General features: G+C 31.3%; 4 protein-coding genes across 4 annotated transcripts; all 4 read left to right on the top strand.

Annotated features, from left to right (window-relative positions):
- Positions 1-4,582: 4,582 nt before the first annotated feature.
- On the top strand, positions 4,583-6,843 carry LOC117915269 (ankyrin repeat-containing protein At5g02620-like). Its single transcript, XM_034830823.1, has 3 exons — positions 4,583-5,263; positions 5,547-5,924; positions 6,095-6,843. The coding sequence occupies exons 1-3, from the start codon at positions 4,583-4,585 to the stop codon at positions 6,746-6,748; spliced, it is 1,713 nt and encodes a 570-aa protein (XP_034686714.1). The 3' UTR covers positions 6,749-6,843.
- A 15,658-nt stretch (positions 6,844-22,501) lies between these two features.
- LOC117915268 (ankyrin repeat-containing protein At5g02620-like) lies at positions 22,502-26,406 on the top strand. Its single transcript, XM_034830822.1, has 3 exons — positions 22,502-23,216; positions 24,455-24,993; positions 25,684-26,406. The coding sequence occupies exons 1-3, from the start codon at positions 22,502-22,504 to the stop codon at positions 26,404-26,406; spliced, it is 1,977 nt and encodes a 658-aa protein (XP_034686713.1).
- A 9,434-nt stretch (positions 26,407-35,840) lies between these two features.
- On the top strand, positions 35,841-46,504 carry LOC117915267 (ankyrin-1-like). Its single transcript, XM_034830821.1, has 9 exons — positions 35,841-36,477; positions 36,586-37,118; positions 37,424-37,948; positions 39,535-39,718; positions 42,100-42,507; positions 44,316-44,613; positions 44,669-44,857; positions 45,332-45,791; positions 46,430-46,504. The coding sequence occupies exons 1-9, from the start codon at positions 35,841-35,843 to the stop codon at positions 46,502-46,504; spliced, it is 3,309 nt and encodes a 1,102-aa protein (XP_034686712.1).
- A 2,465-nt stretch (positions 46,505-48,969) lies between these two features.
- LOC117914994 (ankyrin repeat-containing protein NPR4-like) lies at positions 48,970-51,320 on the top strand. The gene is made up of 3 exons (XM_034830534.1): positions 48,970-49,729; positions 49,833-50,368; positions 50,712-51,320. The coding sequence occupies exons 1-3, from the start codon at positions 49,039-49,041 to the stop codon at positions 51,258-51,260; spliced, it is 1,776 nt and encodes a 591-aa protein (XP_034686425.1). The 5' UTR covers positions 48,970-49,038; the 3' UTR covers positions 51,261-51,320.
- The last annotated feature ends 20,769 nt before the right edge of the window (positions 51,321-72,089 follow it).

Raw genomic sequence — 72,089 nt, 5'->3', positions numbered from 1 at the left:
TTACAATCAAATGCAATTGGATCTAGTATGAGTTGGTGATGAATGACTTATAGTGTGTGGGGTCTCCAAAAACAAGTAATATTTGGTGGGCCTTTATCCATTTTTAGGTCCATTAGGGTTTTCATTGGTTGGAACCAAGGAAAAAAAAATAGAAAACCTTAAGTGATTAGTGATATGTAAGAATATTTTGCTGGGCATCAACGTGAAAATTCTGGTAAAAAAGATAGGAGATGGAAAATGTCAGGGGCAGGGAGTTTTTTTTACCAATTTATTGTAAATTTCCTAATTTTATCATGATATTTTGATGAATTCTTCCTTTTTTATTTTTTTGGGCATGCCACATCAATGCCTATTAAAAAAATTTGAAGTGCAAGGGGCTGGCCGCATGCCTAGGCCTTATAGTGTGAAAAGGGGTCCCTTAGCCACCAAGACAATTTTATCATCATTATTATATATTTATGTAATATGTAATCCTTGTTCTATGCCGTAAATGCACAACATGAAACCATCATTATGATGACGTTTAGTTCCCTTGATTTCAATCATTGACCATGTCCTATCTTCTTTTAAATATGTTTTAGGTAGTCTCGGTCCACGAGTCGCATCCCATCTTTCTATATTTTTGGTGAGCCATTCCCTCTATCATTAGTTTCCTTTCCTTCCTTTTTCCATCTCTTATTCACCCTTACATTCATCTCTCTTGATTGAAAGGTCTCCAAAGTTTCTTATAGTTATTGTTTCAACTTCTCCTTTAGTAAAGCCCTCTTTCAGTCTTATGATATTTCACCTTTCCCTTGGTGTCTCTTGAACATATTTCATGATTTGAGTTAGCCCTTTCTCTACATCTTTCTCCTTCCTTCTCTCTTTCTATCCTTTCCACTCATCCCTCTCATACCCATTTTTTCCCCTTTCTTCACCACTACCCATTGCACACCGTACCGTACACCACGCACCACCTCTCCCATGGTTGCATCTCACACTAAGTTATCACCATCTTCATTTAAGGTACTTCAAACACAGGTAAAACCCTTCCTTTAGATCTTTAAAATGTTAAATTTTGAGTAGTTGGATTTGTTTATGGACTTTAAGCTTGGGCTAATTTGCATATTGGATGTTGATCAAAGCCCTTTTTATTTTTGTTATGGATATGAATGTTAGGTTTTGCATGTTAGATCATATTGGACTTTGGGTTTGTGTTCATTTGGGCCTTCTAGGCCTTAGTATGATCAGTTGCTATTTTGGGCTTGTTTGCATATTTGTTATTGGGTTTTATTTCACTTAGGCTTGATTTTTATTGGATTGGGCTTGTTGTTATTTGCTTTGGGCTCGTCCTTGTTCTCTTGTGGGTTTTTATTTTGCATTGGTTGATTGAGAGATGACCATTGGAGGATTAAAAAATAAGGTTGGATGATCAACACGTGGAGCAATGGGGAAACAAGTTGAAGGCTACATAAAGTAGAAAACCTTAGGTCATGTTTGGTTGGTTGGATATAGCATGTGATAGGATAAGAGAGGGGATATTATATCCTATCATCTCATGTTTGGCTAGTGATAGGATTAAATAAGTTATCATATCACTTATCCTATACTATGTTCGGTTGAACATAGGATAGGATAAGTGGTGAGATATATTATCCACTTTTTTTTTTTCATTTCTTTCACATGAGATATATCAATTTCATGGTAAGATATGGAATATATATATCTCATGTATTAAAAATTTATTTTTTATCATTTTTTTTAATATACTCATTTTACGAAATAATTTTTTTATTATAAATTAAATTTATGATTAAAAAACTAAAAAAAAATATTTATAAAATAATATGAATATATGATATATAAAAATTATTTTTATATATTAAATAACATAATATAAAAAAATATTTGTAAAACTTAAATATTTTAATCTTGAATATTGTTAAACATAACAAAATTTTCATTTTTTAAAATAAAAAATATTTGAATGTGAAATAATTTTTATTTTAAACATTAAAAATAATATATATTTCATATTAATTTTTATTCATTTCATAAATTAAATATAATATAATATAATATAATATAGATATGTTACCTTAAAATATCATAGGATATGTATATCCAATGATATCATATTCCATTGGAAATCATATCCTGAGATATGCATATCCTATCTAATGGGATTTGATATCCTAAGATATACATATCCTATTATATCCTGTCAATAAAACATAGCCTTGGGATTTAGGAAGAGGTGGTGGACGATTCATAGTGGAGTACAACCCTCTCATTTTTTGCTTCTCTTTTCTCTTGTATTTTCTAAGTGATTGTATTTTGTGAGGGAGAGTAAGATACTTTGTTGTGTTATTTTTCAACTTCAGTTTAGGAGATGTGGAAGAGCCACTACCATTGGGATTGACTTGTTGTAAACCCATACTCTATTGGATGCATTTCCTCATCTCTATTTGGTTTTGACATTTTATAAAAATAATTTAGGTTGATAGCTCCATTCTTTCTTATTATTTCATTTAGTTTGTCCATATTCTTTTGTGTATTTTTTGCAATTTTTCATTCCATTTTATTTTTAGCCATCAAATTTCTAAAATCTGAAATTTCTTTAATAAAATTATAATTGTTTTTTTTTTTAATAAACTATAAAACTTTTTCATAATAAAAACTACAAAGATACTTTTTAAATACAAAATTGTAAGAACCTTTTTATTTTTTATTTTTGAATAAAACTGCAGAATATTTCTTTAAATTAGAAAAAAAACTGTTAAAATGTTTTTTAATAAAAAAATGTCAAATATTTCTTTAAATAAAAATTGTTAGGAAGCTTTTTAAATAAAAATTGTTAAAATCTTTTGTTCAAGTAAAAACTATAGAATATTTCTTTTGCAAAATTATTTTTTTCAAAAAAAAAAAAGGGTAAAATCACTTCTTTAAATAAAAATTTCAAAATCACTTTTTCAAATGAAAAACATAAGATCTTTTTTTAAATAAAAATTTCAAAATTACTTTTTCAATAAAAGCTATAAAATCATTTCCTAAATATAATTGGATTGAGAATAATTTTGTAAGTACAAGTTGTACAAATCCTTTTTAATAAAATTGGGTTAAAATCTCTTTTTGTAAATGAATATGTAAATATCTTCTTCTTCTTTTTTTTTTTTTTTTTTTTTTTTTTTTTTTAATTTTGTAGAAAATCATTTTTTTTGGAATAAAAATTGAAACAAAATATTTCTTGAAAATAAATTTGTAAAAATTCTTTCTTTTTTAGCAAAAGCAAATAAAAAATAAAAATATTTTTCTTGTAAATAAAACAAAATTAAAAATTTTCTTCTTAAAATTAAAATTGTATTCAATAAATTATTTTAATAAAAACAAAAAAAAATCATTTCAAAAATAAATTTGAATGTGAATAAAAATCAAATCTTTTGTCAATAAATTAAATCCTTGTGAATAAATAAATTGAGATCATTGATCAAAATTTTTTTTAAATGTGAATAAAATTCTTTTGAAATTTCTTATAAATATTGTGATATTTAGAAATAATCAAATCATTTATCCAATTAGTCTAATAAATTAATTTATATATATTTTTTACCAATGTTGTAAGCTAATTTATTTATCATACCAGTGTTGTAAATTAATCTGTTTATCATACTTTTTTTTTTGGTGTTTGTGGTTAATTAATCAACTATTATAATTTCATCATTAGTTTAGTAAAAACCTTTTTTAAGACTTAAAAAGGTGTTATTTTGATCCGGATTTAAACTCGAATTTCGGCAAACTCGAATTTTAAGCTCAAATTTTGGAAAACTCGAATTTTGATAAAGTTGATTTTAAACTCGAATTTTGGCCAACTTGCTTTTAAACTCGAATTTTGGCGAACTTCCTTTTCCCTCGCCAATGAGCAAAAAAGAACTTGCTTTTCCTTCACCGATGAGTGGAAAAGAGAAAGCAAAAAAGAACCAAAGAAGGAAAAGATAGGAAAAAGAAATGAGAGAGAAAAAAAAAAAAAATCAAATCTCCTCCACCACCGATCCAAAGAAAAAGCAAAAGAGGAAAATGGACAAAAAAAATAAATAAATAAAATAACTTTTCTAGGTAGATATATGCTTCACAAAAGGAACACCTTACAGGCGCCATGGTGCGAGTTAATCTTTATTATTTTCCTCACAGGACAATTTTCCTAGGCAATTTCTCTTCTTTTTTTTAGTCTTTCAGCTTTCAGACAACCACTTTCCCCATTTCTTTTTTTCTTTCCCAGCCGCACACATGCCATAACAGCCGCTGGACAACAGTCTCCCGCTGCAGCCATGAAAGGCCTTGTCACCATCAATCCAACCACCAAGTTAACCGCTTGGCTTTTTATTTTTTTTATTTTCAAAAAAAAAAAAAAAACTAAGTGGCAAATCTCCTCCACCGCCATCCAAAGAAAAAGCAAAAAGAGGAATACCTTGCAAGCATGGTACTATTTCATCTTTCCCATCTGTCACAGTGGGAGCAACTCTGAATTGCGAAATAATATTGGGAGTAGTTTCCCTCGATCTGCCTCATCGGAGCAAAGTATAGAACGGATACTTGTCAAACAACAATGGCCGATTCCACTACTTCCAAACTAAACTTGAGTACAGAGTCCATTCAGGTTGCAGCTAAAGATGCTCAGGAAGTCCAGATCACCAACCAGGCGGCAGCTGAAGATGGTTGCCTGACCAAGATCACATTCATGGATCCTAAATTGTACGTGGCTGCAGCAGATGGTCACATCCATGTACTTGAGCAATATGATGAAATTCATGTCCAACTAACCCCAAAAAAGAACACAGTTCTTCATGTTGCAGCCCAATTCGGTCAAGCGGACTGCGTTCAGTGGATCCTTCAGTTGCCTTCTCCTTCATCACTATTGCAACAACCCAATGAGAAAGGTGACACTCCACTTCACCTTGCAGCCAGAGAAGGGCATTTGACGGTGGTGAAAAATCTGATCAACGCTGCCAAACAACTTCAAGAAGGAGACTCGGAGAGAGGAGGTACAGCAGTTTGTAAGGTGATGCTGAGGATGACAAATGAGGACCAAGACACAGCCTTGCACGAGGCAGTGAGATATCATCACCCTGAGGTGGTGAAGTTATTGATTCAGGAAGACCCCGACTTCACCTATGGTGCTAATACGCAGGCAACACTCCTCTTTACATCGCTGGCTGAGTGTGGATTCGGAGACTTGGTGCAGATGATCCTAGACAATGCGCTTCACCAGCTCATAGTGGCATCAAAGGTCGGACGGCTTTGCACGCTTCGGTGATTCTCAATCACCAAGTATTGGACGATCCACCATTTTTTTTTATTGCTAATCAAATTACAAGAGGAAGCTTTTTATTTATTTCTTTATTTCCTTAAACCTTTTTATATCTCTTTTTGTTCCTTATTTTATCAGCAATGACAAAGAAGATACTGGAATGGAAGCCGGCTTTAACTAACGAATTAGATGAAAAAGGTGGTCTCCCCTTCACTTTGCTGCATATGTGGTTGTCATCCAACAATAGTGAAGCAATTGCTAGAGAAGTTCTGAAAGGTATGTTGTCTATCTAGGCGTCAAAGACCATGGAAACAGGACAGCTCTTCATATTGCAGCGAGTCGCGGCCATGTGGACGTAGTGAAGGTGCTGGTCTCACACTTTCCAGATTGTTGCGAGAAAGTTGATGATGAGGGCAATAATGTTCTTCACTTGATTATGCCAGAAATAAAAATATTTGTAACTTCGGGTTTGTCAAACATTCGCTGGTTAAGGGTGAGAGGACTCATGAATGAGAAGAATGTTGAAGGAAAGACACCCCTCCATCTGTTTCACACTTCTCCCTTGTCTAAGGATGACAACAATATCATACCTCCAGAAACGATCTTCACGTGGATATTGGACACCTTAGTAAGATTAGGGGTAAGGCCGTCAAAATTTTCAATTTCCTATGTACTGTTAGTTTTTGACATCCAATTTATTTTACCACTTTTTGGATTTTTCTCTTAAAAAAAATTGCACCATGGATTATTATTTCACCCCTTTTAATTGAATATCTATCCATGCTTTCTGCAAAAAATTTATAATTTCAGATTCGGGAGCGAAGCTCCAGAGTTAGAATGAGACCCTTAGGTTCGCCAGAGATCAAGGAAGACAGTGGAAGCAGCGAAAGGAAAGAAAGTGAAGAAATATCTGAAATAAAGAGAACAATTAAAAGCCATATGATAGTGGCGGCACTCATAGCAACCGTAACCTTCGCGGCAGGTTTCACACTACCTGGTGGTTACATTCAGAACGAGAGCAATAACCAGGGCATGGCAGTCTTGTCGCTCCCTACCAATGGAACCAAGGGCAAGGACCGAGACATGGCAATTGCAGTAAGGGACAGTTTCAAAAGTTTTGTCATACAAGATAGCATTGCCATGGTACTTTCTATATGTGCTATTGGTATGTTTTCCATTGCGTCATTCCCTACAAAAAATAAGAAGACCGTTCTGGCATACTTACTTTTCGGCAATTTTCTCACCATGATTGCAATGGTTGCAATGGTGTTCGCATTTGTTGATGGCCTGGCAGCTGTGCTACATCGTTCTTCATTGCTTGAAGTTATCACCGGTTACATCCTTCCGGTCTTTATTTTGCTTTTGTTTTCTATTCTAGTTGTTCATGCATGGGCACCCCCCCGATGGTTGATTCTGTATATATGGCAAAAGTTGAGACTTGTACAACAATGTAAGTCCTTTTAGTCATGTTTCAAGTCTTTCATACTGCTTATGCTTTTACCATTAACTTTCCTATTACATTTAGAAATGAGGGAAACATATGCCCTTTTTTTTAAAAACGAATAAATGCAGTCTCCACTTTTTATCTTTACCAGCCATGTACTTTATTTCAAAAATATTGAATTGATCAAAAAAACATTATTCTCACTTATCATACGAATGCTTCTATCTGAGGGTATATTTTTACTTAAAAGGTGTTTTTAAAAAAACATTAGTTATTTGGTAAAATTTAAAAAACACTTTAAAATTTTGAAAAATCACTTATAATATTAAAAAATTATTTGTAGTGTTTTTTAGAAAAACACTTCATTGGTTATTCTTCTAAAAATGCTTTCTGAAAAAGATTCTTTCACTGAAAACATTTCAAATAAAAACACTCCCGAACACATTCTAAATCCACACTTTCATGTTTTGACTTCTTTTTACATATTAGATTTGTGAAAAAACCATGGTATAATAGATATAAGACTAAGAGTGTGTTTTGGAGGAATTCTATAAAGCATTTTTAGTATTTCTAACACTTGAATGTTAAAAATTTCAAATATTAAAAATATGAAAAACGTTTCTTAGAATCACTACCAAACGGGTTATAAAAGTACTTTGATAGTGTTTTTATTTGAAAGTGTTTTTTCATAAAACATTACAAGTGATTTTTAAGATTTTTAAAAATATTTCCTAAAGTTTACCAAAAACTTATGCTTTTAGAAAAACACTTTTTAGGCTAAAACCATTTCTCTAAATCACTATAAAACAAACTCTAAGTCTATAGAAAGAAATCATCCTAAAGACTTTAACCTATTTCATTATCAAACCATGAAATTAAATTTAGCACTTAAATTTACTTTAATAACAAACACTTTTTACATAATTATATTAATTTAACACTTAAATTTCAGCACTTATAATTGACTTCAATTTTTCCTCAGGTGTAATTTTTATATCTATATTTGAAGTCGGGTTTTTATTAAAGATTGGATTTTCTTGGTTAAACAAAAATTTTCATTTTCTTCAAACCAAATGATAAAAAAATAAAATAAAAAATCAGTTGAAAGAAATTGTGGATTACAAATTTCAGAGTTCATAACAGAGGGAATTGTAGATGTACAATAATTGGGTGAGCCCAAAAATAAGACCAAACCAGCCCATACCAATTCAATTACCCAAGTTTCACTCCTCGTAGAAGTAATGCTATGTTTGGTTCCTAGAAAATTTGAGGGAAAATGCAAGAGAAAGAAAATACAAAGGAAAAATAGAAAGAAAGAAAAAATAAAGGAAAATAAAAAAAAATAAATTAAAAGTCGATAAATTTTATTTTTTTTACTTTAAACTCATTTTATTTATTTTAACTCATCAATATAAAGATTAAATAATTTAAAAATACATAAGTTTTTAATTTGTTTTAATTATATTTGATTTTCTTTTATATTTTTCACATGACAACCAAACATAAAAGAATCATTTTCCTTTACATTTTTTTTTTCTTTCTTTAGTATTTTCCGAGAACCAAACATAACCTAAATGTCCAAAAAAAATTCCCAAATTCTTGCTTGTTCATTGAATTTTTTTCTTTTATTTTCTAGCTATCATTGAAAACAGCTTGAAGAATTTAACACCAATATGAAGAATGTGAAGTTGTTTAACATTACCAACAATCACTTTGTCAATTCCTTGGTATGGTTGGACACCTGAGAGAGTGTGGACACCTTGGGATAGATGATGTGTTGCACCGGTATCGAAGAACCAAGATTCATCATTTATCGTAGGAGGAGATGCAAGCATAGCTTGCATTTAGGTGTTGTTGTTGGATTTGTTAACTGGAGTGGTATTGTTGGTGGTGTTATAACCTTGAAAATTGACATCAAAACGGTGGTAGCAGTTGATGATCGTGTAGCCAAATGATACGTGAGCCTTGCAAGACTTAGTCAGTAGTCTATTAACTATTCTCCACTTAATAAGCTGGTCGGAGCTAGTCTTCAGCATGTTGTTTTATTTGTTTTTCCAGGTGGACTGGCCTTAGTTCTTTCCTAAGTTATAACATTGTTTGTTATTTCCCAACTGTAAGACTATTATAAATAGTCGGTATTATGATCAATAAAGGGGAGCAGAAATTCCAGAAATCCTTCTCCGTCGTTTTTTTTCTCTTCTACCTTCTCTTCCTCAAATTTAACCTTATCATTTGGAACAATACTTGCGATGTTTTGCAGGTGATCAACCGCAAAAATGGCCCGAGTGGATTCTCTGGGCTGAGTTCAGCTATAATGCTTCCATCCATTCCTCAACCAAAATGACACCATTTGAAGCCGTCTATGGAATTCCTCCACCAAGCATTCTAACTTATGTTCCAGGTACTTCTCGCATTCAAGCAGTTGATGAATACCTCTGTGACCGTGACACCATCTTAAGTGTGCTACGCCACAACCTTTCACTAGCTAGTTAGCGAATGAAATGTCAAGCAGATCAGAAATGACGAGAAGTCTCCTTTGATATTGGCGATTATGTCTATCTGAAGCTCCAACCATATCGCCAAACTTCTGTGGCCTTTCGAGCTTCAATGAAGCTTGCTCTACGTTTCTTTGGCCCTTATCAGATTATGGGAAAAGTAGGTCCAGTGGCTTATCGGTTAGCTCTCCCTCCGGGGACTAAATTCACAATGTATTTCATGTTAGCATGTTGCGGAAACATTTGGGTCCAGTACATACTCTAGTTCAGAATCAACTTCCTCCAGTCTCAAAAGATTCTGTTATACTACCACAACCTGAAGCTGTACTTGATCGACGAGTTATTCAAAAAAGGAAATACCGTCCAAGGTCTGAAGTTTTAATCAAGTGGAAGGGAGCTCCAAGGGAAGATGCAACCTGGGAGAACGAATGGCGCTTCAACAGGTCCTATCCAGGTTTTTATCCTTGCGGACAAGGATCCTTGAGGGAGGAGGCATGATACGTGAGCCTTGCAAGACTTTGTCAGTAGTCTGTTAACTATTCTCCACTTAATGAGCTGGTCGGAGCTAGTCTTCAGCATGTTGTTTTATTTGTTTTGCCAGGTGGACTGGCCTTAGTTCTTTCCTAAGTTATAGCATTGTTTGTTATTTCCCAACTGTAAGACTATTATAAATAGTCGGTATTACGATCAATAAAGGGGAGCAGAAATTCCAGAAATCCTTCTCCGTCCTCTTCTTCTCTTCTACCTTCTCTTCCTCAAATTTAACCTTATCACCAAACTTCCCACAGAGCTAGCACTACGGGCGATTGTTGTTATTGTTGCTGTGATGTCCTTGACCTGGCCACCAGATGGACTTCTCCCTGGATTATATCCAAAGGCATTTTTGTTGTGGGTGTGATTATTTAGGTTATGGTTCTTCTTCTTGTTATAACTTCGGTTTTGTGAAGTAGCCAAATCGGCAAAGATAACATCTTCTTCAACCACAAAAATTTGAAAGCATAAACATTGTTCATGGGTAAGTAGGATGTTGTGTACTGAGTGAAGAAAAATATCATCTTCACGGACTGTAAGTGAGGCAACTATGGAGTTATAATCCGCTCCAAGATCTCAAAGAGAAGTTCGAGAATTTGGTCCATTTCTGTTACGACTCCTCCAATGGTATCTTAAGGATATACCCCATCATTGAGAGACAACCTTTTCGTGTTGTCTGAAACTCCAGTCGAACTTGCATTACTCAGGCCTTTGATGAGGTCGAGAAGATCTTCTATAAAGCAGACCATGTTGCATGAGAGGTTTGATATCCAATGATCTGTCCCATAATTTCAAGAATGAGCGAAGAGTAGATCAAATTGTTGCCGCAAGATAAAATTTGGGTTTAAATTGTTGGAAACTGTTTTTTATAAAATAATTAAAAAAATAGAATATAAATTTTTAAGTTTGTGGCCCATTTAAATATTATTTTTCATAAAATAAATGAAATGTGGGATCACATCTCTTATGGAGTAACCACTCATGTCTACAAACGTGAGGCATATTACTCGGTTGAAAACTACCTGGAGTCTTCTTTGATAGGAAGAACATAATAGAAAATATAGATATACAACATTAATTCTAGAAGTGGAAAAAAAGGGTCTTTGTTCTACAATAAAAAGTTTGTGAAGTAGCTAGATCGACAAAGATAACATCTTCTTCAACCACAAAAATTTGAAAGCATAAACATTGTTCATGGGTAAGTAGGATGTTGTGTATTGAGTGAAGAAAAATATCACCTTCACGAACTATAAGTGAGGCAACTATGGAGTTATAATCTGATCCAAGATCTCAAAGAGAAGTTGGAGAATTTGGTCCCTTTCGGTTACGAGTTCTCCAATGGTATCTTAAGGATATACCCCATCATTGAGAGACAACCTTTTCGTGTTGTTTGAAACTCCGGTCGAACTTGCATTCCTCAAGCCTTTGATAAGGTCGAGAAGATCTTTTGTAAAGCAGACCATGTTGCATGAGAGGTTTGATATCCAATGATCTTTCCCATAATTTCAAGAATGAGAGAAGAGTAGATCCAACTCATGATTATGCGATCAAATTGTTGCCACAAGATAAAATCTGGGTTTGAATTGTTGGAAATCAATTTTTATAAAATAAGAAAAAATAGAATAAAATTTTTTAAGTTTGTAGCCTATTTAAATATTATTTTCCATAAAATAAATGAAACGTGGGGTCACATCTCTTATGGAGTAACCACCCATGTCTACAAATGTGAGGCATATTACTCCGTTGAAAGCTACCCTAAGTCTTTTGATAGGAAGAACATAATAGAAAATATAGATATATAGTATTAATTCCAGAAGTGGAAAAAAATGTCTTTGGTCTACAAGAAAAAGTCTGTGAGTTCCATCGATGCATGGATATAAGGTCTTGTAAGGACTAGTCAACTAATCCCTATTTTATGTGAATCTGATTGTCATGATAGAAGGTACGATCTTGGATTGTCAGAAGATACGATCGTATATGATGAGAGAAATTTATCTCCATATTCATTGGGTTGGGTATTTCTTATTTAATCAAATGAAGAAAATTCAGTAGACACTTCTCATTTGGGATGTTATGTTTTTGTTATGAGATTTATCTCTGAGTGGCTTATCTCATATTATCTGAGATTTATAGATAAATATAAATAGATAAATCTGGATCTGGCAATATATTCGGTATGGTTATTGGTTGTTTATAGATATATCTGTTTTAGTTCTCCTATTTATATTAACAGAGAACTAAGGCCCATGACTTGTTAGAAGTTGTTTCCTCTAAACTTAATTGTTGGCTCCATCACTATGAACAACTTGTATAAATTAATTTTTTATAAAGTAGTATTTAGAAACACTACTTATATTTGTTTACCATTGATTTTGGTCATTTTTTATGTTATACTAAAGTAACATTTGATTAATTAAGTAATAGCCATAGCATTCTTGATTATGATAATGTTAAGTGACAAAAGAAAGTTTAATTTTTGTCACATTAAATTCATAACATCAATATTTGTAAATAATCATAAAAATAATAATTTTACCCCACGGGGTAATTATTAGGTTTTGTGTTTATTTAGGATGGGATGGTAAAAAGGAAAAAAAAAATGTTGCCTACAGGCCTAAAATTACCAGTCCCATTATAAAGTAATTAAAAAAAAAATCATTTATGTGTCATATTCATTCCACAAGAAAGTTTATGATCACATATTGATTTTTGTTGATTGAATTAATTTACATTAGTAAATTTTAATTTTTTGCTTCATTGCATATTAGTAAGCTTTGTCATTTATTTTGTAGTTCAATCTATATTTGTTCCAAATTTTGATTCATCTCGTATACCTTCCTTGAATGGTAATAATTATGCTGATTAGAAGGAAAAAATTCTCCTTACATTGGGATGCATGGACCTTGATTTAACACTTCCTATGGATGAGCCACTAGTTCCTATGGAATCAAGTACCCAAACTGAGAAAACATCATATGAATGTTGGGAGCGATCTAATCGCTTAAGTTTGATGTTTATCAAATCTAATATTGGGAAAAGTATTTGTGGTTCAATTTCTTAATGTGCTAAGGTGAAAGAATATCTCAAGGCTATTGAACAACAATTTGAGACTTCTGAAAAGGCTTTGGCTAGCACCCTAATGACAGAGATGTGTTCGATGAAGTTCAATGGAACCAAAGGAGTGTGTGAGTACATAATGGAAATAAGGGATATTGCTGCTCAACTTAAGTCATTGGAGATTGAGATGTCTGAGTCATTTCTGGCTCACTTCATTCTTAATTCTCTTCCATTTGAGTATGCACTTTTTAAGATTTTAGACAACAACACATAAGAAAAATGGTCTATCAATGAACTTTTGGCCATGTGTGTGCAAAAGGAAGGAAGACTAAATCAAGAAAGAATTGAAAGTGCCCATTTGGTGACTCAAGAAAAAAACCAGGCAAGAAAGGTAAAGGAAGGCAAAAAACGCCTCTTAATCATGTTAATAAGGGCGATATCAAGTGCTTCTTTTGTAAGAAGAAAGGACACATCAAGAAGAGTTGTTCCAAATTTAAGGCTTGGCTTGAAAATAAAGGTAATTTCATATCTTTAGTGTGTTACGAATCTAATATGGTTCATATTTCTTACAACACTTGGTGGATTGATTCTAGTACTACAATTCATGTTGCCAATACCATGTAGGGCTTCTTAAACCAAAGGAAACCAACAAAAAGTGAACGCTCTATCTATTCAGGAAATTGGATAAGTTCACATGTGGAAGCGATTAAGACCTATAGACTTGTTCTTAGGTTTGGCTTTGTTTTAGACCTTGAAAGAACTTTTTTTGTTCCATCATTTTCTAGGAATCTTATTTCAGTTTCGAGACTTTTACCATATGGTTTTAGTTTTAAATTTGTTGGTATTTCATTTCATTTGATAAAAGACAATGTCGTTGTTGGTGATGGTATTTTGGATAATGGTTTATTCAAACTCTACTTAAATCCAGGTTTTAATCATAGCCTTACAACTATGCATGGAAATGTTGACATTAAGTGTGGTGTTATAAATGAGAAATCTTCCATATCGTGGCATAAGAGATTAGGTCATATCTCTATTGAAAGAATTAAAAGATTGGTGAATGATGGAATCCTTGAGGCTCTTGATTTTACTGATTTTGATAGTTGTGTGGACTACATTAAAGCAAAGCAGACCAACATGACTAAGAAGCAGAGTGTTAGGAGGACTTATGATATTTTAGAAATCATACACACTGACATTAGTGGTCTTTATGATATGTGCTTAAATGGTCAAAGATATTTTATCACCTTTATTGATGACTACTCACGATATATGTATCTCTTTTTACTTTATGATAAGTGTGAAGCACTATAGGCTTTCAAAATCTATAAAGCAGAGGTAGAGAAATAATTGGGTAAACAAATTAAGATTGTAAATTCAGATAGAGGTGGTGAATATTATGGTAGGTACATTGAAAAAAAACAATTATCTGGCCCATTTGTATGGTTTCTACAGGAACATGGCATTGTTGCCCAATACACAATGTCTGACTCACCATTCCAAAATGGTGTGGTTGAAAGATGAAACCGAACTCTAAAGGACATAGTTAGGAGTATGGTTAGTAACTCCATCCTTGTGGAGTGAGGCCATAAAGACAACGACATATGTACTAAATCGGGTTCCAACCAAGGTAGTTCCTAAAACTCCTTTTAAGTTATGGAAATGTTGGAAACCCAGTCTAAGGCATGTACATGTATAGAGTTGCCCCGCTGAGGTTAGAGTTTATAATCCACAAGAGAATAAATTAAATTCAAGAACAGTCAGTGGATATTTCATTAGCTATGCAGAAAAGTCTAAGGGATGCAAATTTTATTGTCCTTCTCATGCTACAAAAATTATAGAATCTCATAATGCAAGGTTTCTGGAGAATGATGTGATTAGTGAAGCAATGAACCTCGACACTTAGTGTTTGAGGAAGGCCATAATATTGAACCCACTCTCGAATCTTCAAGTAAACTAATTATTTTCCTGGATAATCATTAAGATTCGACAATCCAAGAGGCACCAGTTGTTAATGAACCACATCATGAGGATATTCTAGTGGATCTAGAGAATCCTCAAGCAATATTGAAATATCTAAGGTAAGACTTGTAGCTAAAGGATTAACTCAACAAGAAGGAATTGATTATCATGATACCTTTTTCCTGTTTCAAAAAATGATTCATTTTGGATAATCATGACATTAGTAGCTCATTTTGATATGAAGCTACATCAAATGGATGTAAAACCAACTTTCCTTAATGGAGATTTAGAGGAAGAGGTTTACATGAAACAACCAAAAGGGTTCATCACAAATGGAAATGATCACATTGTTTGCAAGCTTGAGAAATCTATATATGGACTAAAATAAGCATCCTGTCAATGGTATTTAAAGTTTATGATGTTATTTCTTCATTCGATTTTATGGAAAGTGTTATGGATCAATGTATATATCATAAGGTCAGTGGGAGCAAATAATTTTCTTAGTCTTATATGTGGATGATATTTTGCTTGCTTCAAATGATTTGGGCTTGCTTCATGAGGTGAAGCGATTTCTCTCGCAACAATTTGATATGAAATATATGGGTGAATCTTCTTATGTCATTGGCATAAAGATTGAGAGAGATAGATCTCAACGGATATTAAGATTGTCTTAAGAAACATATATCAATAAAGTGCTTGAGAGATTTTGCATGAAGGATTGTTCACCTAGTACTGCACTAATTGTTAAAGGTGACAAATTTAGTTTGAACCAATGCTCGAGTAATGATTTGAAGAAGAAAGAGATGAAAAACATTTCTTATGCTTCTGTAGTTAGGAGCTTAATGTATGCTCAAGTTTATACAAACCTAACATTTCTATGCAATATGGATGTCGGGTAAATATCAAAGTAATCCAGGTCTGGAACTCCATGGAAAACTACAAAGAAAGTCATGCAATACCTTAAGGGGACTAGGGACTAATACAGACGATTTGATCATTTGGATGTGGTTGGATATTCAGGTTCTGACTTTGATGGTTGCCTTGATTCTAGAAAGTCAACATCTGGATATGTCTTCTTATTAGCTGGAGGGGTCATTTCATAGAGAAGTGCAAAGCAAACATTGGTTGCTACTTAGACCACAGAAGTAGAATTTGTTTCATGTTTTGAAGCAACATCACAAGCTATTTGGTTGAGGAGTTTTATTTCAAGGCTTTAGGTTGTTGACTCAATTTCTAAGCCATTGAGGATTTACTACAATAACTCTATTGCAGTGTTTTTAGCCAAGAATAATAAAAATGGAAGTCACAGTAAACACATCGACATTAAGTACTTAGCTATTAGGGAACATATTCAATCAAACAAGGTGGCTATTGAGCATATTAGTACTGGATTGATGATTGTGAATCCTTTGACGAAAGGATTGCCACTTAAGGCTTATAAGGAACAGGTTGAGCATAAGGGACTCAATTCTGTTTTGTAAATTTCATGTAATTGAGACACCCTTTGTGTTTTATTGCATTTTCTGGTTGATATGAAAACTCCAATTATTTCAAGTTTGTCTTCTCATTTTGGTTGTATACATAAGTTTAAAGAATGACAATATGCATGTTATGAATGTTAAGTAGACCCTGAATGAGAACTTAGAAGCTCATTCATAAAGGAATGACTCACATATTGTTCTTATTCAAAAGAGAAAGTTACATTGTAATACGTGAAAAGTAATACTCGTTCTTAGAGGACCTACGGCCATGATTCATGTGTTTTAAACTCCTTTGATAAAGTATAATGATTTAGGAAAAAATATGTTGTGTATTAATTTAATTAATACATATTAAGGAATTTTTATGGACCAAGTGGGAGAAATGTTGGAAACCGTTTTTTATAAAATAAAATAAAATAGAATAAAAGTTTTTAAGTTTGTGGCCCATTTAAATATTATTTTCCCTAAAATAAATGAAACGTGAGGTTACATCTCTTATGCAGTAACCACCCATGTCTACAGACATGAAGCATATTACTTGATTGAAAATTACCGTAAGTATTTTTTGCTTGGAAGAAGAGAATAGAATATATAGATATACAATATTAATTCCAGAAGTGGGAAAAAAGAGTCTCTAGTCTACAAAAATAAGTCTAAGTTCCATTGGTACATGGACATAAGGTCTTGTAAGTACTAGCCAACTAATCCATATTTTATGTGAATATAATTGTCATGGTTGGAGGTACGATCTTAGATTTTCATTTTGTTACTTGCAATTTTAGAGATTTTATCTTACATGAATCACCCGAATTTGTTATCCTTGGAGGGCAAATCTTCAACCCTTCAATATATTCTTCAAAGCCGTTGGCAAACACCACATTCTCCATCTTTGTGCACCAAGGAATGCAGTTGTTTCCGTCTGAGTTTGATTGGAAGAGCATGGTTCAATGCTTGCATTGGCTGAATGGCACCAGCTGGCAGAAAGAGAGATAGAAGGAAGCTCTGAAGCCATGAAAGACTTTAGAATGAAACTGGAGAACTAAACTTCTTAATTGAATAATTTCTTTTTCTCAGTACACTTAAAGTTTTTAGCCTTTATTACTTTTATATTGAGCTATTTAACTAACTCTAACAATGTTTAACAAATCATCTAACTCTTAACAGCTTTTCTAACTCCTTAAGATGCTTAACTAATATCAATTAGGATGCTTGAATCTTCGGTTATCTTCTTACTGTCTATCACAAACCACAGTATAGAATTCAAAAATGTCAATGACTGAACATAAATTCAGATTATTGCTGTCCAACACAACGACATTATAATAAGTTTTCATAGGATAACTTTAGATGATTAGTTTTCATGATTGCCAGAGTTTGAACATGGCGAAGTAAGATCCCGGATGATCTTCCAAGGTCAATGCTTTCCCACTTCCATTCCATCCCGATTATTTTTTCTTTGCATCATCCATGTGGCCCCTTCGACCATAGAATAATGCTTACGTAAGTTTAAACATATGGAAACATACATACGTCATCAATTATTACTTTTCCAACCAACAAATAAATAATAAATAAATAAATAAACAACATAAAATATGTAACTAATTCTTGCCCATGAATTTGACAAACTTTTCCCGTTCCTATTGAGAGGAATCATCATTTTCCATAACCAAAATATGCTATTTCGTGCACAAACTTCTTTGTTATTTTAACTTACATAGTGTGGTTACCTTAAAATTGATTTAAAATATAAAAGTTTAAAAATATATAATAATTTAGTTTAATATAAAATTAATTACTATATTGAATTCTAATTAAGGTAGCCGAAGAAGACTAGTTAAGGTAATTTATTTTTCTTAATTTTTATCACATTTGTACTTAAAATTATACCAATTATTTTGATGAACACCTCCAAACCATCACATTTAACAAAAGGAGAATTCTATGGTACCGAAGTGGGTACCATCCCTCCAATGAGTTGCAGTTGTTGGGTTAAAACCTTCTGTATTCACACTTCTATACCTCCAGTGACCCTGTTAGGTAGATTCTGTTTTCCTTCCATATTCACACTTCTCTCTCTCCTTCTATGTTTACACTCTCTTTCTCTTTTCTCTCTCTCTCTCATTTATTTTCTATCTGGCTGGCAGGGGATCACTGGCTTTGTTATTATCATTATATTATTTTTATTTGTTTTATTCTTTTATTTTTAAATATGCTTTCACACCACAGTGTAGAATTTCTCAATGAATGTCAATGATTGAACACAGATTCAGATTATTTCTGTCCAGCACAACGACATTATAATAAATTTTATAGGATATAAAATAATTTTTTTGCGTTGTCAGTGGTCTCTTGTCTGAATTTCAGTGAAGGGAAGAACATGGCCATTAGACTTCTGGAAGAACAAAATCTCAAATCGTAATCAAATAAATAATTTAAAATTTTTAATCATAAAACTTAACTTTAGATAATTAGCTTTCATGATTGTCATCAAGTTTGAACATGGGGAAGTAAGATCCCGGAAGATCTTCCAAGGTGACCGATTCACAAATAGTCAGCTCTACCACTACCCACTATTTGAAAGGAAAAAGAAAAATAGGCAATCTTTGTCACACCCAAACCCAATTTAGGGATAAATAACTTAATAACGGTAGAAAAATCTTTCGCACTTAAAGTTTTGGGTATAAATTAGATTTGATTGACTTCTCGAAAACCCTATTATACAAAAATCAAATAAATAACCGAAGATTTTGAGGTTTCGGATTTGAATATCAGTTTTTCTAATAAGATTTTAATCCCTAGATAAATATTTTAAAATCGTTAATTAGTTTTGAACACATTAGATATTTTTTGAAAATCTCAATCTAGATTATAATTTGTGTATTTAACTTTTAAAGTTTATACTTTCATTCATGTAGCGATTAAATAAATGAAGACATAAATGAAGGGAAAATAAACCCATTCTAAAGTTCTATGTTATTTTAATTAGACTTATGATGTTATTCATTAAAATTGATTGATAGAGATATCATTTTTTAAAATAACTAATAAATTTAAATATATTTGAAGGTCAATGGTTTCCACTTTCAAGATTTTTTTTTTTTTTATGATCATGTGACATGTGGCTTGTTTAATAATATTTAAATTGTAATTACAATTACAATTAAATAAAGAACAACTTTTCACATGATTACCTTTATATCATTACTCCTACGTAAGCGTACATGCATTAGCAAACGTTACTTATCCAACTAACAAGTAAATAAAAAAGAAAAAAATACCATATACAACAATTATGTTTATATTTTCAATTTTTTATTTTTTATTTTTTATTTTTAAACGTGCTAGTATCACCATCAATACAAACTAATATTTTGTCTCCAACCAATGACAATATTAAAAGTTTTGATTCTAACATTGCATTCAAAGAAATAATTTAAATATTTTAATCATAAGACTTATTAATTTTAAGTAATGAATTTTTATGATTGTCAAAGTTTGAGCAAAGAACAAGTAGGAACCAAATTATCTTCCAAGGCCAATTCACATGCTCACTCTATTAAACATTGTATGTATCATAATGGGATGACCCTAGAAAGGATTTATTATATTTGGAGTCTATAACTTTGATTCCAATGAATCCCTTGAGGTTCAAATTATAATATTCTCAAAATGATCCAATGATTTTCATGATGGCTACTCTTCAAGCCTTAAAAAGGATGTATAATTATATTTGGAGTGACCTCCCACATAGTCTATTTTTCTAGGTAACAAATAAATAAATAAAAAAGATAAAGTAGTTGATCACGGCATATAAAAAAAAAAATGTAAGAAAATAAACTTTTAAGTGGAGATTGCCCTAAAATTGGTGTGATTAATAAGATTTATTTCCTTAATGAAGATGGGTTAAGATATTCTTTTGTATTTTTATTTTTCTAGCAAATAAAAAATAAGACTGAAAATATGTTTAGATATTTATATATTTTTTTACAATTTGAGAAGTTATTCTAAAGATATGACAATTTTTTAAAATGAAATAGAAAAATATAGTAGAAACTTTTTTATTTAGATGCCTTCACAAAATTATTTATTGGAGTGTTTTTTTTATTTTAAAAAATTTTTTTTTTAAAAAGGAGAAAATCATATGTGAACACATTTTTTCTTTGTTCATTTCTAGGAAGTTGAACTCAAAAAATAGAAAAGGTGCAACAATTCCCTATTTTTAATTTATTAATTTTAGTAATGAATTATAAATATATTACAATATTTTATTTCACCATTTAAAAATTAAATAAAATAAAAATGAATGAGGTGTATCTATATATAATCTTTTATAACAAGCATTTCTACGAACATATGTTCCATTTCTTTGCACTAGAAAGATAATTAAAAAATAGATAATAGATTTTTGATAAAAGAATTTTAACATAATTAAAATAATATAAGAAGGCTAATATTAAAATAATAAACTAGAGCACTTTCCTAGGCCTCTCCTAGTTCTGTCAGAGTTTTTTCACAATACAAAATGGTCATTGTTTATAATTTCATTTTTGATGTCATTTCATTAAAATGATTTTAACAAGGACTCATTTTATAAAGACAAATAAACAAATTTAAATGCGTTTGAAGGTCAATGCTCTCCCACTTCCAATCTATTGATATTATTTTTTTCTTCCATGATCCATGTGCCCCTTTGACCATAAAAGAATGCTTAAGCTGTAATTTTTTACATGATTAGCCTTTGCATCATTTTCCTACGTTAGCACACATGCATCAGTATTATTACATATGTAACTAAACAAATAAATAAAAAATAAAAATAAAAAAACAAGACAATATATGTAACTAATTTTTGGCCATGAATTTGAGAATTTTTTCCTTTCCTATTGAAAAAAATGATAACTTCCATAAGCAACATACCCTATTTCGTGCACAAAGTTCTATATTATTTTAATTTATATAGTGTCATTACATTAAAATTGATTTAAAATATTAAATTAAAAAATAAATAAATAATAAAATAATTAAGCATGAGAAAATTTTAAAAAATGGGAAAACATAATCATCTTTATAGCCTCGGCTATTCATGGAAATAGCATGGTATTATATATATATTTTTAAAAATAGTATTTTATTTTTATTTTTAAACGTGCTAATATCATAGTCATCGTACAATATTATGTAATAGGATGTCAATAATTGATCTATACAAATTAATATTTTTTGTCTCCAACAAATAACAATATAATAAGTTTTTATTCGACCTAAAATATCTGTCCTTAATGTCTCTCATTTACTTACAATCATGGAAGATGGTGGTATTAAAAGTTTAAGACATCGAGATCACATTGCATTTAAAGAAATAATTAAAATATATTAATCATAAGACTTAATTTTAGATAATAAATTTTCATGATTGTCAAAGTTTGAGTATGGAACAAGTAGGATTCCAAGACATCTTCCAAGGTCAATTCAGATGCTCACCATATAAAACATGGTACGTGTCATAATGGGATGAACCTTGAAAGGAATATATTATATTTGGAGTAACTTCAATATATTCTAATGAGTTCCTCGAAGGTTCAATATTATAATATTCTCAAAACTAACAAATGATTTTTAAAATGACTCTTCCAGCCTTGAAAGGGATATGTATATATTATGTTTCGGGTGACTTCCCACCAATCTATTTTTCTATGGAACAAATAAATATTAAGAGAAGTAAATACTTTTGCAAGTAAATACAGGAATAATGTAAGAAAATAAACTTTTGAATGCATTCCTTTCCAAGTATAAACATTCAACCAAATAATGTAAGAAAATAGTGATTCCAATAAATAATTTTGATAAACCCCGCAACATTCAACCAAAGCTTCTTTTCAAAGAAAACTAAAGTACAAACAATATTTTGTCCCAATCATGGGTATAGATTTCATTAATTGACAACACTAAAAGTAAAATTTGAGAGCACAACCTGTCAAGTCTCACCCCTCCACTTCATAACCAGGATCTTAAAACTTGCCAACTTTCCGTGCGAGCCGGATGAAAAAAAAAAAAAGACAACTAAGTGTGAATATAGAAGGAACGCGTTGTCTACATAATAATTTATTCGTCATTGTAGAAGCAAATTTTAAAAAATCTAAATAATGCATATAGGCACAATATATATATATGCAGAAACATAGTAATGATTTCACAAGGATTTGAGTTCTATAGAGAAGGGTATTGCTGATTGAGCTAGGCACCGATGGATTCCATTTCAAGCCAGGTTGCACCTGTCGATGATAGCCGAACCCAGATCTCCAACTGGGCTGCAACTCAAGGTGACAGGCTAACGAAGACGAGACACATGGATCCTCAGCTCTACAAGGCGGCTGCAGGACGCAAAACCAAGTATGGCCTCGGTGAAATCCTAAAAATGTTCCATGATCTTGGAGAAGAACTAACCCCAATGGAGAACACAGTCCTCCACATTGCAGCCCAGTTTGGTAAACAGAAATGCGTGAAACTGATCCTTAAGGAACATTCAGACTCATCTCTACTACGACGTGTCAATGAACATGGCGACACTCCACTTCACCTTGCAGCCAGAGAGGGGTATCAGAAGGTGGTGGAAGCTCTCATTCACGCTGCAAAACCTCAACCCCCACAACCCTCCGATATCGAAAGTGGGGTTGAATTTCATCAGGGGATGCTGAGGACGATGAACCGGGAGGGAGACACAGCTTTACATGAAGCAGTGAGATATCATCACCCTAAGGTGGTGAAGTTATTGATTAAGGAAGACCCCAGGTTTACCTATGGCCCTAATCACAAAGGCAACACTCCCCTTTACATGGCTGCGGAGAGGGGGTTTGACGACTTGGTGGACATAATCCTAGAAAATTTTGCCACTTCACCAGATCACAGGGGCCTCAAGGGTAGAACCGCTTTGCATGCTGCCGTAATTTCCAAACACCCAGGTAATTATCTCGTCTCTATATGGTTAAATGTTTGTCAAAGATCAGCACCAACATTTCAAACGGCTATGATTTCAACATTTAATTTCCCTTTTTCTTTTGGGAATTATTTTAAATATTTTAATTAGATACATTGTGCTAGTAATTATTTTGTAGAAATCATTATGAATATTGAAAAAAAAAAAAGGGGACTTACTAAAATATATATGGAATATTTGGAAATTAAATATGGAAAAAGTCTAAAGGATAAAAGCACACAAAATTACAAAAATATATTTAAACAACAAAATTATAATTAAGTCAGATTACAAGGAGTATTATGAGTAGAGGAGCAACTTAGGTAATTAGGTTCCAGTAAACTCTAATATTTCTCACTTTTAAATGATCTTAGAGTAAGGTTTATTTGTTTATGTTGGATTAAAGAGTTATTATTTTTATTTAATTGTTAAACTATTTTAGATTATTGAAATTTAAGTTTGTGGGTTGTCATTTATATTAAACTAGTAATTAACTTATGTTTTATAAGACGTTTAACATTTAACCTTTTATTTTGTAACATCATTTCTATGACATAGACTTTGAAATAGTTGTTTTATTTAATAACATATGAGAATCTATATAAATTTATTGGAACCCGAGTTGTCCAAAGACTTGGTACAAGTTATTAATTTTTAACCAAATTTAGAGTTGGATTTAACATAAATTGAACATATTGGTAGATGAATTTCGCATGACCATACTATGGTTGACTGAAAAAATTCATTATATATGTATTTATAAATAAAGGGATTTTCATCTCGGACAAAAAGAAAAAAAATATACGTGTATATATATATATATATATATTCAAAATGACATAGTTACCCTTTCGCCCAAGCCTCCTCTCTATTTCTTAAGTGCATGAGAATTATGCAAAGATTTTCTCTCACCATTACCATCTCTTTAAAAAATAAAAAAGTGTAGTACATTTACAGTTCCCTTCCTCCGTCCTTTAAAATAATTCTGAATTTTCCTATAGCCATTATTTGATTTCCTTGTAATTTTTGGAATGCATTTTAAATGTTATCCTGCAACTAGTTGAGCATATTTTTTCAATGCCAATGACTAGAAGTGAAAAATACTAGCTTATGATTTGAGTATGAATATCCAACTTGGATCAAGAGGACAGGGCTTACTGAATAGGAACTTGTTTCTTAAATCTTGCTCACTTTCTTTTCTCCATTATCGTATGTGTTTATCAGAAATGGTTCATAAAATTCTGGAATGGAAAAAAGAGCTAATTAAAGAGGTTGATAGCAACGGGTGGTCTCCGCTTCATTGCGCTGCATACTTGGGCTATACTTCAATTGCAAGGCAGCTACTAGACAAATCAGAATATGAGAGTCAAGTTATCTACCTTGGCATCAAAGAATTTAATAACATGACAGCACTTCACATTGCTGCGAGCCGTGGTCATAAGGGAGTAGCAAAGCTTCTGGCATCGTGCTATCCAGATTGTTGCGAACAAGTAGATGATAAAGGCAATAATGCTATTCACTTGTTCATGTCGCAAAGGCGTCATTTTCTAAAATTGTTCTGTGTTCATTGGTTCCGTGCGAGAGGACTACTCAATGGGAAGAATGAAAGGGGACAAACGCCTCTCCATTTACTTGCTGATTTCCAAATGGATCATGGTACAGATTTCATAATGAGTCAAAAGGTAGATAAGATGGCACTTAATGAAGATAATTTAACCGCCACAGACATAATATCATCAGCCAAGGACTCTCTCGGAAGACAGGTAAGCATGTCTAACTCAATTCATTTTCCTACTATCTAGAAACTGGTGTATATATTGGTTGATTGAAGTAATGGTAGATACAATTATATTCTATATGATGAATGTGATATTATTACATCAATATTTATGTTACTAATATACAAAATAAATAATTTAAATACTTATTGTTAATTTAATTATTAATATTTATCTATTTATTATTAGTTTGAATTAAAGTAGAATATAAAGATTAAATTGTAATAAAAGTCTATTATTAGTTTGAATTAAAGTACAGGATAAAGTTTAAAACATAGTAAATCCTGAGTATGTTTACATATAAATATTCATTATCATCAATGCAGTGTCATAATTTTCAAAATTCTCTTTACTTCATTACATAGATGGTTCCATGATTGTGTGTTTGATACCAATAAAATTTATTATTGTTATCATATTATTAAGAAATCTAATTTCAAAATAATTGCTAAGACTTAATTAGCTATGAAATTCCAACTTCAAGGTAATTTATCAGCTAAAAAATCCTTAACAATTAATTAAGAACATTGCTTTCCTCTTGCCTGAGGTGGTAGCTAAATAGTGTCACATTGTATGGGACTCTTTAAAGCGATGCTACTCCCCACTGCTAAGAGTGAAAGCTACAGGCATTCATTAATCTTTGTTGTCTCTGAAAGGATTATGATTGAATTTCAGGACTCAATCCTAAGAAAATTGAAGAGTGTCAAAGCTAGGGCTGGACCTTTGGGTTGGCAGTGGATCCTCAAGGCCATCAACGAAAACAAAGGTGAGAAAAGAAGCGAAGACAGAGGTGTGAGGGAAAGCGAAGACCAAGGAAGTGTGAATAGAAGCAAAGACAAAGGTGAAGGCAGTGGAGGCCGAGACTTCACCGAGGCCATGAAGAAAAAAGGTGAAACCCATTTGCTAGTAGCCACACTGATAGCAACTATCACCTTCGCTGCAGGTTTCAGCTTGCCTGGTGGGTATGAGGACGATGATAGCATGGCCATTTTAAGCAAAAAAACAGCTTTCAAAATATTTGTTGTGGCGGATACCGCAGCCTTGGTGCTTTCCATGGCTGCTGTTTGCGTCTATTTCTTCATGACGTTAAATAATCGGAAGGAGGTCCTCCATGACTTCTTGAACTGGGGATTTAATCTATCCATGTATGCCATGGCAGCGATGATGATTGCATTGATGATGGGCCTCTACACCGTGTTGCCAGATTCTGCATGGCTTGTAGTTTTCGTTTGGGCCATTTGTGGCTGTTTTTTCATCTTCTTTTCTTATATACTTCGGAAGTTCTATTCATCATGGAAGGTGATGATAAAATCAAGTTTCTGGCTTAGAAAGTTCAAATTATTTGTTATAAAGGGGCAACAACTTCCACTGATGCGGCGGGGAAACCGTTTGTTTTAGGCACCTCACTTGGTTGTCAATTGTGCCATCTATTGGATTGTTGTTGCCTTTTCAGCTTGTCATGTCCTTGGGAAGTTTTATTTATCTGAAGATATTGGTGTGATTATGCCTTTGTTTTAGACACCTAGCTATGAATTTCTATTGTTTTGGAAATAGCTGGCAATATTTTTAATGTAACAAAGTATGTTTTGCCAGTGTTCATGCCAGCTAGTCATTGTTGGTGTTTTTTAAAGTATTGTTGAATCCACTTCTTTTTCTTCTAAGCCTGGATCACTTAGCTCCATAATCTATTGGTGTGTTGACCCAATTGTTTAAACTTCCTCAAAACTATTTTTTTTCATTTATAACCTTATGGGAAACCAATACACCTTTTTCCCTTTAGCTAGCTAGCTTCACTTCTTTGCAAAGATAGTAAGATATAAAACTAATATTTTTTTTTACTTTTATTAGAAAGACCAAATTAGTTGCTAATATATCTTCTTTCTCATTCATCTGTAAGTACAATTTTAGCGAAATTATTAATTATGTTGAAAATATTTATTAATTCTACTATTCCATGCCCTTGACACTACTTTAGGCACCATAAAAAACCTTTTTTTTTTTTTAATTCAAAAACTATTCTTCATGCTCTTAATTACCGCATAATCCTTATACTACTTCAAGAAACACATTTAGAAAAGTAGATTTCAAATTCTATTGATAAATTTCCTACTTTTTTTGAACCACTAAAGAAATTAATGTCCTTATGATTTCTATAAAGACAATGGGAGCAAATACCTTGCCATACCTATGTCTTTTGTTATTTGTAAGTTTTCATCACTGATCTTATTTTTTATCTTTCCAATTCCTCAATATTTTTATTTGCCTTTGGGAGCAAATACCTTGCCATGATCTGTCTTTTGTTAATTGTAACTTCTCATCACTAATCCTATTTTTTATCTTTCTAATTCCTCATTAATATTTTTATTTTCCTTGTAAACCCATTTATTATGATTGTCTTTTGTTTTTTTTTTAAAAACATTTTGGTAATGTTTTCAAAAGCAATTCTCAACTTAAAAAACTGTTTTTGAGAATGGTTCTTAAATATTTGTCTCAATTTTTATTAGAAACTTCATGAAGTTATTGCACACTCGACAACTTAAAATATCTTAAATTTGTTCTAGAAACACCTACTTCTTGAATAATTTTCCTTTTTAAAAAATATTTTCTACCAAAAGCTTGCCAAACTTGTTTTCTAAGTTAAAAAATTGCTTTCCATGTTAGAAAATTGTTTTGTGTATTCAAAATTAGAAAATAGTTTTTCAAAACAGTTACCATATAGGCTTGTTTAGGAATATTGTTTAAAATAGTTTCCAAAAAAATTTGGAGAATAGTTTTCATAAATAGCTCTATGATATTTCTAAAATAAAAATATATTTGAGAACTTAAAATGTCTTTTTATGTGTTTTCAAATATTTAAAAAAAAAAAAAAATTGATCTCTTCATATTTATGTAATTATTTTTTTAAATAATTCATAAAAAATAAAATAATTAAAATATGTTCTTATAAACTACCTTATTTTCATAACAATTCTCGAAAACCTATTTTAAGAACAATTGATAACAAAATATATTTTTATATTTTTTATTATACAAAAAGAATAAAAAATGTTCTTAAAGTAAACCTATATTTAGTTGAAGATGAGATATGTACCCTTTCCTATCAACAATTGAACATGGAATTAGAATACTATTGCATGTCTTACTATATATATATATATATATATATATATATATATATATATTATTCAACCCTTTTTTCTATATCTTCTCTATATGAAACATAATAATCTTAAGTTGAGATATGAGATATAAATATTATAAATTATAAATTAATCTATTCTTCTATCCAATTTCTTCATTTTTTAAAAATCTTTTATATGATTCTTTTTTCAAAATCAACAAAACATAATTTTTATATATAATTAACAATATAATATAATTTTTTATTTATAAATTTTAAATATTTTAATCATGAATATTAATAAAGAAATAAAAAAGTACTTATTAAATTATAAATTATAGAATGATTTTCTAATAATGCCAAATATTAGAGAGATTTTGTACTTTTTAATAACAAATATTGGAATGCAATATAATTTTTATTTTAAACAAATATCAAACTTTGAAATGTAATATGTTTTCATTCCATTTTTTTCCATTAGATATATATATATATATATATATATATATATATATATATATATATATATAACATCCTAATTTTTGGATGGGCAAATTTTTAATTTTTGAATAAAAATATAAATAAAATAGTTAAAACTTTCTTTAAATTGAAACAATTAAGGAATAGAAAAAAAAAAAAAACCTTTAACTAAATTAGCAAGGATTATATAGCAAAAAAGCTTAGATAAGAGAATGTCAGAACTAAAAGTATTTTTCTTTAAGGTTAATATAAAGGATTGAAGTATATTTATTTTCTATAATGTTAATGTAGAGGATTAAAGTGTCATATTAATTTTGTAATGACTAAAGATATTTTTCTAAATATAATTTTGGTAAATTTTCTAAATTCTTATAGCTGATTTAATTCCCCTTAAATCATAAATTTCAATTTTTTAAAATATTAAAATTTCAACCTTAATTTTTGCAATTAAAAGTAACTAGGAAATTAAGGTGCATACTTTATTAATTTAAAGTGATTAATTTTAGGGGACACTTGTCACACCTAAAGAGTGTAGAGATTTTATGGTCAATCTTATTATTTTTATGTCTGTTAGAGCTATTTTTTGTACTTCATGAAGATAAGAAGGGCATAAGAGTAAATTCATAAATCCTTCAAAGATCTATAAAGCTAAATAAAAAAAAAAAAAAAATCACCAATTCTCTTCTTCTTCTTCAAGTTTTCTTCATCCATCCTTCTTCATTTTGGTGGTGAGGCTTCATAGAAGTGTTGAAGGAGAACAAGGGTTAGAAGGAGTTCCCAAATTCTATTATGCAAATAATCTTGTCATAAGAAAATCATTTCTATTTCTTCAAAAATCAAATTTAATTTTCATTTATAACTTACTTTCTTCTTTTAGTCCTTAAATTGGTTGGGAGAGTTATTAGAAGATTAAGATATTGCATGTGATGAAGTTTTATCATTTCAACCATTTTCTTTACTATAAGAAACTGTTTAGTTGCCAATAAAGTCAAAGGAAATGTTAACATAGAAACAACTTTTAATGTTCAAGGCATGTGCATAGCTGAAAGTTTTATCAATGTTTAGATTAAGAGTACAAGGGTGGGGTTTAAACTTTATTTTCCTTATTAGGTTATGAACTATTTGGTAGCCTAAAAAATAAAGGAAAATATTTGCTTCTAGGTTCTAATTTATATCTAGTTGTAGGAAAGTGTATGAAAATCAACTCCTATTGTGTTGCTACTTAAGAAAATTGGTTTATCTTTTCAACCCACAATGAATAAATCCCAATTTTTTTTCTATATGGAAAAAACTCAAATCAAAGATCAATCATCTTTAATGTTATAGATTTGAGTTGCATTAATGAGAATAAATCCATGGAGAGAACAAAATTCTCATGAGAAAGGAATACCCTATTTTCAATATTCTGACTAGTTTGAAATATTAAAATATTTAAGTTTTTAAAAAGGTATTAGACTTATAATTACTTTCAAAAAATAACAAAAATTTTAAAGATTCTAACTATATAATTTTCATCTCATTTGGACCATGATGGCCTAATACAAAAATTTTGGAGATATGGATAAAAGATAAAGTGGTTCAACTAAGATAGTTTTGAACCACTTGTGTTTCTCGAAATTATAGGATATTTTGGCTAAGTATCTTTATTCCTATTTATTTTTATATTTTATTAAACTTCAAAAGAAAACTATAAATCTAATTTCACTTGATTTTGAGTTTGTTTACATAGGAAACTAATTTTTAAATGTTGATAGATTTTTAACAGTGTGTGTTGAGAAATTTCACTTGATTCTGAGTTTGTTTACATAGGAAACTAATTTTTAAATGTTGATGGATTTTTAACAATGTGTGTTGAGATAGATTTGGATGTCACTAGTTTTGGTATTATTTGAATTATTTATGGATTTATGAATTATTTTTGAAATCTTCTAGACTCATGATAGAGTAAATTTGGAGATTTTCATAATTTTTTAAACTTCTTTGGTAATGAGAAAAATAAAAAAATTGTGTAGCATTTTAATACTCTATTTTGGACAAATCCGAAACTAATTTAGGTTGAAGCTTAGTTGATGGTATTTCAATGACCAATTAACTTAGTTATTAATTACAAGGTTAATTTCTAGACCCATTAACAAACTCTGGCTTGAGAAATGCATTATTGATTCTCATGTAGCTTTAATTCTTTAACTCTACTCATACTTCATTCTTTCCTCCGGGATGTCTTAGAGGAATCAAGACCATCATTATTCATTAAAAAAATTGTAAATATTAAAAACTAATAAAAAAATAAGAAAACCAAATATATGAAAGGTAACATACAATCAACTAGTTTGAAAGTGAGTTTAATGTTGAAATCAAGCTTAAGATATGATATTTGCTCTTATTACCTTGCAATTTATGGCATCAATAATTATATGATGTTTTAAAACTATTTTCCTTCGGACCAACCATCTTAACACTTATGTATTGTGACTATTCGTTGACCTTGTGTTGATCCTTTAAATTTAATTTTATTAAGATAAGGACTCTTGTGTGCCAATTGAGGTGTTAGACCCAATTTTAATGAGCAAGTTACTCGGCACCTAGCTCCAGTTTTCCCTTATTAGCCTTGTTGTAACATGGAGTCCATTTCTATTATCTGTTTTAGTTTAAGTTTAGTTATTCTAAGTTATATGGTTTATCTTATAAACCTTTTTTCGCTATTGTTATATCTAGTTATTGTTTTATCAACATTATCTAGTTGTATTCTATGCTTTTTATTTTAACTCCATTTATATTTGTTAGAATGGTGATTCTACTTTAGATTCCAATCTAGATTGACTAGGCTCACCAACTCTTGGCAAGCCTGACAGGTCACTAAAATATTTATCATATCTAGTGGAATATGACATTGTAAGAAATTAATTCAATTTGCCTCTTCATGAATATACATGAATTATTGTTTGGAATAAGGATATAAATAAAAAATTTATTATTATGGAATCAAATTCAACTTTTACTAGAGTTTTATAATTATTTAAAATTCAATTGTCATCCTATTCATATTCTCATTCCCACTTGCATAAACTAACCTTGATATTTGACAATTAAATTTCAATACTAAACAAATAAATTAAGCAAAAAGTCAAAAAAAGAAAAAGAAAAAAGGGAAAGATACTACAAATCAAAACCAACTCATTAATATGAATAATAGTCCATTTCTCCACCTATAAGTTCATTAAAAAGGAATCTAGAAAGAAAGAAAATAACAAGTGGTGTGTTGTTCCCTCTTCCCATCACCACCTCATACACGAGAAACAAGTTACAATCACTTGCAATAGTAAAAGCGACTGTAGAGCCCACATGTTGTTACATCAAATTGATTAGTTTTTCTTCTCAAATTCCATCCATTATTCCAAACCTACCATGTTCTACCAATGAATACATCAAATAAATCAAATAAAAAGCTGTAATATTTAATTAATTAATTATTTGCTTTTGGCTTTGTTTCTTCGATAATTGGCTCTATCTAGTGCTAAATATTCAAGGAGCCAATAGGCCTATTGAAAACTTCACCGGAGAAAAGAAATACCTTGACATATTTGATGATAAGCATAAGATTAATTATTATTTTATAATCCTAGGGTTGCATTCTTTTTTGTCTCAGTCAAGTATTAAATTAAGTACATATTTACTTTACTCTTTAAGGATGAAAAAAAAATAAATTATTTAATTTTCACGGACTTACTTTGTTTTTCTCTAATTTTAGGATCATTATATGATTATAAACATAATATTAATTACTATTTTATGACACTAGGCTTGCATTTTTCTTGGTCTCATTCTAGTATTAAATTAAGGACATATTTACATTATTCTTTAAGGATGAAAAGCAAAATAAATTGTTAATTTCATAGACTTAGTTTGTTTTTGCTCTAATTTTAGAATCATTATTTGATGATAAGCATAATATTAATTATTATTTATAATACTAAGGTTGCATTCTTCTTGGTCTCAGTCAAGTATTAAATTAAGGACATATTTACTTTATTCTTTAAGGAAGAAAAGAAAATAAATTATTTCATTTTCAACGCATTCTTTGATTCTACATTCTTCGTAAAATGATATCTCATAATCAAATTTTGTAAATAAGTTATGTGTTTTACCCTTATGTATCTCCCATTATTTGATAGATCTCGATTAGTTTTTGTTGAAAAAGAGATTATTAATAAATTAAATATTTTAAATTTTACAGACAATTGTCTATTAAAAAAATTATAGGTAATATTTTTTATCCAAAATTTATTTAATTAAATAAAACTATTGAAAAATCACACTAAATTGAAGAAATGAGTTTTACTTCTTCTCACAATTATTTAAAAATCCTTTTTCTTCATACTTAAAAAACATAAAAATAAAATAGATAAAAATATTATGGTAAAATTATAAATTCTTTTACTGTTAATAATCACTTCAAAATGAATTTAACAATTCTTTTTCTTCAAAATTCTTTTATTTATTGATGCATTTGTATTATTTTTTATAGAGGAAATAAAAATAAAAGAATTTATTAAACTTGAAATAATATTTAAAGTATGTTTGATGGTGATTTTAAATAATATTTTTAGTTTTTATTTAATATTTAAAAAAAATTAAGTGTTAAAAAAGATTAAAAGTATTTTCTAAAACACATACTTGACACTTCGCGGAACTTTAACAAATGATGAATAAATTAAATAAAAAATATAATAAGATCTAAATCTTAAAAGTTATAATGGAATAAGAAAACTTATCCAGGTATTCTCCACCACCTTTTTTGTTTTTCTTTTCTTACCCATGAATTCATCAAATATTCAAAGGCACAGTATTTAATTCATTAATCATAAAATATTTCATTGTGTTTGGCTTTGATTGGGCCTCAATGGTTGCTTGCTTTTGTGCTTACGCAGGCATATCCTATTGAAAACGTCACTTGACGAAAGGAATAATTTGATTGATTTGATAATAAACTATAATATTAATTACTATTTTACAATATCAAGGTTGATTTCTTCTTGGTCTTTGTTAAGTTCAAATTAAGACTTTGAGAATCAATAGAAAGGAAATAATTTAGCTTTCATTCTCCCATTCGCCCATCCCTTTGTTTACTTCCAATTCAGAATGAAAATATTCTACTTCATTCCTTCGCACGATTTGTTGGAGAATATTGGCGCTGATCAATAGCACTACATTCCGGATGTTGTATGAGACGAGACATCCAATAAACGGCAGCTAAACCTGCAAGAAGGAATGGCCGGACCCAGACATATGCCCCTCTGATGGCAAAGTTAATTTTTAGGAAAACCTAAGCAGGAAGACTCAGTGGGGATCGAGCATACCTTCTTTCCATAGACCGATGACTTTATATATGGTGACTATTAAAGCTTGTAACGGATGGAGAATTGAAGACTGAAACGATTGCCATTTATTGCTTGATCATTTATAGCAGGCCATAACGGTTATCATTTTCCCTAATAATGACGCTAACGCCCGACTACTTAGCTGAACGGCAAGATTGCTGTGTTCCAAGGGTGTGACTGGGTATCACACAATTATTTAATGATTATTTTTTCTCTAGTCCTAAATCTAAAAATAAAATGTAAATATAAAGATATTATGGAAAAATTGTAAACCCATTAGTCCCTTTGTTGGTGCTAATCACTACTAAAGGAATTTATAATTTGTTTTTAATCTTTGTGTAAGTGGAAGCAGAAATAATGTTTCATCAAGAACAAAAAGATAAAACAAGCATACAAAGTGTACATGAGATTTAAACTTACATCCATGAATAAAAGAGAATCTTTCCATCATACCATAAAGAATATTACATAAGATATAACTAAATATAACTATTAGGTTCCCAAAATATCTCATGTTTCCCTTCATCATGTATTTCCCATTCTTTCTCACATTTCTATCCACCTTATATAATCTTTATCTCATTACTTTTTCCTTTTATAACCTAAAATATTTATAGAGATATTCTTAACAACTTTCTTTATTATATAAGAAAATTTAATATTATAATTATATATTAACTTAGAAAATATTTTATATAGTATTCTTTATAAAAAATAATCTTTACTGATTTGGAATTTGGAACACTTCCCAACAAATCATAAATAAAAAAAACAAAATATGTTAAAATGATATATTTTGTTATATTTTCTATACAATTGAAAGCATGTTTGATTATATTTTTCTTTAAAATGTTTTTAATAGAAGTATTTTCTTTAAAAGTGTTTTCTTTGAAAATATTTTTAACAGAATTACTTATTAAATATTTCATCAAAAAATACTATAAATAATAAACAATTTTTAAGATAAAAACGATTTCTAGAATCCCTACTAAACCTTCTCTCATAACTACTAAACACTTCAAGATGATTTTAAAATGAGCACAAAGGGATTCCAAGCTATCTTTCCCTACCTTTAATATTTTTCTTCTCATTTCTAATATTCCCTTCACTTGGAAACGTGAAGTAAATCCGAATAAACCAAGAGTACGAATCTATCCACTCTGAAAAGAAAAATATAACAAAATATAACCTGATTTAATAAGCAAATACTGCCTCCACTACATTTTGCATCTTGTGATTATAAAAATGACCTCCAAGAGACCCACATTTGATTTTAGTACTCATTGCTGATGCACCTTGATTCTTAAATATTTATATTATATTATAATTTTTTTTTTCTTTCATAACAATTCAAAAAAGTAACCTCATGTTCGCTTTTAAAAAATGTGAGAGAAATACAAGGGAAGGAAAGGGGAAAAAAAATTAAAAGAAAAGAAAAAATAAAAAATAATTTTAAAATTAAAAAATTATTTTTATATTCTCCTTTTCACTAAATTCCCTTTTTTTTTTTATGTAAAGATTAAATAATTTAAAATATTTTTTTTAAAACTAATTTTAATTATATTTATTTTTTTAATATTTTTTTATGTTAAACTAAACATAAAAAAGCATTTTTTCAATATTTTTTTCTAAAACTAAATATAACTTAAAACAATAAATTTTGAAAACTGCTAAAACCAACTTTAATTAGTGGATTTGGTTCAATTAATCTTTGACATTTATCGGCTTTGTGGTTTTTTTATTTTTTATTGGAAAAGTTAGAAGTACTTATAAAATCACTGATAAATGGACTCTTAATCCACATCAGTAGAAGCATTAGAACAGTTGAAGAAGGCAGTATCGCTCAATCACGCATGGATCAACACAGTACTTCTAATGATGGCCGAGCCCAGACCACATACATGGATGCTGATTTGTACACGGCTGCATCGAAAGGCAACATCAGCAAGCTGGAGCAGCTAGAAGCTTGTGATCTTGGCCGCCAACGGACCCCCAAAAGTAACACTATCCTTCATATTGCAGCTCAATTCAGTCAACTGGACTGTGTTAAACGGATCCTTGAATTGACTTCATTTTCATCTCTACTGAAGATAAATTTGAAAGGAGACACCCCACTTCACCTTGCAGCAAGAGAAGGGCATTTGACAGTCGTCGAAGCTCTAATTCAAGCTGCAAAACCTCCCAATGAGATTGAAAGTGGGGTGGGAGTAGATAAGACAATTCTGAGGATGGCCAATAAAGAGGGAGACACAGCCTTGCATGAAGCAGTGAGGTATCATCACCCTGAGGTGGTGAAATTATTGATTAAGGAAGACCCTCAGTTTACCTATGGTCCTAATATTTCTGGTGGAACGCCTATTCACATGGCGGTGGAGCGAGGACATGTAGACTTGGTGCAAATAATCATAGAAAACACTAGGACTTCACCAGCTTACAGTGGCATCTTGGGAAGAACTGCTTTGCATGCTGCTGTAATTCGCAACGACCCAGGTACCCATATGCAGATCTTTTGTGGTTAATTAGTCATGCAATCTATTGTTAAAGATTTTTTTTCTCTCTGTTTTAATTTTTATCTTTATATGCTCAATAATTTATCAGAAATAACAACCAAGTTGTTGGAATGGAAGCCATCTCTAACCGAAGAAGTGGACCAAAATGGGTGGTCTCCCCTTCACTGTGCTGCCTACTTTGGTTATACCACGATTGTGAGGCAATTACTAAACAAATCAGTTAAATCTGTAGCTTACCTCGGAATCAAACCTGGCAAGCAAACCGCCCTTCACCTTGCAGCTATCCGTGGCCATAAAGACATAGTAGATCTGCTGCTGTCTTCCCATCCAGATTGTTGCGAGCAGGTTGATGATAACGGCAAAAATGTTCTTCACTTTGCCATGATGAGAAAGCAAGATGATTATCCTAGGATGTTTTTACAAAATGATGGATTAAGAGTGAGAGGACTTTTAAATGAGAGAGATGCTCAAGGAGACACACCCCTCCACCTGCTTGCTTCTTACCTAATTGATGATGAAAATTTTGTATTGGACGATAAAGTGGATAAGATGGGGCTCAACAATGAAAACTTAACCCCCAAGGACATGGTTTCAAGAGCCACCGACAATGGGCTGCAAAAGGTAAAGTTGATCTCTAACTTAATTTCATATGACCTATTACATTCATACACATGCAAATACGTACGACATACATCCATATATAATTTTATAAGATATTTTTACTCGCCTAATTTTGGCTAGTACATAATTAATTTACGTGATAGTAACACATGACAATAACATAGACAAGGCTATTGACTGCTTCAATACAAACTCATGTGGAAACCAAATTTTCATTTTAATATTATTTTTATTTAATTGTAGATGAAGTCCATGCATGTCAAACTCTAACCATAAGTAGAGTTTTTATTTTGTTAAAATTTCAGAAATTAGTCATGGATTGCTTCAACACAAGTAAGGAAGCGGGTATTGGACCTTTAAGTTGGGTGCCGAGGGACAAAGAGGTCACGAGGGACAGAGAAGACAAAGGTAGTAGTGGAAGCAATTCCATCTCTACCTTGAAGAAAGTAGGTGAAACTCATTTAATTGTGACAGCACTGGTAGCAACTGTAACCTTTGCAGCTGGCTTCACCTTGCCTGGTGGTTACAATGAAAATGATGGCCTGGCAACCCTAGGAAAGAAAGAAGCTTTCAAAGCATTTGTTGTCGCGGATACTTTAGCCATGGTTTCCTCTGTATCCGCTGCATTTGTTTACTTTTTTATGGCTGGGTATGAAAAAGAGGAGCTTCTCCACAAACACTTACCTTGGGGCTTTTTTCTTACCATGTTTGGCATGGGAGCAATGGTGGTGGCATTCATGACCGGCATGTACGCTGTGCTACCACGTTTCTCTTGGCTTCCCATCCCTGTTTGTGTCCTCTGCTGCTGCTTTTTCCTCGTCTTCTATCATGTATTTAAACAATTTCAAAAAAGCTAGAGGGCTTGGTGGGATGCCATCTACTCATATTACAACCGTGAAATTAATGGAAGGTCTTCCTATATGGCACGGCCCTTTAATTAATATATATTTTCATGTGTGTATATAAGAATGATTCTGGGTGAATTTTGAGTAGGATATAAGCTTAATTCTTAGTCTCCTAGCTTGATAAATTACATAATGCATGCTTCTTCTGTCATATCTTTCATTATGATTTCAGTGGCTTGTATTCATGTAATATCCGGGTTTTCAGTCTTACTTCATATGTAGGGTTTACAAAATTTTTCTCAAAATTGTCAGCTAAATAATAAAAAAATAATGATGAAAATTTAGGTGTCAATATTTAATTGGGCTTGAAGAAGCTTTTCAAAATTCAATGGTTTGAATTTTTGCCATGTCAATTTTTTATGGTGAAATTTTGGATTTTGAAAATTTAAAGTTGAGTACATTATTGAAAATTAATTTACTTATTATTAGATAATTGTCAATGAACCTTTTAGGAAAAATTAGGACAACTCGTATTATGTCATATTGCTATGAAGTTAAATTAAAACTATTCAATAAAACAAAATTTAATTGATGGAAATTATGAAATCATATACTTGAATTTTGGGATTACAATAATTTAGATAGGAAATGTTTTGAGATTTAATGTGAGATGACGGATGGACATTGGAAATGTGGAAAAGTAAAATAAAAAAATAAAAACTTAAGGTCTATTTGATAATTGTTTTCGAAAATAATTTTAAATAAAAAGAATAGGAAAATGCGTTTAACAACTAAAAAATAGTTTTTTTTTTTTTTTTTTTTCCTTTTGTTCTTAAGAACATAAAACAACATGTTTTCAAAGTATTTTCACTTGTTTTCTAACAATTGTTTTAAAAAATAATTATACAAATATACAAAATGATTAAAAATAAAGTATTAGGCATAAAAATTATTTCTCAAACATATTTAAAAATATTAAAAATAAGTTAAAAACATTTTAAATTCCTAAACATACTTTTTTTAAACAAAACATTATAAAAAAAATTTAGAAAACTATTGTCAAAAACAGTTTTTTAGAATTGTTTTTTAAGTCTATTCCCAAAAAAAATGTTTAGAGTTTAATTTTAAATTTAGATTTTTAGATTTTGGTAGGGTAGTTTGTTACCAAAATCATTATTTTGTATTTTTGGAAGAAAACTAAATATTTTCATGTGATTTCATGCATATACGTTGTGTTTCATTTCTCTCCTGATTATGTGAAGTTTTAGCTGGTTAATAATGATAGTGATATTGGTATAAAATAAATAGTTTATAGGTTAGTGGTGGAATTCATGTTGACCAAAGGTGTGTATGTGTGTTGAGTATTGAGATTTTTCATATATAGTTTGGACTATGAATTTAACGTCTTGGATTGTTATTTGGTTAGATGTATAATATTTCTTGAAGGCGTTCTATTGGTATCTGCCTAACCCTTTATAATGCACATGGAAGACTCTTACCATTAAGAGGAATACTTAAAAGAGAGATGCAAATTGAGTACATTCAACTTAAACAACAATGGGCAAACCCAGTGCTACCACCACGGTGCAGCTGAAGATGGTAGCCGAGCTGAGATCGCGTGCATGGATAATACTTTGTACAAGGCCGCAGCAGAAGGCCGCACCAATGAAGATAAACATCTCTCTTCCTTAAGAAGGGCAGGTGAAACCCATTTGATAGTGGCAGCACTTATAGCAACCGTAACCTTTGCGGCAGGTTTCACCTTGACTGGTGGTTATTGCGACAAAGAAAGCATCTTACAAATGCTTTGAAATGTGTCAGATACCATAGCGATGATCCTCTCAGTAGGTGCTGTATGGTTCTATTTTCTTATGGCAACGGCCTTTCATTTGGGTGGGAAAGTGCATGGACGCTTCTTTCTATGTGGCTATATTCTCACCGTGTTTGGGATGGGAGCCATCTGCTGCTGCAGCTATTTCCTTGCTGGTTATGTTGTAATCTAAAAGAGGGTGATTAGGAATACCATCTTATGTGCCCTGCTGGAAAGGTTTGTTTATTAATTCTGCCGGACCAACCCCTCAACATTGACAATACCTAATAATAATAATATTGTGATGTTATAATAAAATATTCCTCTCTGTTTGAGAGTGGTTTCTTTCATAAAAGTACTCTTTGCCCAATGTATTATTTTGTGGGTAGGACTATATATATATATATTAAAAGTATTTTTATAATATATACACACAAAAGCCGGCTAACGGGGGTATTCCTGCGTATGAGAACATAGTAATGAAGAAGGTAATAGCCGAAATAGGATTCGTTTTGGCTAGAGCGCCCAAATCCGCTATATATTTGACACGGGTTTGCCGTAATGCTAAAACTATGGCGAATGCATCTATCGTCATTGATGCATAAATAGCTTTTTGAAAAAGCATGTGCTACTTAAATTTTTTAAAATTCTATTAAATACATAATTTTTGTAAGTAATTAACATTAAAAGATTCACTCCTAGACTCTTATTGATGTAAAAAATTATGGCTAGATGGCAAGAAGTTACATTGTTAGAAGTGAGCTACATGGCTAGAAGTTACGTGGCGAAGGAGATTAGAAAAGAAAAAATGGGCATGCAAGTTGTATAGAATCTTTTTCTTTAGAAAAGTCCACAATATATATCGTATTAGTAACTTTTCTAATGTGGTATATTAATACATATGCAAGTTGTATAGAATCTTTAATTTAGAGAAATTTGCAACATTTATAGTATCAGGAACTTCCCCTAATTGATATAGTGTATCAATACATTGCATTTTGAGGACAATGTGCATTTTAAAAACAAGGAAAATAACCAACAAAATTTTTCAAACTTTTTAAGCTTTTCAAGAGCGTGACGGATATTATAGCATTAGAAGAAGATATATTCTTGGGTAATTGATTTACCTCTCTTAGATATACACTTGAATGCTAATATTGTTAGGTTGAAGTCTTAAGATCTTTTGAAACAAATTTTTTAACTTTAATATCTATTTGAAACTCAATTCATACACTATGCGTAACATGTCCTTGGAATTTGTTTCTTTTGCTTGGAAGAAGATACTTGGAGGTAGAAAATGAAGAGTTAGGATAAAAAAGCAATGACTTGTTCAGAGAGCTTGAGCTCTTATCCTAAGGAAGGTCATGGCATTTTTTTCTTTAAATCTTGATGCACATAAGCAACTTTGGTTATGAGTCATTAAAATTATGCTTTATAGAAAAGCTTAGAACTAGTTATCACTCTAATAAAATAAAAAACCAAGAAATTGGACCTTATTTTGAAGAGTTTGGGGTGACATTTTTGAGGGTAAGTGACCTTTCGTAGTCCTTAACACTTCAAATTTTTGGAGAATTCCTAAGTGCTACCGATTGATCTCTCTTAAGCCGTAAAGAAGGAGGTTTCCTTAACTAAAGAAAAAACAAAGAAGAATAAGAAGAAAATTATTTTATTCTTATCATGCTAGCTTCTATATATTTTCTTAGGTTGTTTGTTTTACTTTAGATTATGATCCAGATTGATTAGGCTCACTGTTTCCTAATGAGCTAGCCCTCTTTAGGGTAGATCCCTATAATATTTATCATGTTTAGTGGAACATGATATTACGCTTATCATATCCTATCCTATCCTATCCTATTCTATGCTTTCCTATTTAGCGAAACAAACCTACCCTTAGATTAGCTCATATTTATAATATTGGAATGGAGATAAGAATGAGAATGAGAAATTAATTCAATTTGCTCATCCATTAATATACATGAATCATTGTTTAGAATAAGGATAGAAATAAATATTTTATTATTATGAAAATCAAATTCCACTCTAACAAAAATTCCATAATTTCTTTTTTACCATGTTATAATTCACTTTAACTCTCATACAAACATTTTGTATCTTGTGATTATAAAAATGACCTTGAAGAGACCCACGTCTAATTTAATTTAGTACTCATTGCTGAAGCACCTTTGGATTCTTAAATAATTATATTATATTTGAATTTTTTTTATGTTAAACTAAACATTAAAAAAAAAAAAAAACACTAGGACGGAGCAAAAAGAAAACTCTGTTAAACGGACCCTTCAATTGACTTCATCTTCATCTCTACTAGGACGGAGCAATCTGAAAGGAGACACCCCACTTCACCTTGCAGCAAGAGAAGGGCATTCAACAGTCGTGGAAGCTCTAATTGAAGCGGCAAAAGCACTTCCCGATGAGATTGAAAGTGGGGTTGGAGTAGATAAGGCCATTCTGAGGATGACCAATGAAGGGAAAGACACAGCCTTGCATGAGGCAGTGAGGTATCATCACCCTGAGGTGGTGAAGTTATTGATTGAAGAAGACCCTCAGTTTACCTATGGTCCTAATATTTCTGGTGGAACGCCTCTTTACATGGCGGTGGAGCGAGGACATGAAGACTTGGTGCAAATAATCATAGAAAACACTAGCACTTCACCAGCTTACAGTGGCATCTTGGGTAGAACTGCTTTGCATTCTGCTGTAATTCGGTATGACAAAGGTACGTAGTTATATGCAGCTCGTCAGTATTAGAGAAATTTAATATTGATCCTTAATTTAAATATTAGTATTAATATATTTATTATTAGTTTGAATTAGCGTATGATATATTTTGAAGTCTATTATTAATTTGAATTAGAATATATAATAGAATTCGAATTATAGTAGAACTCATATGTGTTCGTATCAAAATATTCATTACCATAATTGAGAATGTAATGTCATACATTTTCTCTATCTTTTACTTTCTCAATATGATATCAAAGTTCGCCTTTATATCAACCTAGAGCAAATTTAGGATACATGGCCTAGGGCCATGCACCGGCTCCCCTTACCACAACTGGCAATGGTCTTGTTATATCTATGTATTGGCAAGGATACTATGGTTCCCCAAATGGGTTTTCCTCATTTACACTAGCAATCTTTGCTTTGACCCTCGCCTACTCTATCCATGCCTCATTCCCTATAGCCTTTGAATCCTGAACCTTAGCCTCAACTTGGAGCAAATTTAGGCCCTGCACCATTTCCCCCTACCGCAAATGGTAGTGGCCTTCCTTGCCATATGCATTGTCAATGCCTCCTTTCTTACTACCTCCAATGTAATATCCTAGTTTCAATGCCTCTTTATGGCCAAGAGTTCTAAATTTGTTTGGTTCAAACCTACCAGAATTTTCTTCTTCTAATCCTAAAGCCAATTGGTGATCATACTACTTCTTTCAAAGTCACTCTTATCAATCACTATTCTTTCCTATTTTCATTTTTTTTTTCACTTTTGAAATTTATATTTGAAAGTTTTGTGGTTGGATCATTTTTCATAATCAATTCAATTGATTATTCTTCTCCTTTAATTCCTACCAATAGTAGTTCCCTTAATTTAATCCCTCTTTCTTTATTACCTTCAACTCTACCCTCTCTCTCCCTCTAAAAGCTCCCTAAGAGGTAATTTGGAAACTTTAGTTCTTGTAAATTTCCACCCATGTTTCTTGTAAATTTACCCCATTTTCTTAGCACTTATTATGAGTTCTTGAAAATCTTTTTTTAATTGATTATTTTCTAAACAAAAGGTGTTCTTTTTTAAAGATTTTTCTTCACAACCAAACAACTATTTTCCCCATGATTCTTTGTCTTATTTAAATTTGATTGCTTTCTTGCATGTCTCAAGAAAACAAACATGTTCCTGTTCCTCTACTTGAGATCTCCCTTCTGCTTTGCCTTCTATACAATCTGCTATATTAGCTTCTAAAACATTATTTAGTTTGATGTTAATTAAGGCTCCTAATCCTACTCTTCCTTCACCAAATTTTCTTTTTGCTAGTTTCTCATAGATTTTAAAAATACGACTCAAGAAAATCTCATTATTCTTACCTAACCTCTCAACTGTCAAGTCAAATCCACTCAACACCCAAACCCTTGGACCTCGGGGAATTCATCCTCCATAGAAGCCAAATACACAAGCTCCATCTTGAGAGGACATATTAGTTAAAGTTAATATTTATCCTTGATTTAAATATTAGTATTTATCAATTTATTGTTAATTTGAATTAGAGTAGGATATATGGTTTGAATTAGAGTAGAAATCTATTATTAATTTGAATTAGAATAGGAAATGAATTTTGAATTGTAACATACTTCATATTTGTATATGAATATTCATCATCATCAATGAGAATGCAATATCATATATTTTTTCTATCTTGTTTTTTCTCAATCCTCAGTAGTTAAGTAGTTGTGCAATCTATATTGTTGAAAATATTTTTTTCTTATCTTGAAGTTTTGATGTTTATCTTTATAAGTTCGTTTATTTATCAGACATAATAGCAAAGTTATTAGAATGGAAGCCAGCTCTAACCAAAGAAGTGGATGAAAATGGTTGGTCTCCCCTTCACTTTGCTGCCCACTTTGGTTATACTAGGATTGTGAAGCAATTACTAGACAAATCACATAAATCTGTAGCTTACCTCGGAATCAAACCTGGCAAGGAAACCGCCCTTCACCTTGCAGCTATCCGTGGCCATAAAGACATAGTAGAGCTGCTGCTGTCTTACTATCCAGATTGTTGCGAGCAGGTTGATGATAACGGCAAAAATGTTCTTCACTTTGCCATGATGTATATATAAGCTAGATTATTATCCTGGGATGATTTTACGAAATGATGGATTAAGAGTGAGAGGACTTTTAAATGAGAAGGATGCTCAAGGAAATACACCCCTCCACCTGCTTGCTTCTTACCTAGTTGATGATGAAGAATTTGTATTGGATGATAAAGTGGATAAGATGGGGCTCAACAATAAAAACTTAACCCCCAAGGACATAGTTTCGAGACCCACCGACACTTGGCTGCAAAAGGTTAAGTTGATCTCTAACTTGATTTCATATGACCGGTCACATTCATACACATGTAAGTAAATACATACATACATATATAATTTTATATGATATTTTTACTTGCCTAATTTTGACTAATACAAAATTAATTTACTTCATAGTAACACATGACAATAATGTAGACAAGGCTATTCACTGCTTCAATACAAGCTCACGTGGAAACCAAATTTTCATTTTAATATTATTTATATATATATATATATATATATATATATAGAGAGAGAGAGAGAGAGAGAGAGAGAGAGAGAGAGAGAGTTCTAATAAAACAAGTGTTGGTAATAAAAGCATTATATATAGACAGAAAAAAATTAAAAACCCTAGATTTTATTAGAATCACTCACAAACCGAATCATGTACTATATCCTTCTTCCCATGTTAAGGTGAGAAAGCTAAAGTTTTTATTTTGTTAAAATTTCAGAACTTATCATGAAATACTTCAGCAAAACTAAGGAAGCGGGTAGTGGACCCTTACGTTGGGTCACGGATAACAAGGAAGACAATGATAGTAGTGAAAGCAAATACAAGACAGACAATATTCTCATCTCTAAGTTGAAGAGAAAAGGTGAAACTCATTTGATAGTGGCAGCACTTGTAGCAACTGTAACCTTTGCGGCTGGCTTCACCTTGCCTGGTGGTTACAATGAGAATGATGGTAAGGCAACCCTAGCAAAGAAAGCAGCTTTCAAAGCATTTGTTGTCACGGATGCTTTAGCCATGGTTTCCTCTGTATCAGCTACTTTTGTTTACTTTTATATGGCTGGGTATGAAGAAGTGGAGCTTCTCCACAAACTCTTTAGATGGGGCTTTTTTCTCACCATTTTTGGCATGGGGTCAATGGTGGTGGCATTCATGACCAGCATGTATGCTGTGCTACCACATTTCTCTGGGCTTCCCATCCTTGTTTGTGTCCTCTGTTGCTGCTTTTTCTTCTTCTTCTATTATTTGTTTAAACAACTTATTAAAAGTTGAAGACCTTGCTGGGATACCATTTACTCATTACAATTACCCGTGAAAAAGGAAGATCTTCCTATATGGCATGACCCAATAATTAATATATATTTTCATGTGTGTATATAAGAATGATTCTAGGTGGATTTTGGGTAGGGTATGAACCTAATTTATAGTCTCCTAGCTGGATAAATTACAGAGTGCATGCTTTTTTGTTATATTTTTCATTATGATAAACATAGAAGATGTAGGAGATAAAGAAGCAAAAGATAAAGAATTAGGGGACATATGGTGAGAAACTTTGGAGTCCAAGACCTATATGGAGGAAGGCATACCTAAAGAACCAGTGTCTGGCAAACCTAAAGAAGTACACATAACATGTGGCTATGTGGTAAAGAACTTTTGGAACTGATCATTAAGGGAAGCTACTGTGAGATTAGAAAATAATATGGATTCAAACCCAGACCAAGTCAGATGGAGGAACAATTATACTATGGTATTGTATTGTGGAGACCTGTAAAACCATTGTTGGCCAATTTTAAACTAACTCTGCTGAGACTGTTAAGAAGGCTGGTGTTGCAATGTTCTAGGGGGATCATTGGATATTGAGCCTTCCAGTGACCCTTACGCTTACAATAGCTACATTCAGCCATGACAACCCATGAGTAAGGTTTGTTATGATTGTTGGAAGGTGGCATAGAAGGTGGCTTGGAAGGTGACCCGGAAGGGATTGTCAAAACAAATGTATAAGGTGTGGAGAGAGTACATTTTCCTACTTGTGGCTTAAGACGTACCTCCTCAACTAATAATTCACTGACTACTGAATCAACAGAGGGAACTAGGTTGTATTGCAAAATTGCCCCACGTAAACGAAAGGCCATCAAAAATTAAACTAGACGTTGTTCCTCTCTACAAGCAATATAAGGTGCAAAAGCTTGGAAGTGTACTGATTCCATGAAAGCTAAATGATCCTAGAGATTAGTCATAATGAAATAAAACTCTTAAACACTCATGTCTTTTTGTTCAAGGATTCTAATATCAATCTCGTGATGATACTATTTTGCAAAATTAGACTGCATATATAATCTTTCCAAATGTTCCCAGATCTCTTTGTCAATTTCATACTTCACCAACTATATACCTATCAAATTATTAATGAAGTTGTTGATCTAAGTGATAATTTTCGAATTGCTTACTTCTCAAATATCTAACTGTTTTGCATATTTTTCATCTTTTTCATTTATAGATTTGTGTAGTGCGTCAATGATATAACCCTACATCTTTTTGCCCTTTAAAAAAATCTTCATCATATAATTACAATACGAATAATTTTTTCCATTCAATCTCACACTAATAGATTGAAGGGAATCATATCATTCACCAGCTGTAACGAATAAATAACAAATAGTCATCAAACAAAAGAAAATAAATACAAACTTAAGAAAACAAATAAGAAATCAAATACCAGGATCAAATAGGAAAAGTACAATGCGATCATCCACTATGATATCCCACAATCAAACATAACAAAAAGGAATTCCACGACCAAATTAAATGGGTACAAAAGCAATGTATAAGATTAAACTCTCTTCCATGAGATCATAAATCAAAATTTTCATTAAAGATCAATTTTTCTCTAATACCATATGAAATCCAAAATGATTCAAAGAAAAAAAAATAGGGTTTCTTACTATAGACACTCTTAAAATAGATACATCACTCTTAGAGTTTAAATAGACTTAATAAAAGAAAATAAAGACTAACTTATCCTTACTCTAAAAATAATAATAATAATAATAATAATTCTAATATAATAACTATAATAAGAACGAGAAAAGTGCAACTAAATAAATAGCTAATATATAACTAACTCTAACGTAAACATACTATGGTAAAATTATAAACCCATTAGTTCTTTCGTTGGTTTTAAACACTTCTAAAAGAATTCAATTCCTGCAAATCATTTAACTTAATAAGTAAATACTGCCTCCACTAAACATTTTGCATCTTGTGATTCTAAAAATGACCTTGAAGAGACCCACATTTAATTTTAGAACTCATTGCTAAGCACCTATGGATTCTTAAATAATTACATTATATTTTTTCTTTCTTTTTTCATAACTATTCAAAAAAGAGGTTTTGAATTTTCACCTTCCACTTTTTTCAATCCTTTCTTATATTTTCCCTGAAATTAGAAAAAAAAAATGTATACATGAATGGCATGATTCGATTTAAGTACAAGCTATTAATTAACTCAAGAATATATGTGGAATTAAATTGTTTAGTTTTAGCCAATATGTTTTCATAATAAATGACTACATAGAAGTATCATAAAATCCAAAAAATTATTACATAATAGTATAAGTATTTTAAAATAGAAATTTATAGTCCACAAAAGATATTTTGTTGTTGTTAAAAATAAATAAATAAATAAATCAAGAGAAATGAGTAAGAGTCGGCTATAAAAAAAATTGGTAATTAACTTAATTATACTTTAATTGAGTTTTTATTGAAAAATTTTATACTTATAAATTAGATCAATAATTTAGTTTTTTAATATAAAATTAACCTCATGTTTGTTTTAAAATTTTAATTTGAGGGAAAATATAAGAGAAAAAAATGGAAAATAAAAATAAAAATAAAAAGTGAAAAGGTAATGGAGCTAAAATTAATAATTTAATTTTACAAGCTTCTTTCAATTAATTTCACTCATTTTTTTAATGTAAAAATTAAATGATTTTAAATATATTTTAAACTAATTATAATTATATTTAATTTTTTATGATTTTTTTATGTTAAGTAAAATATAGAAAGTTCTTAGTGCTTTTTAAGAAGTAAATACAACTTTGAATAATAAATTTTGGAAATTCGCAAAAACCAAATTTAATCAGTGGATTCGTTTCAGCACTTGGACATTCAACGGCATTGTGCATTTTTTTGCAGCCGCCATCAGAAAAGAAGTGGGGTAGGAAGCAATTTTTGTGGAGAAGAATCTATTATAGATAAAAATATCTTGCATTCTGACATGACCATGAAATGGACATATGTGGAGCTAGATTTCTCATCCATCTCCTCCATTGGCTCTTGAAACTGCTCAGCCCTTTTTTTTTAGAGGCAATATGCTATGGAGGATAATCTTAATTCCACATCATTAAGAAGCATTAGAACAGTTGAAGAAGACAGTATCGCTCAATCACGCATGGATCAACCCAATACTTCTGATCATGGTGAAGAACTAAACAACATGGTCCCAGTTGCGGCTGACGATGATAGCCAAACCGAGATCACATACATAGATGCTGATTTGTACACGGCTGCATCAAAAGGCAACATCAGCAAGCTGGAACAGATGCTAGAAGCTTGTGATCTTGGCCTCCAGCTGACCCCCAAAAGGAACACTATCCTCCATATAGCAGCTCAATTCGGTCAACTGGACTGTGTTAAACTGATCCTTCAATTGACTTCATCTTCATCTCTACTGGGACAGAGCAATCTCAAAGGAGACACCCCACTTCACCTTGCCGCGAGGGAAGGGCATTTAACAGTCGTCCAAGCTCTAATTCAAGCTGCAAAAGCACTTCCCGATGAGATTGAAAGTGGGGTTGGAGTAGACAAGTCCATACTGAGGATGGCCAATGAGGGGAAAGACACAGCCTTGCATGAGGCAGTGAGATATCATCACCCTGAGGTGGTGAAAATATTGATTGAGGAAGACCCTCAGTTTATCTATGGTCCTAATATTTCTGGTGGAACGCCTCTTTACATGGCGGTGGAGCGAGGACATGGAGACTTGGTGCAAATAATCCTAGACCACACCAGCACTTCACCAGCTTACAGTGGCATCTTGGGTAGAACTGCTCTGCATTCTGCTGTAATTCGCAACGACCAAGGTACCTATATGCAGATCTGAGTGGTTAATTAGTCATCCAATCTATTGTTAAAGATTTTTTTTCTGTATTAATTTTTATCTTTATATATTCATTTATTTATCAGAAATAACAGCCAAGTTATTGGAATGGAAGCCATCTCTAACCAAAGAAGTTGATGAAAATGGGTGGTCCCCGCTTCACTGTGCTGCCCACTTTGGTTATACTAAGATTGTAATGCAATTACTAGACAAATCACCAGATAAATCTGTAGCTTACCTCGGAATCAAACTTGACAAAAGAACCGCCCTTCACATTGCAGCTATCCGTGGCCATAAAGACATAGTAGATCTGCTGCTGTCTTACTCTCCAGATTGTTGCGAGCAGGTTAATGATAACGGCAATAATGTCCTTCACTTTGCCATGACTAATCAGCAAGATGATTATCCTGGGATGTTTTTACAAAATGATGGATTAAGAGTGAGAGGACTTTTAAATGAGAGAGATGCACAAGGAGACACGCCCCTCCACCTGCTTGCTTCTTTCCTAATTGATGATGAAAATTTTGTATCGAACGATAGAGTGGATAAGATGGGGCTGAACAATGACAACTTAACCCCTAAGGACATAGTTTCAAGAGTCAACGACAGTTGGCTGCAAAAGGTAAATCTCTAACTTGATTTCATATGACCGGTTACATTCATACACATCTAAATACATACACATAATTTTATATTATATTTTTACTTGCCTAATTTTGGTTACTACACAATTAATTTACATGATAATAACACAAGACAATAATATAGACATCGCTATTGACTGCTTCAATACAAGCTCACAATAACCTAGATTTTATTAGAATAGAATCACTCACAAACCGAGCCGAAGCAGTTGAGAGGACTGAATTTCGAACCTCATTCTTGCCTAAACAGCCACACATGTACTATGCTTCTTCCCATGACAAGGTCAGAAGGCTAAAGTTTTTATTTTGTTAAAATTTCAGAAATTAGTCCTGAATTACTTCAGCAAAAGTAAGGAAGCGGGTATTGGACCTTTAAGTTGGGTCCCGGGTGACAAGGAAGACAATGATAGTAGTGAAAGCAAAGACAATGAAGACAATTCCATCTCTACCTGGAAGAGAAAAGGTGAAACTCATTTGATAGTGGCAGCACTTGTAGCAACAGTAACCTTTGCAGCTGGCTTCACCTTGCCTGGTGGTTACAATGAAAATGATGGCAAGGCAATCCTGGCAAAGAAAGCAGCTTTCAAAGCATTTGTTGTGACGGATACCTTAGCCATGGTTTTCTCAGTATCTGCTACATTTGTTTACTTTTATATGGCTGTGTATGACAAAGTGGAGTATCTCCAAAAACACTTTCTCTGGGGCTTTTTTCTCACCATGTTTGGCATGGGGTCAATGGTGGTGGCATTCATGACCGGCATGTACGCTGTGCTACCACATTTCTCTGGGCTTCCGATCGTTGTTTGTGTCCTCTGCTGCTGCTTTTTCCTCGTCTTCTGTTATTTATATAAACAACTTCTAAAAAGCTAAAGGGCTTGATGGGATGTCATTTACTCATATTACAACCGTGAAATTAATGGAAGGCCTTCCTACATGGCACGACCCTTTAATTAATATATATTTTCATGTTTGTATATAAGAATGATTCTAGTATTGAATAATTGTCATTGTACAAGAGAGGTCCTAAAGATCCCATCTCCTTAGCCTAAGCCACTACTTAAAAGATACGAAAATGGAATGAAAATGGAGAATAAAAATAGAGCATATATATAAAGAAATCATCATTACAACCCAAGCTTCTACTTCAATACTATTATAAACTAAAGTTTAAAAATAAGTGCATCTAAGTATACTCATTCCCGCATGCTGATCTTAAAACGTATTACCAGTAGAATCAGAAAAATCATTAGGGAAATTATGAGCCTAGATCTTAAGACCTGGTAGAAAGTAATCAACTTTTGAGTCTAAATTTTGAACCCAGTATAAAATAATCAATGTTACAATAGGATATAGAAACTCACAATATTGCCACATGCTGTTTTGAGATTCTCATCCATTATTCATTGTTCTGTAGACATATTATTGTTATAAATATTCCACCATTATTCTGTTATAATTTTTTTTAATATTTATTTATTTTGTTATTAAAGGAATGGTTATAGCTTATTTGAATTAATAAGGATTGTCTGTTTGTTGGTTCAGTGTATGATATTCTTGTTTTAAAAATTTTATAATAATTTTTTTTTGCTTTCTCTTGTTTAAATAAAGTCTTAAAGTTGATTTTTTTGATAAACTAAAGTTATGGCTAATTGTGAGTTTTTAATTGCCAGAAGGTTGGAACTTACAAATGTGTTATCTTTGCAAACAAAATAGAGAATATTGATCATATTTTTAAATATTATCCTTTTGTTCAAGGAATTTGGGATCATATTAAGTATAATTGCCCTACACCTCTCTTCTATGAAAGTGACTTTCTATCTTAGCTTAAAACAATGTATGAAAACTATAAAATTAACTGCAAAATTTACAATCATCCTATGGAAAAATTTTCCATTATCATGTGGAATGTATGAATTCATAGAAATCAAATTTTATTTAAGAAGATTCATCTCAACCTCTTTCTCGTCATTGAGAAAGCTACTTTAAACTTCCAAAATCTTCAGGATTATATGATCGATTCATATCTTCAAACTGAAGGACGCAAAGACCCTCAAATGGTTGAAAAATGGATTCATTGGATTCCTCCCATTAATGGAATATTCAAATTAAATTTTGATAGTTCAAAGATAGAGAATACTTTATGATGAGTTATTAGAAACTCTAATGGTACCATAAAAATGGTTGCTAGTAGACATATAGGTAATGCTTCAATAATTATTATAGAATGCACGGCTTTAAGAAATGGCATGTTAGTTGTCAAGAACAATGAGTTCTTAAACCTAGAGATTGAAGGTGACTCGAAAATGGTTATAGATTGTTATAATAAAAAATAAAAAATAATATTTGTAGTTCTATTATGTTATTAATGAAAGATATTTAGAAGTTATCTCAGGATCTATGTATTTATGATTGTCGTCATATTTATAGGAAAGCAAATAGAACAACAAATTATTTAACAAAGAAAGGTATTTGTAATCTAGATTCAATCATTTGTTAGTCTAATTTTCCTTAAGATGTTAGAAAATTTAATTTTGAAGATTATTGTGACACCTCTTTCAATCATATTTGTAGGTATTATATTTCTTAGTCTCCTTTCATCAAAAAAAAAAGTCATGGCTAATGAATTTCAAAAACATTTTTTAAAATAACAATTTTAAAACCTTCTTATTTAAAATAAACAAAAAGTCAAACTACTTTTTATAAAATTAAATAATTTTTATTAAAGAAAATGAAGACTTGCCTTTCCGACGGATAATTGTCTTTTAATGGAAATTGAATTGAAATGCCTTTTTAAATAAAATTTAAAATATATATATATATTCTTTTTAGTAAAAACTATTTGGAATATGTAAATAGATTCATAAAAATTGTTTTCCAAAATAAACCTATTACTTTTTTGGTAAATAAAAATTGAATCCAAATATTTTTTTGTAAATAAATATGTAAAATTAAATTTTATAAATAAAAGCTACAATTTTTTTTTAATAAATAAAAGTCCATTTTCCAAATAAAAGTTGTTAAAATTTTGTTCTTAAATAAATTGAATTGGATTATTTTTGTAAATAAAATTATAAAAATCCATCTTTATTATGAGTAAATCAAAATTCATCCTTTTAGATAAACTTATAATTTTATTTCATTATTATTATTATTATTATTTTAGGCAAAGCCTCTTTCAATAAATTTAAAAAAAAAAAAAAATCCTCTTTTAGATAAAATTATAATTTTCTTTGTTTTCAAAAGACAAAATTCTTTCTTTTAAAGTAGAGTTAGATAAGAATTCTTTATTAATAAAGTCAAACAAATTCCATTTTTCTTAGATAAAATTAAGAAAGATTTTTTTAAGTTAAATTCTTTTTTCTAAATAATTTATAAACATCTTCTTTTTTTAATAATAAAAGTAAATCAAATTCTTTTCCTTTTAGATAAAATTATTAAAGTGTAAACTTCTTTTTCAAACAAATAAAGTTCTTTAAAAGAAAAACAAAAATCAAATTGAAAAATCAAAATAGGATGCTTTGCATGAATAAAATATGAAAATTGGTTTTCTTTAAATAAAATTAGATAAACTCTTTCTTTTATTTATTTATTTATAAAATCCAAATATGTAAAGAAAAATAGAATTAAAGATTTTTTTATTTTTTTTAGTTCTAATAGAATTGAAAATTTTTCTTTTAAATGAAACAAAGATAAAATCTCTTCTTCAATCAATTTTTTTTTTAATAAAAACAAATAATAAAGCATTTTTTACAAATAATAAAAGGGATTAATACACTTTTGTAAATAATTTTGTAAACTTCCACTTTCTTATTAATATTTTTTTTATTATTATTAATAAAATTGGATTAAATTCTAATTTTTTTAAATAAAGCAATAAAGTCTTTTTTTGACAAATAAAATTATAAAAATCTTTTTTAAATAATTTGTATTAACCACTTTTCTTAAATGAAAATAAATTAAAATACTTTTATAAATAAAATGATAAGAATTCATCCTTTTTTCTAACAAAATATGCAACAATTAATTTTATTGTAAATAAAATCAAATTGATTTTTGTTTTAATGATTTTTTTTTTAACAATGACTATAAATGACTTTCTTGAAAATTGAATACAAACACAATTAAATCAAATCACTTATTGAAAGTAAATTGAAACTTTTTTTAGATAAATAAATTGAAATCACCAACTCAAAATTGTTTCTTTTTTTATGCAAATAATTTCTTTTAAAATTTCTTAAAATTACATTGTGACATTTGAAATAATAAAATCTTTTTTTTAACTTAATAAAGTGATTCATGTCTTTCGCTTTCATTTATTTTTCCCATTATTATGATTTGATTTTATCATAACTTGTATATATTTATTCATATCATTCTATTCTTGATATCTATGATTAGTAGAGAACGTTATAAGGGCTTAGAAAGTGCTACGGTTCACAACCTTCTCAATAGATAACCTGATACTCAAATCCGAACTCAAGTTTTTACTGACATATATTTTCCAAATAAGTTTTATTTTTTATTTTGTTTTCCCTTTTAAAAAATAAACTAAAATAAGTAATAATTCTAACTTTTTTTAATTATTTTTTTCACAAATAAAAAGTGAGTCTCGTTCAAGTGGGGACGACTTATCTATATACAAATATAAAATAAATTTAAATATTTAAATAACATCCTTAAAAAAGTAATAAAAATTTCACTAATTGTTCTTCCACCACAAAAAGTTCATTCAATCCACAAGGTCTCAAAAATCAAAACCTAAACCATATATTGGCTACTGTTTTTATGATAAGTATACATTTATTTGGACTTATTATGGACCTATTCGATCTTCTTTTAAATTCCAAATTATTTTTAAAAATTGCTAGGTTGTATAGTTGTTTCAAAGAGGAAATTAATCCTCATTTTCGATCTTTTTTAATCCAAAAATTTTGGTATTAATTGACACAATATTATTGTACTTGTTTTTATAATTTAATTTAAATAAATTATTATTATTAATTATTTTTATTTTCTAAAAATATTTTTCTTTATTTTTTTTTAAGAGAGGCACAACTTATGGTTTTATTAAGATCGTATTTTATAATTTTTACTGCTTTTTAGGGAATATAAGCTGAAGCAATCTAGTGGAACATCTTTCAACAATTCTTAAAGAAATAATTCATTGATAGTTAATACGACTCGTTCACATCCATCCATATCATTAGTGTTTGGAATCCATATTATGGAATGAGACATTGTTGACGAAATAGTTAATATTTAAAATCTATATTAATCTTCATAGTCCCTTAAAATATTAATGCATTTTCGCTCAATGCGTTTCCACTCAATGGCGAGTTGCTCAATGCGTTCCCACTCGACAGCGAAACTCACTTTTATTTGTTTGTTTGGTGAAAAATATTGATTTTTAGAAAAAGACTTTATTATTATTATTATTTAAAATCTATATTAATCTTCGTATTCCCCTAAAATATTAATATTAATAATAATAATAATAATATTGTTGTTATTCTTTTTTTATTCTTATTTTATTCTTATTATTATTATTATTATTATTATTATTATTATTAGTAGTAGTAGTATTACGCATTTTCGCTCAATGCGTTCCCACTCGATGGCGAGTTGCTCAATGTGTTCCCATCCAATGGCAAAACTTGCTTCTTCTTTTTTTTTTTTTTTTTTGTTTATTTAGTGAAAAATATTGATTTTTAGAAAAATACTTTATTATTACTCCTGAAGGAAAAACAGGTCTGTAAAAAACCGAGTCTGGGTCCGAAGGTCAGGTTACTTATTGGGAAGGTGCGGTGGTGAGCCGTAGCACCCCTCTAAACCCGTATACATACGGCCTCTACTAAAAGAGGTGAGGCAAAACATGGCAATTAACTAGGAAAGTAATGGATACCAATTAAATGGTCAAATAATAAAACAAATCAAACATAAGAATAAGCAAAGTGGGAGTGGGAGCGTACCTAGGCAGCAAGTAATAGTGCGCTATCATAGAAACATGGTTAGCTCAAACATAAAATCATCACATGCATATTAAAGAGTAAGACAAAGTCAAATAATATTCATTAAACATAACAATTGACAATCAAAAGAGATCATATATAGGGCTCCTACCAAAGCCCAATTTATTTTGCATGAATTTATCTCACAAATTCCATTGCTTTTGAAATTATGAAAAATTCGTTCATACTTATTAAAAATAGTGAAAAACGAGAAAGTTGTTAAAAACCAAAGAAAATCACAATATGCATGTCTAAATAAAAAAATGGTAGCAAATTTATTAGAAAAATAGGTTTTTGGTGAATAGGATTTTAATGAAGAAAAGAAAAAGAAAGAAAAGAGAAAATAATAATAATAATAATGACAAATAAATAAATAAACGAATAAAATAAAGTAAAATAACAAAATAAATAAATAAATAAATAAATAATTATATGAAAGATGAATAAATAAAATAATTAAATTACGTAGATAAACAAATTAAATAAATAAATTTAAAAGATTTAAAACCATTTGAAAGACAAATTTTGAAAATCAAGTTTTGAAACTTATTTGAAAATTGAATTCTCGAAAATTATTTAAAAATTGGAGTCTTGAAAATTAAATTTAAGAATTGGAATTTTGAAGATGAAATTTTTTTTTAAATAAATAAGATAATAATAAGAACGAAAATAATAATGATTAAATAAATATATGTGAAAATTGAAATTTTGGAAATTGGAAATTAAATTTGGAATCAGAATTTTGAAGAATTATTTAAAAATGGAATTTTAAAAATAAATAAATAAAATAATAATAAAAACGAAAATAATAATGATTAAACGAATAAATGCATGAACAAATGCGAAAATTGGAATTTTGGAAATTGGAAATTGGAAATTAAATTTAGAAATCAGAATTTTGAAGAATTGTTTAAAGATTGAATTTTTAAAAAATAAATAAATAAATAAATAAAATTATAATAATAATAATAATAATAATAATAATTAAATAAATATATGTGAAAATTGAAATTTTGGAAATTGGAAATTAAATTTGGAAATTGGAATTTTGAAGAATTATTTAAAAATGGAAGTTTTAAAAATTAAATTTGAGAATCCAAATTTTGAAAAATTATTTAAGAATGGAAGTTTGAAAATTAAATTTAAGAAAATGGAATTTTGAAGAATTATTTGAGAATGGAATTAAAAAATAAATAAATAAAATAATAATAATAATAATAATAATTGAATAAATAAATGTGAAATTTGAAATTTTGAAAATCAGAATTTGAAGAATTATTTAAAGATGAAATTTTAAAATAAATAAATAAATAGATTAATAATAATAAAAAATAATAATAATTAATTAAATAAATAAATGTGAAAATTGGAATTTTTAAAATTGGAAAATAAATTTGGAAATCGAAATTTTGAAGAATTATTTAAAAATGGAATTTATAAAAATAAATAAATAAATAAATAAAATAATGAAAATAATAATGATTAAACAAATAAATGCAAAAATTGAAATTTTGGAAATTGGAAATTAAATTTGGAAATCAGAATTTTGAAGAATTATTTAAAAATGGAATTTTTAAAAAATAAATAAATAAAATAATAATAATAACGAAAATAATAATGATTAAATAAATATATGTGAAAATTGGAGTTTTGAAAATTAGAAAATAAATTTGGAAATTAGAATTTTGAAGAATTATTTAAAGATGGAATTTTTAAAAAATAAATAAATAATAACGAAAATAATAATGATTAAATAAATAAATGTGAAATTTTGAATTTTGGAAATTAGAAATTAAATATGAAAATTGGAATTTTGAAGAATTATTTAAAGATGAAATTTAAAAATAAATAAATAAATAAATAATAATAATAACGAAAATAATAATTATTAAATAAATAAATGTAAAAATTGGAATTTTGGAAATTGGAAATTAAATTTTGAAATCGGAATTTTGAATAATTATTTAAAGATGAAATTAAAAATAAATAAATAATAATAATAATAACAAAAATAATAATAATTAAATAAATAAATGTTTTCTGAAGATATAAGATGGAAGGAGAAGTTAGATTTCATTACAAGTCACAGACAAATGGTTGTTGCTGCCATTCAGAACCAGCAGAGAGCTGCAGGTTTTAAAATCAAGGGAAATGGGACCCAAGAAAGAATTCATGCTAATGTCTAGATGGGTCAGGCTCTTCATGCTAAATATAAATGAGGAAAGTGGTCCAATGAGCCAGTGGTTTAACAAATCAAGCCTAGCTTAGTTTGGCACCAACAAGCCCAGATCAACAGGGATGGTTCCAGTTACATGGTTATGCGAAAGGACAAGTCCCTGAAGGTTTCTCAAAGCAAAGAACTTTGGTACAGCTGGCCCTGTCAAACATTGAAAGAGAGATCAAGCAAGGTCAAGTTCGCCAGAACTGCAATCTCATGATAAACGCTACCAGTAAGCTTGTTGCCCTGCAACAGTAGCTCTGTCACAACAATGCGCTCTGCTTAATTGTTGCCGGAATAGAGCCCAAAAAGTCATTATAAGATAAATCAAGCATGCCATAATGCTGGGTGAACACAATCTGGTATGGGCACCTTTTGAAACTTGGAACAGATCTTTTCAGGACTAGGACCAGACAATTGGTTATCGGATAGTACCAGATTGTCAAGCACGTTTCAACTGTGATATAGATTTTGGAACTGAACCCGTAAGCCTGTTTGCACCTAGATCCAGGGATACCAACTCCTTACAGTTGAAAAGGTCCAATGGGATCCCTCAGTCAATTGGTTTCCCTATAGTGACAGATTAGGGAAATTTTTAGTTCTCTGATGTTACTTATAATGTCAAAACTTTAGCAAGATCAGCTGGAAGCTGACCTGTAAGCAAATTGTTGCTGAACGATATCCCCATAAGCGTTCTAGACTCCCACAGTTGATCAGGAATTTTTGCAGAGAATAGTTTTTTGAGAGTTGCAGAGTAACCAGCCGAAGTTGCCCAAAATAACCAGGTAATTCTCCAAAGAGATTGCTTCCATACAATAACTGATCTCTGAGACTCAAGACATCTCCTGATTCTCAATGGTACCAGTGAAATAGTTATCTGATGGCACTAAAATGATCAACGACTTGACATTGCATATTTCTGCAGGCAATGACTGGGTATTAATGTCAAGTAAGGTCAGGATCTACATATTAAGAAGGGGAGGTGACCCAATAAACAGGTTCTTAGATAACATAATGATTCAACTTGCTTCCAGTTGGAAATCCAATTGGGAATAGAACTTAAAAGGCGGTTTGAATCAAATACTACTGAATTAACGATTCCAGCCCCCTGAGACCATCTGGTAATGGACCAGTAAGTGAGTCAAAGGATAAATTTAGAATCCTGAGCTTCTTGCAGTTACTCAATTCCCCTAGAATCCTTCCACTCAGCCCTGCATTGGTGGCAAGAAGGTAAATTAGATGTGTCAGCCCACCAAAGCTTGCAGACAATTCACCCTCAAAACTGTTCTGTGCTATATTTAGGTAAGTCAAGTGAGATTTCTTCTGGAACTTTCCCTGTCAGTCTTAACACTTTGGACATTAAGTACCTGAAGCTCTCTCAGATAGCTAATTGTTTCTGGTATTTCCCCAATAGAGTGGTTGTTTCCCACACATTGAATACAAGCTCATCAATCTGCCGACTTCCATTGGTGTAGGTCCAGTCAGTGAGTTCCATGACATCAAGTGATCAAAGCCTCTGTAAATTTCCAATCTCTGGAAAAATGGGACCAGTGAATCTGTTCTGACTTGCATCAAAATCAAAAAGCCTCATAAGATTTCCTAACTGGAAGGGAGGTTTCCAAAGGAAATTTAGGCTTAGATCAAGGGACTAAATATTCTGAAGATTTCCAAGCTCTGATGGAAGATTCCCAGAGAGTGAGTCTACATGGACTGAGAGCCCAATAAGCTCTCCAAGGATACCAATGGTGGTGGGTAAGCTGCTGGAAAATTTATTGTCATTAAGCACAAATTTTCAGAGCATTTTCAGGTTGGACACCATCAATGGCCTCATGCCAAACAACCTATGGCCACTCAGGTCCAAAGTCTCCAAATTTTCTAGACTTCAAATTTTCTAAAAATTTAAAAAGTTTATTTTTGTGGATTTTGTGATGAACATATACATTAAACTTATATTTTGTCAAACTAAACTTTTTAAAACTCTAGTACTCAATGTTTTCTTATGGTATCATACAGTTTAATTCTTTAAATCCGGCATCTTTTATGAGGTTAGTTTTATATTAATCTATACTACATGCTTCCAATATATATGCCCATGTAAACATGTTTTTTCTATTCATTTTTCACTATATAAAAAAACTAACGATACATGATTAACAACTATGATCCATCTATAAGCCAAGCAAAATTTTTGTATGTGGAATATGGTAGAATTTAGAGCAAGATCTGTAGCAACAGTATTTAAACTCAGTTTCTATTGAATGTATTAATCAGAAAAATCATTAGGGTAAATTATGAGCTTGAGACCTAGTAGAAAGTAATAAACTTTTGAGTCTAAATTTTAAACCAGTATAAAATTATAATGTTATAATAGGATATAGAAACTCATGGTATTACCACATGCCCTTTTGAGATTCCCATCAAATGGATTTTAGTAAGATATGAAACTCTTCAAGTGTGCAAAATATCCCTCATAGCTCTGATCTGAAGAACCAGAATCATTAGTAGAATTTGTTTGATAACTTGATAGGACCCTCCTCTATGGTAGCCACAGCTCTTTGATGTGGAAGCACTCAGTACTTGTCTATTGAACAGCCCCAACTCTGAAACTGATTTGCTCATAGCAAAAGGAGAAGAAGCATGCCATCTTAGAAAACAAATACATTCTTTAAAAAGTCGATAAATGAACAAATGGGGACAGGCTGAGCTGGCCTACTACAAGGAGAGATTGATAGCAGGCTTCTTTTTAATTCCATTATTTTTCATCCTTTTATTGGCAGCCAATTAAGCTTTCAGGATATGTGAGGGCTCATTGAAACTGCTCCTCCTCTTCTCCTTCTCAGCCACCTCTTAATTGCATCAGCCTTGGAAAACAGAGGCTCAAAATCAGAATAAAACTTATGTTAAGAGTGTTTTCCCCTATTTAAAATGGTCTGAGCCATTTATTAAAGAAGGCTGCTTTCATCTCTTCAAAATCTGCTTTAAGAGGCATGGTTCAGGGTAACACCAAAAGAATATATGTTCAATCAAACATGATTAATTACATAAAACTGACAAATGTTTCCATATGTGCATGTCATGTCCATACATGTGTGACCTACAGCACAGCCGTGTTCTATGAACCATAGATATTGATTCAGAAATTAAACTCCAGAGAAGGAAAACAACTTTGATGTTGATAAGCCAAAGCATGCTACAAACCCCAGGTTCTAGGATCAATGTTGCCAATAGGAATTCAGAAAGGACAAATAAATCATAAGCATCAGAAGAGATTCCAATTGACCAACTAGCATGAGAGGCAGTTGAGTGACCTCCAGGAAGCAGCAAATCTCCCCAAATTGACTATAGATAGAAAGGGAACCAACAGAACAATCATAATGATCAAAACCATTGAATGCATCATAACACAGCCTCTCTTGTGGATGACAGTTAAAGTAACACTTACATTAAGTTTATGATGCAGAGTCCAGTGATGAGAGTAAACTGGTGTGTTTGCCACCTGTCTCTGTCACAGTCAAATTTGTCAAGTACAAGTGTGACCTCTTGCCTTTTCTTTCATATTTGTATATGGTATAAATATTGCAAAATTTTGTGAATGAAGGATCGGTTGAGTCAGAAAAGACCTAACTCTGTATTTTAGTTAAGACTTGAAAAACAGCTACACCATAATCATGTTCAATGCTAGATAAAATGTAGGACTATAAAAAACCATGTTGAAAAATGTGAATTCACGTATGTTTACTTTGATGCAATCGGAAGACTCAAAAACTGATCCAAGGACAGGAAATTGCAGACTCTGAATGAACATTATCCATGAAAACCTCAATGAATGCAGGTAATGGAGTGGAAGAGAGCAGTGAATTGGAATTGCAAGACAATCCTTATCTTTACAAGTAATGAATAACACCAGTCAATGTTAAAATTAATTAAGCTAATATACCTATCAAAACAAGTAGGAAAGCTAAGTATAAAATATTCATACCTTGACCATTGAACACCTTCCAAGGATAAGCAAAGGCCAGGTCACAAGAGCCAATACCACTTGGTTTTTATCCACAAAATCACTTATAGCAATCACTATCTTAACAAATAATTTGCTAATTAGAACAAAAAAAGGGAATGCACACAATTAATTAAGCCTTGAACTGGCCTTCTCTAAAAATTTGAGAGCGTTGAGGGCAACAAGAATCACTTCCAGCTCATGATTTATTATTCGGGAAAAAGAAAATTATCAGAATTAGAAAGGAATTTTGAAGAAAAATGTCAGGAAATAATACAAGACGAATACAATTAGAAACGCATCATCAGTAAAGAATGAAGATCCTTCAAAAAATTTTCTGTATAATTTTGAATCAAGTTGGCTCTGCCTAAAAGAATTAGGACACATTCCATCATCAACATTGGAAAAGGTATCCTAAAATTTCTCTCAAGCATCAAAAAAAAAATTATGTGCATTTAGAAGCTATGGAATATCTGATCAAAAAGAAACTATAGAATACAAAAGAGCCAACAAAAATCAACCACCCATTACAAAACAAAACAATATCGTAGGATCTATATGCACAGAAGAAATCTCAGAAATTTCACTGATTATAATCCAAACAACATCACTTTATGGAAGGCATTAATGAATATACATCAAAGGGAAATATGAAATTCTTATTTTATTGAACCTTTACTTTCTTCAACCTGTACATTAGGGATTCTATAGATTTATGTATCTTATTGCTGTCAGTTTGCATCGCTACCTGAGATGCTTGGTGTAAGCTTCGGATACCACGACCCAAACTAGCAATTGAAGGAGCTGCAGGGACCGACTCAACTGCACACTCAATTCCATCTCCATACACAAGCAGCCCAGAGCAAGTTGCAATATATACACTATCATTTTAAAAGCTTCAGTTCACAAGGATTCAGGAGGATTCAGGAAGCTTGGAGTTGCTACGCATACTCCTAACCATGTCCATTAATGTTCGGTTTCTTCTTTCAGCCACACCATTCTGGTCTGGGAAACCACACATGGTGTATTGAGCAACTATCCCATGCTCTTGAAGAAACTTCGCAAATGGACTAGGTGCTTGTCCATCCTCGGTGTATCTATCATAATATTTTCCACCTCTATCTGTTCTCACAATCTTTATTTGCTTTCCGCATTGTTTCTCTACTTCAGCCTCAAAAACTTTAAAGGCACCCAACATTTCATTCTTGTTATGAAGCAAGTAGATATACATGTATCGTGAGTAATCATCTATGAAGGAGATGAAGTATTTCGGACCATATACATCCATGTTTGGACAACAAATATCTAAATGTATGATTTCTAATATGTCTATGCTCCTCTTGGCACCCTTCTTAGACTTGTTGGTCTATTTTCCCTTAATGCATTCCACACAAGTGTCAAAATCAATAAAATCTAAAGTACTAAGCACTCCATCATTTAGTAATCTCTTAATTATTTGTATGAAGATATGTCCCAATCTCTGATGCCACAACATAGAGGAATCTTCATTCATAACACATCGTTTTGTACTAATGTGAACATGCATAGTGTTATTAGTGGTATCATTTTGCAAATTGATAGAGAAAAGACCATTAGACAATGTACTATTTCCAACAAGATTAGATTTATAAAACAAACTGAAAGATGTCTCATAAAAACTAAAGGAATAACCTAAAGGTACAACTCTTGAAATTGAAATCAAATTCCTAGAGAAACTTGGAACATAAAATGTCTTTTCTAAATCAAAAATAAAACCACTACTTAAAACTAAACTGCATGTTCCAACAGCCTCCACATGTGAACGCATCTTGTTTCCTGAATAAATGCATTGCTCACTTGGCATTGGCTTCCTTAGGTTTTGCATACCCTGCAAGGTATTCAAAACATGGATTGTAGAACCAGAATCAATTCACCATGTGTTATAAATAACATCACCCATATTAGATTCATAACAAATAAATGAGATTGGTTTACCTTTCTTCTCAAGCCATTTCTAGAATTTGGTGCAACCCTTTTTCATGTGCCCCTTCTTCTTGCAAAAGAAGCACCTATTGACCTTCTTGATTCCACCTTGGGGTGGTATTTTACCTTTCCCTATCTTTTTGGCCTAATTATGATCTTTTCCTTCCATTGTCATTAATGCACTCTAACCTAATTCCATTTTCAGCCTTCCTTCCTCTTGAACACACATGGTTAGAAGCTCATTAATTGACCACTTATCCTTATGTGTGTTGTAAAAGATTTTGAAGGGTCCATATTGTTATGGAAGAGTGTTCAAAATAAAGTGCACAAGGAATGAGTCAGATGTTTCAACCTCGAGTGTCTTTAATTGTGTTGCAATATCCCTCATCTGCATTATGTGCTCTCGCACACCAGTCACATTGGTGAGCCTTAAGGATGAAAACTTCATTATCAGGGTACTGGCAAGTGCCTTATCTAATATTCATAAAGAGCCTTTTCTGTTGTAGTGCCGGTGTCAGTAATGATTGGCTTGTCTTTCCTGATAGCATAATCAATGTCCATGCACCCCAAATGAAAGAGAATTCTCTCCTTTCAAACCTTATAGTTATCACCTTTCAATTCGGGAATGTTACATTTTATATTAGAGAAATTCGTAGGTTGCATCACTGCACAAAAATTAAACATACATGTTTATAATTCAAAATTGAGACTAATAACCATATATCATGTTTTACCAATGTAACTCATGTTCCAAAATTATGAATCTAGTGGCATAAAACTTGCATGTGAGCTAAAGTTCTAATTCAATTAGATCCATGTAAAACCTTATGATAAAACTATCAAATTATGTTCCATTTCCTAATTCCTGTAGGTAATTAAGAAATATAGTTTGATATTCCATCCTAATTAATCATACAAATATAATAAAAAATTCATGTGGGATAAAATTTTATTATATCAAATATAATTAATTATCCATAATGCCATTTTTCTATATGTGATCCTAAAACACTTAATGTATAATTTTGCATAATTAAAGATGTTGTGACTACCCCTTAATTAATTAAAATTATATGGATCACTTGACATTTAATTAATTCACAAGAAAAGCTTATATAAATTGCATGAAACCATAAGCAATATGTACACAAAACTCAATATCAATGTACTAATATTATTCAACTCAATATTGCATGTATAATAAAACAATATATCATATACACAAAATTATGAAATAAATATTATAAGCACATAAATATCTAAAATTAAATCCATAAAGAGCCTTTAAGAATCAATTTAATGTGCAAAATTATTTAACTTAATGTTGCATGCATAATAAACCATAAAAATATACATTACAACTAACAAAAATAAATAATTTAGCACATAAAATATCCATAAAGAAACCCATAAATTAACATATCTTAAAACACTAAATTTTATGAATTTTCACAAATAAATAAATAAATAAATAAAAATAAAAATAAAAGATTGTTGTTGGGAGGAGTTGAACTTGGGCAATGATTGGGGAAAGGCAAGGCTGAGACCAACTGGGCTATTGCTGCCCATTTTCTTATTTCTTTTTCACTTATTTCTTGGTTGTTTACAGTCAAAATGACAAGCCTATGTAGTTGTCTTCTACCTTCAACCAGGTTTGTTTGACCCATTTGCGACTTGAAATGAAACCCAACAGTTTCTATGTATTCCAGATAGAAGATTGACGATTTAAAACACTAAAATGTTAGATATCTCATCTCCTAATCATTTCTAACAATATTTTTCATTAAAAACTTCTAAAAATCTATAAACCCCAAAATACCGAAACTCACTATATTTTTTTTATTAAAAACACAGATTGTAAAAACGAATAAGACAAAGGCATACAAAAGCTCTGATACCAAATGTTAGACATAAATTATATAATCATGCTCATAACAATCCTTAAATAACAATTAGATCATAAGCGGAATTGAAAACATATCAAAAAAGTACCTCCCGTCATTGCCATTCTTACAGGTTAAAAATAGCATCTTCAATTTTATTTATTTTTCTGGCTTCAGGTGCTTCTAAACCTTTCTCAACCTCTTCTTAGATGGTGTTTTAAGATTGAAAAATATTGAAGGCTTAGGAGACCCTACCCATTAGTGCTCTGCCCCTTTTTAAAGCCTCTCTTCATCACTGAGTCTGCTTCGAGCGTGCACAGAACATGGGGTAGTGATGCAAACGTGGTTCCAAACGTTAATCCTCATTCCTAAATTGATGGAATGAATGTGGACCACATTCCGAACCATGTCTTCGATTTGTTACCGAAGATCCAAGAGAAACAAAATCCCAACAGTAGTTACCTTTAGGAGGAGTTGAAAGATAAGCATAAGGAAACTTAGAAAGATATATCTTCAAAATTCTTCAATTCGCGATTTGTCCTACTTCAGGTATTAACTCTAGCCTTAGCAGGCATAAAGAAACTGTTAGACTTATTTATTGCGCTGCAAAAGAGATTTATTTAATAGTTTTTTCTCCTAAAAATATGTTCAGAGAGGAACATAATCCACCAGACTGATATTTCCTGCTTATTTTTCAATCACCATCTGGTTGTAGCCATTTAAAGTCTATATTGGCAGATCGGAGGGTTGGCCGCATCCATCAACTTCCCTTGTGTTCGTCATGGGCGCTTGGGTGAATGCACTATAAGGTTAGGGTATGCGCATTTCCTACAAGCAAGTGCTTTTAGGAGAGTTGGTAGCGCTTGAGGTCCTACAAGTGGTATCAGAGTCAAGGTCACAGGTTCGAACCCCAGGGGTGTCACTGGGGGGGAGGGGAGGGGAGATTATTGGCAGATCGGAGGGTTGGCCGCGTCCATCAACTCCTCTTTTGTTCGCCGTGGCCGCTTGGGTGAATGCATTATAAGGCTAGGGTATGCGTCTTTCCTACAAGCAATTGCTTTTAGGAGAGTTGGTAGCGTCTGAGGTCCTACAGTCTAAAATGTTGTCTGCCTACTTAAAGTTTAGGTTTATGTCATATTATATAGGGACAAAATCCTTCCCTGTTTTTGGGGTTTATTTTAAAATTTAAATGCTTCTCTATTTGTAGGGAGAAAAAATTCGAGACTTGCTTTTCCAAATACTTGAACAAAAAGAGGATGTCATAATAAAACAAGGTGCACAATCTAGAGAGTCGACTAATGGCTTCTAGGTATGGTGCACAATCCAAAACTTCTTCAAATATGGCCAAACCAGGTTTTAAAATGAGATGTTTGTATGTACATTTTAGCAACTATATATGTTTCTCAACAATGATCAATATCTATGCCCTATATTGTTGTAATTGAATTTGTTTTCTATGCATGTCTTGTTTGAGTTGTGATGATGTGGTTGAATGATCTCCTGGATTTCATCCAAAGAGCATGTTTAAATCTTTCTTGACTTGACTTGACTGTGGTATTGTTCAAACTTTAAATCTTTCTTGACTTGATTGCGTCACTGTTCAAACTAATTCTTGTTTCCTTTGATAAAATATTTAGAAGGAATGGACAATGCCTTCAGTACCAACTGGATGGAATGGACAATACCAATCAGGAGAAGCATTTAATGCATCATCTTGCAACAAGTTTTATAATAGTAACACCTTATTTGGTAAGATCATTTGATGGAAATTTATTGACAGAGGGATCCTTACTCTTTTAAAAAAAATATGACATAGGAAAGTGATTGGAGCCAGATATTATTTGAGTGGCTATGAAGCTGAAGAAGATCCGATAATGTCTATGTCATTCAAATCCCCTAGGGACAATTCTGGTCATGGCAGCCACACAGCCCCAACAGCTGCAGGCCGGTATGTGACAAACATGAATTATAAGGGCTTGGCAACTGGAGGTACTAGAGAAGGTGCTCTAATGGCAAGGATTGCAGTGTACAAGACTTGTTGGGACTCAGGTTGCTATGATGTGGGCTTACTGGCTGCCTTTGATGATGCAATTAGAGATGGCATTTATATCTTGTCTGTCCTTAGGTTCTGAAGCTCCTCAGGGAGATTATTTTAATGATGCCATCTCCTTGGGGTCATTGCATGCTGCTAGCCATGGGGTAGTGGTAGTTGCTTCAGTTGGAAAGGAAGGAAATTAAGGTTCAGCAACAAACCTTGCTCCATGGATGATCATTGTTGCTGCTAGTTCAACAGATAGGGATTTTATATCTGAAATCGTATTAAGAGATGGTGTTAATTTCAATGTAATGTTATTTCCTTGTTCATGTTTGTAGATTTATACATTATTCTCAGGCTCTTAAAACACTTCTTGGTCATTGAATAGGTTGAAGTCTGAGTCTGTTTGAAATGAATGCCTCCACAAGCATCATCTCTGCTTCAGAAGCCTATGCAAGATACTTCACTCCCTATCAATCCAGGTGAAGCAGAATGGACCTGACAATATTAATGCATAAATGAAAAATCTCAAGTTATGTTTTCTTGTTTACTTGTCCCTCTAGCTATTGTTTGGAGAGTTCCTTGAATAATACTAAAGCTAGACGGAAGATTTTGGTATGCCAACATGCTGAGAGTTCAATAGATTCCAAGCTGGCAAAGAGTGCAGTAGTCAGAGAAGCTAGTGGAGTTGGAAGGGGCATAAGGGACAGGATTCTATCCTATATCAATCATACACAGTTTTTTTCTACTCTTTGATGATGAAGATTCAGTGCGAGATAATTGAATTACTTTGTGTTTCCCATTTAAAGCTATTCCATTTACATGAATAGAAAACGGGTTTCTAGAATTTTCCCAACAAAAACTGTATTGGGATCTCATCCTCCTACTCCTCGAGTTGCAGCATTTTCTTCAAAAAGTCCTAATGCGTTAATCCCATAAATTTTGACGGTATATTCCTACTAAAGATCATCAAATTTTATGCGGGCTGCTCCTTTAATTACTTGTTTTTAATTTTACTCTTGCTTTATTCCTGATTATTCTTCTTTGTAGCCTGATGTCACAGCTTTAATTTTCTGCAAATGTTGGAGATGTTATAATATTAGAACTGTTGATTTTCTATGATGCCTTGATGTCTTTTGATAAACTTAGAATGAATTGTGGACTTGGGAATGGAGGATTTCATCAATAAGCATGTAAGAAAACACCATAAGCACATGTCAGTTGGAGAGTGATTGAACTAGGGCATGAATACCAAAAAATGTAAACATTGTAGCTATGGTAAAATAATGGAAGTTCAAACTCTAAAAATAATGCGTTTTTCCTTTTTAAATTGATCTATGCATGAAAACATGAAAAAGATTGTTGAGGTTGTGACCATTAACAATCTATCCCTAGAGGGATAAAACAACATCATAAAGAGAAAATTTGGAAAAGGGACACCCTTGGGCTAGCCTAGAACTATTAGCTAGGACAAGAATTGGTCACAGCCATGTACCTACAATATCTACTTATAATTTCTATGGAACTTGAGAGTGCATGTACATGTGTGTGCAAACGTATTCACTAGATACAAAAATTTCTTGGTGTCACTTGTTGAGACCAGATAAATACCTATTTGGATGTGGTGATTAGATTTCAACATAGCTTTCTTGATGGTTGGTTCTTGAATTATGAGGTGGCAGTGTCTATTGTACCCTTAAATTTTACTCTGTATCAAGTAATTACTAATTTATGACGGCAAAAAATCCTTGTATCATGAAAGGAATAACAATTTCTTGTTCATACCATTTTGTTTGAATGTTAGGTTCCTATACTGTTCAAAAATGTGATTTTGATTAACCAATTGTTGCAACTCACATTTCATTTGTTGCTTCTATTTTGCCTATAGGGTAATTTGATACTGTCTAATATTAGACTTGTTAAGAAGCAAATATATCATGCCGCTCTCAATGGTAATAATAGTTTGCCTAGTGTTTTGCATCGGAATGACGATTGATAATATCATGGCTTTGCCCCCTAATCTCAGTTGGTTTCTTTAGTTTTTGTCCATGAATGGCATTTTTTTCAAATAAGCATTGGTGTTTTGTTAGTCGTATAATTTCTTTTATCTTATTCATAGAAAAAGTAACTATTTAAATGTTGTTTCATGTCCTCATTGATCTCTATTAACAGAACATCAAATCTCAAAGCTTCTTGGCCTGTCTTTTTGAGTGTCAAGTCATATCCTCAATATGTTGATCTAAAGGATCTCTTTCATGTTCATGCAGGTTTGTTTTGTTGGGACTTCACCATCTGTATATATTCATTGTATGGTTCTATTATTTTTTTTGCTAAAAAAAAGGTTTACAAATGTAATATTGATATCATGTTTAGAAGAAGCATTTTTGTTGTTCTATGTGTTTTGTATTTCTCTAAATTTTGGAATAATACCATGAAGCTTTTGAGCCAATCTTAAAGGGGTTAGCCCTTTTCTTTTTCTGTTTACACAATCTACAATTTCTATTAGCGTTGAAAGGGATCCAGAAAAAAATGTTATTCAGTTATGAGTTGGTTGGGATAAGGTCCAACTATTATTACAACATGAAATTGAATGTAATTAAAAGAAAAATTATATATACTCAAATTCTCATAAGAAAATTTTTGAATGGAATGTCAAAATATCTAGATTCAAATTCTCAGAAGAAAAATGTTTTTGATCCAAACCATTTTTGTAGTGTTTGGAAGGATTTAATGGGGAACCTCATAAATGAGTCTAAAAAAATTAATAATAATAACCTATAATTGCAGCCAACTCCAAACTGCAACTATATGTCATTTAGTAGGGGCCAAAGCAACATGCAACTATAAGAACCATTTGTTGCACTTTCTTGTGGCTACTACTATTGCTTTGACTTTTGTTGTACTTTTCTTGTGGTTGCTACTATTACTTTAACCAATGTTTTAAAAACCGGATCGAATTGACTGGTCTAACCTATTCGATCATCGGCCGGTGATCTTTCCTATCTGGTCCATCTTTTGAAGCCTACGACTTATTAAACCAGCCTCAAACTGTTGGAACTGACAATTGGATCGATAAACCGAGTGAATCGGTCAGTTTGTAGTGAATCGAATAGTTCACTACACATTTTTTGTTCCCATGAGAGAGGAATAGTGGGATGGTGGGAATGGGACGTTGTTGGCCGACAACTGATCGTTGTAGGAGCTACTGTTGGCAGCGAGGTGGTTGGTGGTGACAGCAAATGTGAGCACAACGAGAGAAAGAGGGAAAGAAAGAAAAGAAATGGAAGAAGAGGATAAGAAGAGAAATGAGAAAAAAAAAATGGGGAGGTGCAGTTGTAGTAGGAACCGGAAGAGATGGGTTTTGAGGAGAAGAAGAAGAAGAAGAAGAAAGTGAGAAAAAAAAAAAGACGGGAAAATATGGGGAGGCGATTGTGGTGGAAGAGATGGGTTTTAGGATTTGTTTCTGAATGAACGATGGGGATGAATTGAAAATGAAGGGTTAAATAGGTTCAAAATGAAGGGTCCAAATAGATTCTCTAAAAATAGGTATAAATGGGCAAAAAATTGGGCTCTCTAGAAATAAAAATTCATTTATA

Source organism: Vitis riparia, chromosome 5 (assembly GCF_004353265.1).
Source record: "Vitis riparia cultivar Riparia Gloire de Montpellier isolate 1030 chromosome 5, EGFV_Vit.rip_1.0, whole genome shotgun sequence".
NCBI classification, from domain to species: domain Eukaryota; kingdom Viridiplantae; phylum Streptophyta; class Magnoliopsida; order Vitales; family Vitaceae; genus Vitis; species Vitis riparia.
The sequence above is the reverse complement of the archived record's forward strand: the minus strand, read 5'-3'. Positions and strand labels throughout refer to the sequence as shown.

What these genes read in the sequence shown, in the direction of transcription:
- LOC117915269 (XM_034830823.1), top strand. Translation starts at nt 4,583, where the DNA reads ATGGCCGATTCCACTACTTCCAAACTAAACTTGAGTACAGAGTCCATT. An exon ending in AGCTCATAGTGGCATCAAAG is followed by an intron (nt 5,264 to 5,546) that starts GTCGGACGGCTT and finishes AGCAATTGCTAG; the next exon opens with AGAAGTTCTGAAAGGTATGT. An exon ending in ACACCTTAGTAAGATTAGGG is followed by an intron (nt 5,925 to 6,094) that starts GTAAGGCCGTCA and finishes TTATAATTTCAG; the next exon opens with ATTCGGGAGCGAAGCTCCAG.
- LOC117915268 (XM_034830822.1), top strand. Translation starts at nt 22,502, where the DNA reads ATGGATTCCATTTCAAGCCAGGTTGCACCTGTCGATGATAGCCGAACC. An exon ending in CGTAATTTCCAAACACCCAG is followed by an intron (nt 23,217 to 24,454) that starts GTAATTATCTCG and finishes TGTGTTTATCAG; the next exon opens with AAATGGTTCATAAAATTCTG. An exon ending in AGGACTCTCTCGGAAGACAG is followed by an intron (nt 24,994 to 25,683) that starts GTAAGCATGTCT and finishes ATTGAATTTCAG; the next exon opens with GACTCAATCCTAAGAAAATT.
- LOC117915267 (XM_034830821.1), top strand. Translation starts at nt 35,841, where the DNA reads ATGGATCAACACAGTACTTCTAATGATGGCCGAGCCCAGACCACATAC. An exon ending in AACCGTAACCTTTGCGGCAG is followed by an intron (nt 39,719 to 42,099) that starts GTTTCACCTTGA and finishes CATCTCTACTAG; the next exon opens with GACGGAGCAATCTGAAAGGA. An exon ending in TCTCTGGGCTTCCCATCCTT is followed by an intron (nt 45,792 to 46,429) that starts GTTTGTGTCCTC and finishes GCAATGTTCTAG; the next exon opens with GGGGATCATTGGATATTGAG.
- LOC117914994 (XM_034830534.1), top strand. Translation starts at nt 49,039, where the DNA reads ATGGATCAACCCAATACTTCTGATCATGGTGAAGAACTAAACAACATG. An exon ending in TGTAATTCGCAACGACCAAG is followed by an intron (nt 49,730 to 49,832) that starts GTACCTATATGC and finishes TTTATTTATCAG; the next exon opens with AAATAACAGCCAAGTTATTG. An exon ending in ACGACAGTTGGCTGCAAAAG is followed by an intron (nt 50,369 to 50,711) that starts GTAAATCTCTAA and finishes TTAAAATTTCAG; the next exon opens with AAATTAGTCCTGAATTACTT.